This window comes from Zonotrichia leucophrys, chromosome 1A, assembly GCF_028769735.1.
Source record: "Zonotrichia leucophrys gambelii isolate GWCS_2022_RI chromosome 1A, RI_Zleu_2.0, whole genome shotgun sequence".
NCBI classification, from domain to species: Eukaryota; Metazoa; Chordata; class Aves; order Passeriformes; family Passerellidae; genus Zonotrichia; species Zonotrichia leucophrys.
The window spans coordinates 4,080,518-4,148,904 of NC_088170.1; the positions used below are offsets into that span (position 1 = coordinate 4,080,518).

The 68,387-nt window shown below is 44.1% G+C and overlaps 6 protein-coding genes across 10 annotated transcripts in view; 4 read left to right on the forward strand and 2 right to left on the reverse strand.

Moving 5' to 3' along the window:
- Positions 1–6,789: 6,789 nt before the first annotated feature.
- On the forward strand, positions 6,790–13,972 carry LOC135459406 (aldo-keto reductase family 1 member B7-like). The gene is made up of 10 exons (XM_064735419.1): positions 6,790–7,024; positions 7,368–7,535; positions 8,512–8,628; positions 9,674–9,751; positions 10,402–10,524; positions 10,984–11,090; positions 11,252–11,333; positions 12,307–12,390; positions 13,149–13,231; positions 13,681–13,972. Exons 1-10 carry the CDS (start codon positions 6,959–6,961, stop codon positions 13,721–13,723), a joined length of 951 nt encoding a protein of 316 aa, XP_064591489.1. The 5' UTR covers positions 6,790–6,958; the 3' UTR covers positions 13,724–13,972.
- Positions 13,973–15,604: 1,632 nt separating this feature from the next.
- LOC135459387 (aldo-keto reductase family 1 member B1-like) lies at positions 15,605–21,011 on the forward strand. The gene is made up of 10 exons (XM_064735369.1): positions 15,605–15,708; positions 15,793–15,960; positions 16,264–16,380; positions 17,596–17,673; positions 17,952–18,074; positions 18,335–18,435; positions 18,591–18,672; positions 19,119–19,202; positions 19,593–19,675; positions 20,389–21,011. Exons 1-10 carry the CDS (start codon positions 15,634–15,636, stop codon positions 20,429–20,431), a joined length of 954 nt encoding a protein of 317 aa, XP_064591439.1. The 5' UTR covers positions 15,605–15,633; the 3' UTR covers positions 20,432–21,011.
- A 973-nt stretch (positions 21,012–21,984) lies between these two features.
- On the forward strand, positions 21,985–30,003 carry LOC135459396 (aldo-keto reductase family 1 member B1-like). 2 transcript variants are annotated; one of them, XM_064735396.1, is made up of 10 exons: positions 21,985–22,106; positions 23,731–23,898; positions 24,214–24,330; positions 25,656–25,733; positions 26,356–26,478; positions 27,583–27,689; positions 27,814–27,895; positions 28,618–28,701; positions 29,440–29,522; positions 29,783–30,003. In XM_064735396.1, exons 1-10 carry the CDS (start codon positions 22,041–22,043, stop codon positions 29,823–29,825), a joined length of 951 nt encoding a protein of 316 aa, XP_064591466.1. In that variant the 5' UTR covers positions 21,985–22,040; the 3' UTR covers positions 29,826–30,003. The 2 variants fall into 2 exon arrangements, with proteins under 2 accessions (XP_064591466.1, XP_064591476.1); XM_064735406.1 differs by lacking the exons at positions 21,985–22,106; positions 23,731–23,898; positions 24,214–24,330 and adding an exon at positions 24,803–24,842.
- A 4,622-nt stretch (positions 30,004–34,625) lies between these two features.
- On the forward strand, positions 34,626–43,780 carry LOC135459391 (aldo-keto reductase family 1 member B1-like). Its single transcript, XM_064735383.1, has 10 exons — positions 34,626–34,786; positions 35,021–35,188; positions 35,648–35,764; positions 36,848–36,925; positions 37,312–37,434; positions 40,569–40,675; positions 40,818–40,899; positions 41,437–41,520; positions 42,318–42,400; positions 43,134–43,780. The coding sequence occupies exons 1-10, from the start codon at positions 34,721–34,723 to the stop codon at positions 43,174–43,176; spliced, it is 951 nt and encodes a 316-aa protein (XP_064591453.1). The 5' UTR covers positions 34,626–34,720; the 3' UTR covers positions 43,177–43,780.
- A 5,794-nt stretch (positions 43,781–49,574) lies between these two features.
- LOC135456392 (aldo-keto reductase family 1 member B1-like) lies at positions 49,575–59,948 on the reverse strand. 2 transcript variants are annotated; one of them, XM_064730199.1, is made up of 10 exons: positions 59,838–59,948; positions 56,633–56,800; positions 55,266–55,382; positions 54,540–54,617; positions 53,051–53,173; positions 52,758–52,864; positions 51,910–51,991; positions 51,351–51,434; positions 50,858–50,940; positions 49,575–50,046 (listed from the first exon to the last, which is right to left on the reverse strand). In XM_064730199.1, the coding sequence occupies exons 1-10, from the start codon at positions 59,901–59,903 to the stop codon at positions 50,007–50,009; spliced, it is 948 nt and encodes a 315-aa protein (XP_064586269.1). In that variant the 5' UTR covers positions 59,904–59,948; the 3' UTR covers positions 49,575–50,006. The 2 variants fall into 2 exon arrangements, with proteins under 2 accessions (XP_064586269.1, XP_064586276.1); XM_064730206.1 differs by lacking the exon at positions 54,540–54,617 and having other exon boundaries at positions 59,838–59,943.
- Positions 59,949–62,439: 2,491 nt separating this feature from the next.
- Positions 62,440–68,387, reverse strand: part of USP18 (ubiquitin specific peptidase 18) — a 13,302-nt gene continuing 7,354 nt past the window's right edge. For all 3 annotated transcript variants that reach the window (XM_064735557.1, XM_064735539.1, XM_064735548.1), the window contains exons 6-11: positions 67,702–67,848; positions 67,206–67,301; positions 66,532–66,702; positions 65,806–65,937; positions 64,408–64,457; positions 62,440–64,065 (exon numbers count right to left, since the gene is read on the reverse strand). In XM_064735557.1, coding sequence (XP_064591627.1) covers positions 63,987–64,065; positions 64,408–64,457; positions 65,806–65,937; positions 66,532–66,702; positions 67,206–67,301; positions 67,702–67,848 — 675 coding nt within the window. In that variant the 3' untranslated portion in view covers positions 62,440–63,986. The remainder of the gene's footprint in view (positions 64,066–64,407; positions 64,458–65,805; positions 65,938–66,531; positions 66,703–67,205; positions 67,302–67,701; positions 67,849–68,387) is intronic.

Genomic DNA, 68,387 nt, shown 5'->3' on the forward strand with positions numbered 1-68,387 from the left:
ACTCTACCTTTTTTTCCTTCTCTCTCTCTCTAACTGCATTACTTGGAGGGAAAATCTGTTAAAAAGAAAAGATGAGTGCGTAAGCACTCTGCATTTGTCACCAGAATCAGAGCTTTAGTCTTTAAGTAAGTGCAGAAGTTTTTCTGAGTCATTAATACCAAATAAATGACTGAGAAGGAGGAAGAAAATACGTAAAAGCCCTCATTATATGCAAAACAGATGGAGGGAAACTGTTTTGGGAGGCATCATATTCTAAACCTGAAGTGGGAACTGAATTTTTTATGTAATCCCAATGGCTAGGTAATGGCAATGTTATTCTGAAGTTTAAAAAGTGACTTCTGTCTGTTCTTCTGAAATATTAACTAAAAAAAATATTTTTACATATCCCAAGCTGAGAACATATGCATGGGGAAAAACTTTATATTCTCTATGCCCTTAAAACCATTACATTGTCATCTTCAAATAAACACCTCAGCACAGCAGGTGCTTAGAACATACAAAAAAGTGTGTGGAACACAATGTTCTGAAGAAATTGTCATGAATACAGCTCTAGTCTTCAAAAATGCCTCTAAAAAAATTTTACAAGGTATCAATGGCTGGGAAAACAAAATTCTTTCTCACAATCAAAAGTTTTCCCATTTCTAGAGCCAGAGGCACAAGAAGATTTACAAGGTTCACTTTTAAACTTTGTGGGTTGGGAGAGTTTACATTTCAGGTTTTGGTTTGGAGCATTTCACTGGTTTTTAGTCTCAGTATTGTACAAATTAACTTCTTGCAGCAGCATCAAAAGCAAAGAAAATCCTGTGATTAATCTGCTTTTTTCCCCCCCATGATAAACAAAGTGCTCCAGACACCAGACGTCAGTAAGGAACTGTCTGGGAAGAGATAATTTTAAAGGGCTTTGAAAAAAAGAAAGCAGCAGGGTGGTGTCTAGTCATGATAAGTTATTTTGAAAACAGACTGGATAGTGCTGATACCAGAGCATGATGACAGCACATAACAATCTGGGCAAATACAACCAAAAAGGGTAAAATGGGAACTTCGGTGTCATTGCAGAGAATGGTGAGAACAACAAACACGCACCACACATACTCAAGTTCGTGTTTATTAATGTCTTAATGTAAAAAATGGATGGTTCATCTCAAAAAATTGTACTGAAGTCTTTTATTTCCATGTGACAATGAACCATGGTTAACTATCACCTTGTTGATGTGTGTGTAGAGTTATCTCTGTCTGTATTTATGATGTTTGTTTTCTCACAAACACTCGACAAACCACAAAGACCTTTCTTATGTTTCTGTCTGTGGTATGTGGCTCTCTTGCATCACAACAGTTTACAAAACAAAACTGGCTGAAGCTCACTTTGGTTTTGAATGGAGCACAAAAATGAGTTTCCTGCATGAAAATCTGTCCTATGTGTCATGGTTAGATAATATCAAGAAAAGGATTGAGTCACATTATTCTTCTACTTTTACTGTAACTCCTGAGAATTCACTGGAGCTGCTCCTGACTGTAAAAAGCAACAAAATCAGGCCTCTCTTTTACAGGATTGTTTCCCAAGAAACTTTAGGAGTTAGGCTGCTAAATAAATAGCTGTGTATCACAAGTTAATTCATGCTTCCTCCCCCTCCACCCCACCTCATTTCTTTAACAAAAAAGGAGCATGAGTGGAAAGTCAGACAGGACTAATAAATCATGCATGATGGGGAGTCAGAATATTCAACTTCCCAGAGTTTTTCAATTCTAATTTTCATCTGTTTTACTTACATGGGAAACCATTCACTTAAATAATTTTGTGCCTGACTTCCACTCTTTTTCTATTCAGAATTAGTCTATTCCTCTATATTGTCACCAGATCTAGCTATCCGTGGAAGGGCCAGGAAAAAAAATATTTTGCCTGTAATTCAGTATCTCCTTTTTATCTTAGAAAGAAAGAGACTTTTCTGCTTCAGCACTGTCCAACATTCAACATTTTGGATAGGTTGAGTACTTGTTTAAACATTCAGTATTGCTGTCCTTATTCTTCCCTGTACAAGTCTGCATCTGTAATGTGTCAAACAAGGGACTGAGCCAAGGTCAATGCAAGGGATGTGTGAGGGACAAAATGGGCACTATGGTCCTGCCCTTCTTAAGAAGGAATTTACAGGAGATAACATCTGGCAACAACCTGTGTTCTTTTTGGGGAAGGGTATAATGTCTCTAAAAGACACCACAAAATGAGGTCTACGCTGTTGGACCTTCTTGCCCTTCCCAAGATACAGAAACTGTAGAGATGAATAAGCCACTTTATCTGCTCTTATGGTTGCATGTGGTTTGTGGGGGCAGCTGGGAGCACACACAGGCCAAACCAATTTTCCTGATTTTCCTGGCTTCTGCAGCAGCCCACACATGGCCACCATCCCTTCCCAGCCCCTGGGGCTCCACACAGGTCCTGCTTGCAGGACAAGCAGAGTCCCCAACCAAGACCATTGCTGGAAGTCTCATGCTAGAACAATGTTCAGCTCATGGCCTCCTCCCTGCCACATTCACATTTTCTGAAAAATCCCTTCGCCCAGGATTTTGCTCCTGGGAAGCTGAGAAGCCTCAGAGAAAAAGGAAAACAAATTCTTATCCCATTTGCTTCTCCTGTGTTGTGCTCACATGTGGAATGTGTTTGGAGATTGTTTACCCACAGGTGATTGTTTCATTGGTTTCATGTGAGTTGTTTTGACTCAATGACCAATCAGGGCCAAGCTGTGCCAGGACTCTGAAGAGAGGCACAGGTTTTCATTATTATCTTTTTAGCCTTCTGTAAGTATCCTTTCTGTATAGTTTAGTATAGCATTCTTTAATATAATATAGTATCATAAAATAATAAATTAGCCTTCTGAGAACACAGAGTCAGATTCATCATTCCTTCCTATGTCTGTGGGCAACTGAAATACAACGTCCCTGCACATCCTGAATTCCTTCTGGAAATGACAGCTGCTGAGAGTGCAGGAGCCCATCTGACCAACCCTAGAGCAGACCTGGAGCACAGAGTGCAGTAACTGCACAGCCATGGATTAGTGAAGGACAATGAGCCCAACTCCTGTGGCAATCACTGGACCTTCCCCGTCCCCACTAAATGTTCAGCTTGCCCACAGGTCCTGCCATGTGACGGGAGAAACACCACATGAGGTTCTGCTCTCGGATTTACAAAACCTGAGTAACCCAGTCAGCTAAAACCATCTGGCTCCCCTGTTGTGTACGAGTTCAGGTTATAAAGCAATTTCTATTCAGCTCTAACTGTACAGATCCCACACTGGTAGTTTTCATGTTGTTCCTAATCAAGATGAACTCACTGGTTTTACTGCGTGCTTCATTTTGTTTTGTTTTTCAAACATGAGGAAAATATTTCCAATAATTTTCAAAATTTTTGTGCTTTTTCAAAGGGAAAACATGTCTCTTCCTCTACTCTTAGGACATTCAAAGCATCCCTTTCCTTGTCAAAACCAGACATGACTTACTGCTGAAACTTGAAAGGAAGCATGAAAATATTTTTCCATGAGAACAAGAGCCTCTACTTGGCAAGAAAAATAGTCAACTGTTCTCTAAAGTGATGAGCTTTGGAAAACCTACAGTCTGCATATAGGAGAAAGGAAAATCCCGTTCCTGTGATAACCATGCCTACCAACAGAGCTGGACAGGAATGTAGGTCTGGGATGGGCAAATTTTCCATTTATAGATGAGATGGGTTTGGATGCTGGCCATGGTGTTCTTCCTATTTAATTGAGGTTGCCTCTCCCCTCATTACAAAGCCCACTCTCCCACAGAAACAACTGAGAAGGTTTGGTCTGTGCTATGCTTTGGTACCTGCTCTTTTTACAGGGCTTGACTTAGAGAAAATCAAGCAGAGTATTTGCCAGTCCCACATTAATCCACCTCTCCAGTCTGTGATCAGAAGGTTTCTTTTAACAAGTTAAAGAAAAGACACAAAAGACACTGACATGTTTCTGCTCCCACAGCAACCAGTCCTGGCCTGTGCAAGGAAGTTGTAGTTTAATTAAACCATTTCAAAAGCTGACATTGTTAAATTAATGTGAAGTCTTTAGGAGGATAAATGTTATTTTGCTGGAGTAGTTTCTACAGTTTTAACTGAAGTGGTGAGGAAGGGATTTAAGCTAAATCAATACACAGCATATTTCAACTGATATGTGTCCAAAAAAGGCATTTGCATCAGCATAATGAAAAAGTGCAAGATTTTCATGTAGACAAGAGTCAGAAGAAAATATAACTATATTATTCTTTGGGAATATCATGAACATGCCTTGTTTTGCCCTTGTCTGCTGTCAACACCTCCTCCACTGCCTCCAGGGGTCTGCTCCCCACTGCCTGACAGTTTTATTAACTATATCTTCCTGTCCTGTTTACCCTCAGGTACCCACTTGTTGGCAAGTTACACTTCTCTTTATCACCAAACCACCACCCCATTTGATGTAGTTCTCAAGAACTGCAGCTTCCTGCACTTCTGCTAAGTTAAAAGGTTCCTCTTCAGGGTAGTTTCAACTTGGTGTTCCCTAGATTTTCCCCTTTCCTCTATTTGTAATAGGAAAAGTTACTCCAGCTTCAGAACACAACAGGCTGGGTTTTTCTCAGAACCCAAAATATATTATTTCAAAATATATTGTTTCTGAAACAACTTCTGCTGTGCCCAGTGCTTGGAAAGGTCAGACTGTGACTACTCCTTCTGGAAAGCCCTTCTTGCTCCAGAAGGTAACACGCAGTGAGTGAGAAAAAATATTAAAAATGCCATTTTGAGCAGTTACTTTCTCAGCTTTGCATGATATCCCAGCACCTCTTGAGCTCACTGGTTTAGACTGCAGAGTGGGGAATGTTCTTGGGAAGAAGGAAAAGGTCAATCCTTCCTCTTTCTGTTCTTGGTTTGTCCCCCAGAGTCCAGCATGGCCAGGCCAGCACTGGGATGCAGAGTGAGGAATTTTCTGTGCCCATTTTGCTGACCCACCACTGCTGCTGCAGGGGGAACACAGGGGATCTCTGGGGATGAGGCACAGTGCTGAAATCACAACATGCAGCCACTCTGAGCACACCAACACGCAGAATAGGTTAGGCAGAGTTTGGTGCTGCACTGGCAGAACAAAGAGCTGGCACTGTTGGCAGACATTTTAACAAATGTCTCGTTTCCATGCTGCTGAATCCATGGCAAACTTCCCAATGGAAGCAGCCCCTGGCTGCAAATGTGCAGTTAACAGCCCAGGTCTGTGCAGCACACTCTGCTTCCCACCAGCTGCACATGGCCCACAGTCCCCACAGCTTTAGGAAATCCAACCATACTAAATTTTAGGTAGTCCTCCTGCTTCTCCTCAGACATAAATGTTGAAGGTAAGTGCCTTGTTAAGAGGAGGGAGAAAACAGACTTGATTTCCCCTCCACGTGCATAATAACACTTAAAAGTGCAAGTTTTGGAACATCTTTGAGACAAGTGGTGAGCTGAAGCAGGAGACTGTCTCATGCATTTCAGTGCAAAAGACAGCAGGGAAAAGGAAATTCTTTTTTTGTGTCTTTAATTTAAGGATCAGACAATTCAGAAAATTGGTATGTTAGTGATAACTGGCTAATTTCCTCTTAAAACCCATGTTTTTAACTTTTGAGTCCCTACCAGAAACTTTTCAAGTCTATTTATTACAAATATAAGCCACCTTGATTTTTTTTCTTCTTATCCTTTTTTAGGAAAAGAGGCAGAGGAAGAGACACCTTCCAACTTCTCCTTATTACAAAATCTAAGGAATACAATACCCAATTCAATCTGCTGAGTTAAGACTGAAGAAATCCAAAAGCTGTGGCCACACACACAAGTTTAACTCTGCCCCCGTGTGTGCAAACATTAAAACACATCCATCCACCCTGGATCCTGCTCTGGTTTTGTGCTAAAGGGTTTGTTAGTTTGTGGCAGTAATAATATATGACATTCACAATGACTATGAAGCTATGGGACACCTTTTTTCTTCTACACTCACATGTCATTGCATCATTAAACTCCTTTATGATTGCACTGGCTGCTTAAAAAACAAGCCATAGAGATATGCCTGCTGCCCACAATAATAAAACAAGGAGAAAAGAAGAAAAGAAGAAAAAGCAGTTCTGGAATTTTACCAGAGGCATGATCCTGTTAAGACTAGGGAAAAACAGGGACTTAATTTTACTTCTCACATTTGGCATGCCTGCCCTGTGTGAACTTCCCTGTTCTACACTGTGCCTCCCCTTTCAGCCTGAGGAGTGGATACCAGCACCTTTGGAGAGGGTGCAAAAGAAGGAACTCCGTCCTCTGCAGCCTCACAATGAGGTTTCCCCAGCATCAGCACACAAGGTGACAAAGCTCTGTCAATGTGAGACCAGCCCAGGCCACCAGCACTGTGGTGGGGACACACCAAGGGCTCAGCCCACACTCACACACCCAGCACTGAGGGAGCAGCTCTGGAAATGAGGGGCCTCTGCATCACACCCTGTCCTGGGACTGGGCAGGAATGAAACCTGGGCACTTTCACTGAACAAAACCTTCTCTCTCAGGAAATCTACAAGAGGAAGTGCAACAGGGCGTCAGAACACTCAGTGCGTGGCAAAAGAGAGACACAGAAACAGGACAGGGCACTGCAGGAGCTGATCCCAGCAGAAACACTAGCCTGATCAGGACACACCTGCCCTCAAGCCTTATCTTTTGATAAGGGAAAGGTCCGCAGGGCGCGCTGCTGCCACGCCCCGAGCAAATCACCTTGTCAATTTTTAATTGATTTCAGCTTTCACATTAACCTTTGTGAGCTGGGTGTACAGGGGAAAAGCCACAGCCTTGTTTGCTGCATATGGGAGGACCCAGAGCACCAGGGACAGCCCAGCATTGTCCCCTGCCCTGGCCAGTGGCCACTGTAAAACCAGAGAGGCAAGAGGCAGCTGTGGTGAGGCAGCCAGGAGGGAGTGCAGGACCATGGCAACCTATGTGCAGCTGAACACCTCTGCCAAGATGCCTCTCGTGGGGCTGGGCACCTGGAAGGTAAGAGAGAGCAAAGCACCTGTACTGCAGAGCTCCCAAAAAACTGCAGTGCCCCTGGTCCAGCTCTGGAGAGCTGTCCTGGTGCCTGGGGCTCTGTTCTGCCTGGCTTTTGGGCTGAGAGTGAGTTGAAGTGGAGCTACAGATAAATGGCTGCAGGTTGATTTCCAACCCTGGAGTCCATGTTTATCATTGCAAGAAATAGTGTTTATGTAAAGGGAAAAAAAACAACCCACCAACATGGATTGGGGGGGTATTTCTTTCCTTAACGTGGTTTTATTTTGCTAGAATACAGATGTTTAACAAGCACTGCTTTGAGATTCTTAATATTGATGCATTTTTGCAGTCTGCAGCTGGGCAGGTAAAGGCTGCAGTGACGGCTGCCATCGATGCCGGGTACCGCCACTTCGACTGTGCCTACGCCTACCTGAACGAGAGTGAGATTGGGGAAGGGATCCAGCAGAAAATCAAGGAAGGAGTTGTGAAAAGAGAAGATCTCTTCGTTGTCAGCAAGGTAAGGATCCAATGATCCTGGAGCACAGCTGAGGGAATGCTTTGTGTGGAGCATTTTCCTAGCAGGAAGGTAAGTAATGGAGACAAACATGATGCTGTAGGATAAAGCAAATCAGAGCAGCATTCAGGTCACTCCTGACACAAGCTTACAGCCTCACCCCATCCTGCAGGGAGAGCTAGGAAGGATACACTGTGTCTGCACCCTGCTGTGACCCAGCAGTCCTGGGGGATGGATTGATTCCTGCAAAAGAAGGGAAGCAGGAAAAGGCAGAGGGGACCAGGTGGCCCCAAGCAAGGAAGCGATGCAGAGGTCAGAGAGCACCCAGTGCCATTAGCAGCTTGCTGATGACACCCTGCTGATGCTAAAGCACAGCAGAGCACACAGGCTGTCACTGCCTGCTGCTTCTTCCAGCAGCTGGGCTCAGAGCACTGCCAAAGGAGTATCCCTGCCATGGGAGGAATTGTTCTGGGCACCTTGGGACACTAATCAGCTCAGCACATGTCCCAGGGAAGGGGGGATTGGTGGGTTTTCTTTCTTGTTACAAAAATCAGACATCAGCAAATACTTAGCTGGAATCTGGAGTTAATTCTTACCTAAGTAAAGTTGGTGGCAACCAGTCTTTGTGACTTGTCCTGTACCTTCTTGGCTTTGCCTGCTACATGCAGTGCAGAGTTCTGTGCATGCTCAGGAACAACGCTCAGGTACAGCACTGCCTCTGGAAGCCCCCTACAGCCAAGGCACATCCTGGGGAAAGGGGTAGCACAAAAGATGGGTGAGCTCATGGAACCAGAGACTGGCACTGACACTGCCCCCAGAGCCACAGGCCAGGCCCAGCCCAGAGCCTGCCACAATCTGACAAGCACTAGGATGGCCTCATGTCACATCACCTTCCAAAGAACAGGGAGCATTGCTGTGCTGTGCAGGAGAGCACCCAGAGCATTAACCAGGAGCTCACATCTGCCCTTTTTGTCTCCAGCTGTGGTGCACCTTCCATGAGAAGCATCTGGTGAAGGGAGCCTGCCAGAAGAGTCTTGCCAAGCTGAAGCTGGATTACCTGGACCTCTACCTCATGCACTGGCCCTTTGGCTACAAGGTACAGTAGCAGCAGGTCTTTTTGAAATCCTGGGAGATTGCAGGAAGAATTCCTGGGAGAGCTCCTCAGCAGAGCCAGGAGCACTGCTGCAGAAAGAGCCTGTGCCTGCTGTGCCCCTGATCTCTGCCCCAGTGCTGCACAGTGTCCTCTGCCCTCCTGATAACAGAGGCAGCCCCAGCAACAAGGTCAGGCCTCTGGCTGCAAGCAAAAGCTGTGCCTCTTTCCCTTTCCTTTACAGAGGGGTACAGTTTGATGCTTGACAGGAATTCCTTCCTTTGCAGGTTGCAGAATCACACAGTGGAAGTAAACATTTCCATTTCCCATTTCTCTCTTTGATCACCAAATTGTTAATACAGTACAGATTGAGCTGACCTTGCCTGTAGGAGCCTTAGTGTTGTTTCACAGACTTTGGATTTCAAGAAGATACCTATCAAAATCTGTATTCTACCTTATGCTTTTGAGCTTAACTCCATTCCTTCAATATTTAGTTAGCTTTACATGGACAAAGTTGTCAAGTGAAACTGCACAATATTGTGGCATTTAGATAATTCCAATAGTTCAAAATACTTTGGCCATACTGTCTAGTCACAGGCTGTTATAAACTTTCTAATACAGCAGTTTCAACAGTGAGCCTCCCCATGGCACATCTGTCAGCAGATGCACTCCAGTGTAAATGTCTGTGTTCACAGGGCCAAAGTCAATCCTCCACACAGCTTTTTTAAAACAACTAAACAAACTGTTACTTGAACAATACTTGGAGTGAACTCATGTAAGACTCCAGAATATTGTTCTATAAGTTAACCACTTCCATACATTGTGGATCATCACTTGAGAGGGTCCAGCAGAAACACCTGTCTTTATTGGGATAATAGATGAAAAATTGCATGAACTAAGAAGTGACTGAAGAACTAGTTAAGTTATGGTGAGAATTATTTGATTTTTTTAATGCAGTATTAGCTTTAGCTCCTTACATCCCTGTTGGGTGATTTCACACAGCTAATGTCTCAGCAGAGATTATTTCAAGCCTTTTCTCTCTCTCTAACAGGCTGGAGAGGAATTGTTTCCCAAAGATGACCAAGGCATGGCCATACCCAGCAACAGTGATCTTCTACAGACGTGGGAGGTAAGTTCAGCCAGAGCAGAAGAGGGATGCCCTCTGTCCTCATCAGTCTTTGCCATGCTCCCATTACCTTCAGCAGTCACAGATCTGTTGTCTTGTTCTCACAAAATTACCTGGAAGGAACATAAGGCAGCACAAAACAGCTTTTCATAATGGGCATGCTCAATCCTTCCCTGGTTATTCCTGTTCTCTGAGCTCTTACTTGACTGGAGCTGCACAAGCACTTCCAGTGGAGCTGCACACCAGACTGAAACTAGAAAAAGTTCACTGTGGAACAATAACAACTGTACAATTGTTTTCACCACTGTTCTTCTGACTTTCTTGAGTTGCTCAAACAAATTTCACAGAAATAAAGACATTTTAGGTTGAGATCTGGCCTGTAATGTGTGGGACAACCCTCCAAAGCTTGCACAACAGTAGAATACTGAGTATCATCATTCTTCTCCTCATGCAACTCAGTGTGAATTTCTACACACTCAGGGAATGAGCATTTGGGCTTGGGTGAGATGGCATTAATGTGCCAGCACCTGCTTTTCCCTCAGAGAACTTTGCAATTTCAAACTTTGTGCTGCTCATGGTGGGAAACAAGTCACATTAGGAAGAACATCATCAGGAGCTGTCTTGCACACTGGATGATGATTTTGCTGTTTTAGGCCATGGAGGAGCTGGTGGACGCTGGCCTGGTAAAAGCCATTGGAGTCTCCAACTTCAACCATGAGCAGATTGAAAGAATCTTGAACAAACCAGGACTGAAGCACAAACCTGCAAATGTCCAGGTGAGCTGCAAAGTGACTGCAGATGACTGGATTTGTGGGATTATAAAGATCCATTTACAGTGGAATGAGGAGATGGGAAAAGGATGAACAGAGAAGACACAGCATGTACATTAAATCCCTCTCTGTGGACATTTCAGAGTACAGCATTGGGACACCTCTATTTTTTTTTTTTATCACCTTGCTCAGCCACTGTTTAAGGATGCTGGAGAAGTTCCCTGAAAACAGCCTTTCTGGAATAATGAAGAACCCAGAGATGAGCTTTGTGGAACACCGTCAAAAACTGTATAAGCCCTTTGTATCAAAATAGGTGGTTTAATACTAAGGATGGGTATTATATGCAAGGATAATGTGAAATTAGGGGGGAAAAGCAGCCTCTAATTGGACCAGGAGATAATTTGTGGAGCACAATGATACTGCAGCAGTTCTGCCACTGTCAAACTCTTTGTTTTGTGTTGGCAGATTGAATCTCATCCATACCTCACCCAGGAGAAGCTGATCAAGTACTGCCAGTCCAAAGGGCTGGCTGTGACTGCATACTGTCCCCTTGGCTCTCCTGACAGACCATGGTAAATTTGCTTTGCAATCTGCCAGGGAGGTGCTGGGGGTTATGACTGAAGCCCTGAGACTACACATACACCACTCACTTCTTATTTAAACACAGACCTCTCTTGCTGTGCTGAATCTTTCTGTGGAGCTTTCTGGCCACTGATTTGTTTCCTCTGTGTAGGGCTAAGCCTGAGGATCCTTCCCTGCTGGATGACCCCAAGATCAAAGAGATTGCAGCCAAGCACAACAAAACCCCAGCACAGGTGGGTACTCCTTCCCAATGCAGGAAAACAGAGCTCCAGAAAGGGTAGAACCTCTGTCCCTTCCCCAGGAATTGTGGCACTCCTCTGATTTTTCCCTAACAATGCAGATTTTTTATTATATTACCTCCAGTACACACTATTAACTCTTAGGCCATCAAAAAGATTCCTGACCACCTTCAGATGTCACTTCACCTGTATAGTAGTCACAGGTGACCCCCGAGGCAGGAAATGATTGGTATCTGAATTTAAGGCTTTGGAATGTTGAACACTCCTTTCATTAAAATATTATAGTATATTATAGTATAGTATATTATAGTATAGTATATTATACCACACTATATATATTATATATTATATATTATATATTATATATTATATATTATATATTATATATGATATATAATATATTATATATCATATATCATATATATTCTATGTTCTATATTATATATTATATATAGGCTACAAAGAATATTTAAGAATACTAAAGAAAACTCATGACTGTCTCCTGACTGCTTGGACTTGATACACTAATTAACATAAAAAATTCTACTAGAATCTAATCAAGTAACCACTTTGGATAAACAATCTCTAGAACATATTTTACATGAGTGCAAACACAGGAGTAGTAAATGAGGTAAGAATTGTTTTCAATTCTTTTCTCTGTGTCTCTCACAGTTTCTCTCTGTTCAGAGGGCATGTGAATAACACATCCCTGTCAAGTCCTCTTGCAGAGAATGTAAACCTTGCACAGACTGCTAAAATCCCAAACAAAAGGAATGGAGTGACCCAAACCTGGATGGCAAGGGAGGTTTCCTGTGAGGCTTCACCCCTTCCCTCTTTGCTCTCCGGGCAGAGCAGCCTGGACTGCAGGGCCAGGGATGGTTTGAAATGCAGCTCTGCAGAAGTGAGGGTAGCACAGGGAAAACAGCTGTTGGAACAGGAGCAATGATTCAGTTTTCTCTTTTTGCAGGTTCTCCTTCGCTTCCAGATCCAGAGGAATGTGATTGTGATTCCCAAATCCGTCACCCCACAGCGCATTGTGGAGAACTTCCAGGTGAGGGATCAGGAGTGAGCAGGGGCTGCCCTCAGGGATGTTTGGATCCTTTATCACCCTTGTCATGGCATCCTGCAGCAAGAGGATGGACTTCTTCCTGCTTAATACACTTCACTGAGTGTTAAACCAGGCCTACTTCTTGAGAGTTTAATCAGAAATCCTTACATGATACCATTCCCTGTTCCATGGCTTGTGGATGGATGAGTGTTTGTGAGGGTCCCCAGGACAAGGGAAGAGATGAATCTGACTCCATGTCTCAGAAGGCTAATTTTTTATTATATTACATTATATATGCTATACTAAAACTATACTAAAGAAAGAGAGAGGATACATCAGAAGGTTTAACAAGAATGAATAATAAAAACCCATGACTGACTCAGAGTCTGACACAGCTGGACCCTGATTGCTCATGAATTAAAAACAATTCACATATTTGGATAAACAATTCTCCAAATTACATTCCAGAGTAGCAAAACAGGGAGAAGCTGAAGCTCCTCATCTTGCCAGGAGAAGAAATCCTGGCAAAGGCATTTTTCAGAAAATATCATGGTCACAGCTTGCTTGGAATCCCCACACAGAAACATGCCAGAATCTTATCTAGAATCAGCAATGCTCATAAAATAATCGCTTTTGTCCATAAAACAAGTTGTTCTTCATAATTCAGTGATCCATGTGTGAAAATGGAGCAGTGTGGAGCTGCTCTTGTGTTTCTCTTAAGTTTGTTTAAAGAAGTGATTTCCAATTGTATCTCTAATTAGGTGTTTGATTTTGAACTGACTAAAGAGGAGATGGCAACTATTCTGTCCTTCAACAGAAACTGGAGGATCTGTCAAATGAATGTGTAAGTGATGCTGCTTGTTTTCTTCCAAATCTTAAATTCTGAATATTCTTTACAAGGAATTTTGTGTCACACCTTCTAGGTAACATGAAATTCAAATTTTTTTTAATGATGCCAACTCAAACTCCAACTGGTTTCGTTTGTCCCAAAAAAAATCACATTTTCAGGAGAGGACTTAATATTTTCATTTTAAAAACAAAACAAAAATTAATGCAAATTTTATTCTAATTTTTAATTCTTGGTTTTTAGGAAACTCTCTTGAATTAAAAAAAATGGGATGTTTAACTCATCTCTGTGTGTACTAGAAAAAGGAGAACATGTATCTCCCCCTATTCTTGCTGTAACTCTGTGATGCAGATCTTCCCTTGGTGGCTCTTCCATGCACACAACATATCTCCACATCACATTTAGATCATGGGTGAAAATAACAGTCCCATTTTTATTTCTTTCAGGTCCAAAAACCTCAAGGAATACCCTTTCCATGCAGAATACTGAAGGTGCTTGTAACATGGCCTTCACCAGACCTCTGGTGCCATCTGCCAAGGAAGACATAGGATGTTTATCCCACAACATTTAGGGCTTTTGGAAGAAGGAAAGAGTATTTTCTACAGCACCACTATTCACTGGTTGCCTTCAGTCTTGCATCAGCAGAAACCAGACGTTGACAAACACATCCCACAGATCCACAACTTCATCAGAGGTGTCTGCATTTTAAATAAAATTAACTTTAAAATGCAAAAACCTAATTGGTGGAAAGTTTTTTGTCTATTGTAGGAAAACCCAAAACCCTCCCACTCGGAGATGCCCAGAGGGGTGGGCTGCAGTCACTGCACTGTGGGGACACAGATCCTGCCTGGGACACTCGGTATTTTCCCCTGCCATCCCTCAGCACCCACCTTATCCCTTCCTCACCAGCCACAGCCCTGTTTTTAACAGACAAATACAAGAATTATCACAGATCTTGCAAAAAAACCTCTTGAGAAGACACGGAGAGATTGGTGGGACCTCAGAGGATGCTCCTGGCTTGATCTGAACTCAATGCAAGGAAGAGGCCAATATCTTAAAATCAGATTAAAACTCCACCCCCCTGTTTTATTCTTGCCTTAACAACCATCTGGAAGTTGAACCTATGCACATCATTTAGCAAAGTAAATATTCTGTTCCAACATACACTCTATTTTCAAAGGCTCTGCCATCATCTGACAGCCCCAGCCACACCTTCAGGACAAAAACAAGTGTCACCTCCTGGGGACTGGCACGGTCTGGGCAAGGCAAACAAAGCAAAACACAAAACCTTCTGCCCAAAATCCTCTCTTAAAACCTTAAAACAACAACGTGAATCTCACAGCATGCCTTGGGAAAAGCAAGAACCAGCCTTCACAGGAGAACATCAGTTCACAGAATGAAATGAGTGGAAGGACAAATTGCATTTCTCAGCCCTGCTCTCCTGTGTGGTTAAACTGCAACACCACATCCTGCAGAGGACAGCTGACAGCACTGCCAGAAACCTGGGGGAAGATTTAATTAAAAATAATTATCTTGTCTGCCTTCAGTGAAATGAAGCAAAAAAATCTTGGGTGGGAGAGGCATCCAGAGAAAACAGTATATATTTTAGATTTATGTTTGTACCTGAGGGAATTCCCCAAGCACAAGCAAACAGAAAAGCCTCCCAAGCAGCCCTGACGGGATATTATGGAGCACTTGCAGGATCCTGTTGATAAATTAATTTCTTTTTCATTGCACTTTCAACACCCCATCGTGTAGCATATTTTGCCTCTCCAAAATTGCCAAGTCAGTTTCTAAAGTGAAATTAAAAGGCCGCCTACTGTTTATTTGTACACTTGTATGTTTCCTTCTGAAATACGGTCTGCGCTTCCGTAAAGACACAGGGACAAAGCGATCGCTGTGATATTCGCTGTAAACTCAGCGAATGTTCTTCAGGAGTTTTGAAAAGACATTAAAACACGCTTTCCCTTAAATGAAAAGCGTTTAAAAGGAAGTTATTTGTACTGATCGTTTCCGAAATGACTCGCAAACTCACCCCAGAGTGAAACTGTTTATGCCATGTTGGTGTCACTCAGGGAACCCAGCGGGCGTCAGAACACCCGGGGACATGGCACAAGGAGGATAAACACGGACACAGGGACAGAACGCTGCAGGAGCTGATCCCTGCAGGGACACCCCTGCACTCAGCCTTTACCCTTCCGTAAGGAATTTCACCCTTCTCCCGGGGGAACTCCCGGATTCCCTCCCACACGGGCTCCCTCCCACACGGGCTCCCCCCTCACTACATCCCCCATGACCGCCCAGCGGGCTCCATTGCCTGTCGGCTCCGCTGCTGATTGGCTGGCGCGGCGGGCTCGCGCGGAACGGGGGCGCTGATTGGCTGCGGGCGCGGGGTAAACATGGCGGCCATGGCGGGGTACGTGCGGCTCGGGGCCGCCGCCAGCGCGCCCCTCATGGGGCTGGGCACATGGAAGGTGAGGCGGGCACCGCGCTGTGGGACGGGGCAGCGCCTGAGAATCCCTCAGCGAGACCTGTCCTGCCCTTTTTTCCCTCTCTAGTCCCCCCCAGGGAAGGTGACAGCTGCGGTGATGGCTGCTATCGATGCCGGGTACCGCCACTTCGACTGTGCCTATGTGTACCAGAACGAGAAGGAGGTTGGGGAGGGGATCCAGCAGAAAATCAAGGAAGGCGTGGTGAAACGAGAGGATCTGTTCGTGGTCAGTAAGGTATGGATCAGATACTCATGGATTATGGACACACTGGTTTTACCTGTGCTAGGAGCATCTAACATTTAACACAGTTAAACGCCGTAGCACTGGAGAAGTTTGTAAAGTAAATGAGTTAATTTTTGATACCCTTCTCTTGTTTCCTGTGCTGCCACACAGCCCAGCCTCGCTGCGTGTGAAGAGCCCTGGGCAGGCCTCACTCCACAGCTCATTCCCAAGAACAGGGAGCATTGCTGTGCTGTGCAGGAGAGCCCTGCAGAGCTTTCCCCCAGGAGCTCACATCTGCCCTGTTTTTGTCTCCAGCTGTGGTGCACCTTCCATGAGAAGCCTCTGGTGAAGGGAGCCTGCCAGAAGACTCTTGCAGACCTGAAGCTGGCTTACCTGGATCTCTACCTTGTCCACTGGCCTTTTGGCTTCAAGGTACAATAGCAGCAATGCCTTTAACTTCATTTCTTTTGCCTGGCTTAACAGCCCAGCAATTGTTCTGGCTGATAATTACATGCCTATTATTTGTGCCAGCACTGCTCTGGTGCTCCTCTTGACCCTGTGTGACTCAGGCTTTTGGTCTTTGCTCCAGAAGCAGCTGTTTTCGTACCCTTTTGATCCTGGGAATGATGGCCTGAAAACCAGAGAAACTAGAAACAGCTCTCCCAGCTCCAAGCATAAGACAGGCTGCTTTCCTTTTCTCTTGCAAATTCAATGTGTGTTAATCTAAAAATCACCCCTTGTGGGAACAGGATTGCTTTTTGCTGCTTCTCTGCAGTTTTCCTTTGTGTGCTACAGAATCAGAGAGCAAAAGAAAGCATTGCTGTTTTCCATCTCTCTCTTTAATCACCAAGTCCTTAATGCAGTACAGATTGAGAAGCCTTAGTGTTGATCCACTGAGGCAGGAATTTAAAAGGTGAAATTTCTGTGAGAGTGTTTAGGAGTTGATGTCTGAGTCAATCAGTGAAGGATTTGATGTCTGAGTTTTAATATTTCTAGTCACAGCCTTTCTATCCTCTCAGTCTGATCCCTCCCCATTCTACCTGTTGCCTTTGAGATGCTCATCTTTTTTGCATGCTTTGTTTTAGCTTTATATGAACAGAGCCATGAAAATGAAACTGTCTCATGGTGACAGCAGCAAACAGCTGTTAAACACAGCTCAGTCTTGGCATTTTTTCATAATTTGTACACAAAGGCTCTTCCAGCTTTCCTAGTCTTGGTGGCTTTGCACTGAGTGTTGTCATGGAAAAGCTTCAGTGCACATAACAGCTCTTTTCAGTAGATCTGGTGTTGTGTAGACCAAAGTGTTGATGCCCCCATGGAAAAAGAATAAAAGCAATTCTTGCTAAGTGGGAACTAAAGAGCAGCCCCTGAAGGGAGCACATGTGAGCCTGGAGGCTGCAGCTCTGTCTGGTTTGTTCCCTGTGGGTGTTTGGATGAGCCATCACTTCCAGGGGTCCAGCAGAAAAACCTGTCCTGCTGGGAGTGGTCACTGGCAAAAATGCCTTAAATTCCTTCCACTTCTCCAAAGGAATGACTGAGTGTAGACAAGAACCAGCACTCTTGCTCTAGAAGTGTAAGATATTGCGGTTGTGAGCACTCAAGTGGATTTGTCAAGAGATTTTCAGGCACTTTCTGTGTCACTGACAGGCAGGAGAGGATCTGTTCCCTGCAGATGACAAAGGCATGGCTGTCCCCAGCAACACAGATATCCTGCAGACGTGGGAGGTGAGTTCATCTCAAGTGGAAAAGTCACATCTCCTGTGCTCAGCAGTGCTGTTGGCTTCAGCAGCTGCAGAATGTTCAGCCATGCATGCAGAATTAATTGGAAAGAACTCACGGAAATACACCGTTTTAAAAATGTGGTTTAAAAAAATGTTCATTTTAAAAAATTGTTTAAAAATTTAAACATTGCTTCCCATGAAGACAAACAGAGCTTGTCAGGAAAAATGTGTTCTGTCATGTCTTAACCTACTGCATGCTGACTGTGCTCCCCTTTCTGCCAGGCTATGGAGGAGCTGGTGGATGCTGGCCTGGTAAAAGCCATTGGAATTTCCAACTTCAACCGTGAGCAGATTGAAAGAATCTTGAACAAGCCAGGACTGAAGCACAAACCTGCAAATAATCAGGTGAGCTGCAGAGTGACTGCAGGGGAATGCTTCTCAGGGATTATAAAGGTCCAATTACAGTTGAATGAGGAGGTAGAAAAAGGGAGAACAAAGTAGACAGAGCTTGTACTACAATTACAATCTTGTATTGTCACATAGGCCACCTGCAGGGTGGGGTGAAGGCAACCTCTAATTAGGAAATTAGGATTCAGAAAAACCTCTGCAGCAAGGGAAAACTACAGTAGTTTTACAGCTCTAAGTCTATGCTTCTGTGTTGGCAGATTGAGTCTCATCCATACCTTTCCCAGGAGAAGCTGATTGACTACTGCCACTCCAAAGGGATCACTGTGACAGCATACTGTCCCCTTGGACGTCCTGATGGGTAATTTCCAAGTGGGTTCATGTGATTTATGACTAACTGAGTAATGGTGCAGGTGTATATATATAATTTTTTTATTTTTTAATTAATGGGGCTAGATAGAATCTCTCTGAAGTGATTCTGTGTTGTTTCATCCTTTTCTCCCCCACTTTGTCTAGTTCTAAGCCAGATGCACCTTCCCTTCTGGATGACCCCAAGATCAAGGAGATTGCAGCCAAGCACAACAAAACCCCAGCACAGGTGGGTAGGTGCCAGACAGTGGATACCCCTTCCTGTAACAGAGAAATTTGAAAACCTGTCTGAAGAGAGGGAACAACCTCTGTGGTGTTACCTGTGAATAATGCTGCTTTTTTGTCTTGTTAACAAGCAGTGCAGGCTGTCCATTCTGTGGCCTGCAAGATATGCTATTACTAACTCTGGCCATCAGTCAAGAAAATATTATTTGACTCATCTTCACTTAAGTCCTTTTGAAGAAATTAAAACCTTGCATATTGTGCAAAACTTCTGGGTGCCAAGAAAAGGAACTGACTGACCCAAAGGCAGAATGGAAAGCAGACCTTCCATGGGGCCTTTCCACCACTTCCAGGGCCAGGGATGGTTTGAAATGCAGCTCTGCAGAAGTGGGGAGAGCTCAGGGAAAGCAGCTGTTGGAACAGGAGCAATGATTCAGTTGTCTGTCCTTGCAGGTTCTGCTTCGCTTCCAGATCCAGAGGAATGTGATTGCCATTCCCAAATCTGTCACCCCACAGCGCATTGTGGAGAACTTCCAGGTGAGGGATCAGGAGGGGGCTGCCCTCAGGGATGGCTTGGATCTTTTATCACCCTTGTCATGGCATCCTGCAGCAAGAGGCCTGGGCTCCTTCTGCCTGTCTGGAAGTCAGGGCTACAGTAAAAACTACAGTGAAGAACAGACAGAGCTGTTAGTTTTATCAACACACTATTTCCATCAGGCACCTTACATGGTGTCTCCTGTTCTGTTTCTTCCCTCTGCCAGTAGAGTCTAGAAATTCCAAAAATATTTCTTTTCCTTTCTGTGTTCATGAATCCATCATTTGTACCCAGCATCCTTTCTGATATGAACTTGTTCTTTAATCTCATGAATATTGCTTCTGGTTTGATTTTTTCCAAGAAGTAAAATCCAGCTGGTTTTCTCTTTTTAGGTGTTTGACTTTGAACTGACTAAAGAGGAGATGGCCACCCTTCTTAGCTTAAACAAAAACTGGAGGATCTGTGCAATGGTCACGTAAGTGACAGTTTGTGCCCTTCAAACTCTTACATTTTCAATGGTCTTTATCCTGCTCTCACAGGAACTGGTATAGCTGTTAAATTGGCTGTATTTTGAAATCTGAAATAATTTTGGCCATGAAGCATTTATTGTTATACTTCCACTTTATTGACTGAAAGGCAAGTGTAAGTCATGCTGTGTGTTCATTGTGAATCCATTCTCCAGGAAACTTTGTATGCCTGGAATTCCAGAATGAGAGTTCTAGTTGGTAACTTTGGCTGTGTCCATATGGGACAAACGAGCACTAGGCAGTCTTAAACTTTGGATATTTTTTTCTGTGGGGTATTATAAATTGATGTCAGCTCTCACACAGGTGGTTGTGGTGGGGAATGAGCATCTGTTGTGCAGTACAGAGCACAGCTGCTTGCAGAATATGCACCAAGACAGGAAGTCTTGGCTGCAAGGCCACAGAAACTGCTGCTGTCTGTAAGCAGTGTGAATTTTAACTCTGTATCTACAAAGTAACTTGGTCCCACCACTGTTCAGTGCCTGAATTACAAAAGAAGGCTGGAACTTGTTGGTCCTGTAAGCTGTTTCTATACTATCAAGTCTCTTAAGTTCACTCTGCAGTTACTCAGAGCCTCCTTTGAAGGCTCCTCTGTACACCCACTGTTGTTCTATATAGCAATTATTTTAGCCTTGAGTAATCTTTCCTCTTTGATTTCCTCCAGGTGCAAAAATCTTAAGGAGTACCCTTTCAATGCAGAATACTGAAGATGGTTTTTTTCCTGGCCTCTCTCAGGCCCCCTGGGTCTAATGAGCTTCTACCATTGCCTCAAACTGTGCACTTTGTAGCTGACACACTGTATCCCTCCTCCCAGCAAAGGCACAGGATATGTGTTCAGTGACTTTGGGTTTTCTTCTTTGGTGAAAGGAAATTGTACAATTGTTCTGAAGAGCAGAATGTGGGCTGTGATAATTCTCATTACCTGAGTGTCTCTGCATGGCTGAAATAGCAAAGGAGAAAACAGAAGAGGGAACTAACAACTGATTTTTATCTACTGTCTTGCATCAGCACTGCTTAAGGCTGCAGGGTTAAGGATATGTAAGTGCAGGAGAAAAATCCATCCTGAATAATCACATACTCACTGCCTGAAGGTAAAAGACAAAATTAACTTCTAGAGTACAGCCCCAAGCTTTCTGGGAAATAAGAATAAATGGGAGAAGTGTCCAGACCTATAGATGAATAACAAGTCATATTGGGCCTTATTTCAGTCCCTTTTTTACAGGCTGAAACTGCATAGAGATTGATGTTCAATTTCATTCTTGACCAAAATAAAAATATTTGAATTACTGCTTGTTTGGAAGTTCTATTTTTATGTTAAAAATAACAAACCAAGAAGCTTGCATTAACAATGTAGCTGGAAATAATCATCCCTATTCAATTTTCAGTTATGACACAAGAGCATTGAGACCTTGTCTTGATCAGAAGTTGAATAATTTGGTATAACAAGCATTGACACAGCAATGCTGAAAAGAACAGTTAAGTAGGACAAGCCTCTCACTGACATATTTTATGAAAATCCTTTTGCTAGGATTTTTCTCCTGAGAAGCTGAGAAGCCTCAGAAAAGAAATGCAAACAATGATTATCTGATGGCTGTACAATGTGGTCTGGAGATGGTTTACCAACAGGTGCATCTTTGATTGGTCTCATGTGGATTGTTTTTAATTATTGACCAATCACAGCCAGCTCTGTTGAGACTGTGAGCTGTCACAGGTTTTTTATTATCATTCCTTTCTAGCCTTCTGATGTCTCCTTTCTTTAGTATAGTGTTAGTATGGCATTTTTAATATAATTTATATCATAAAATAATAAATCAGCCTTGTGAAACATGGAGTCAAGATTCTCCCTCTTCCCTCATCCTGGAGCCCCTCGCACACAAGCCTTAGCATGGACTGTGGGTTAACAAGCAACAGGAGACCAACACCTGAAACTGCTGGAAATCTCTGCACTGATTTGGTCGGTAGGCTGTGCTGGTGTCTGGCTGTTAAAAGCCCACAGTAACAGACTGGGGGAGATCAGCAGTGTTGAGCAGGTGTCTGCTGCAGCACAGAAGCAGAGGGTGCCTGGTGGAACTGGTACCTGTTAATGCTGAGCAGCTGCCCAGAGCATCATCCCACCTTCGGAGGGAGCCCCGAGCGCGCCCTGCAGCTGCGGGGACTCGGGGAGCAGCAGCGCTGGCCCGGCCCGGCCCAGCCCGGTGTCCCCGGGCCGTGGCTGTCCCCGGCGGGCGGGCGGGGCCCGGGACGGGGCGGGCACGGCTCTGCCGTCCTTAAAGGCTCGGCGGGCGGTACTACCGGGCAGCATTCCCGGCTGGAGCCATGGCCACCTCCCTGCAGCTCTGCACCGGGGCCAGGATGCCCCTCGTGGGGCTGGGCACATGGAAGGTAACGGGGACAGCGGCCGCTATCAGAGGGGCGGGCTCCGCGCTCGGTGCCATCTCCCCGGGAGGGTCCGGAGCGCTCGGGGGTGGGCAGGGAGCGGGGACAGCTCGGTGACAAGTCCCCGGTGCCATCCCCAACATCCTGCCCGGGATGCTGCCGGGGATGCTCTGTCCCTCCGGGGGTCTCCGCAGGCACAGCCCCGGCTCTGCTTTCGAAGCCGCTTTCCCTGCCGTGCCCTCCGTCCCTGCTGTGCCACTCCTGCGCGGGGGAGAGGTGGCGCTTGGGTGTCCCCAGGCTGGGGGAGGCGGCGGCTCCGTCCCTCCCGTAGCCGCCAGGGATGCGCGAATCCCATCCATCCATCCATCCATCCATCCATCCATCCATCCATCCATCCATCCATCCATCCCCTGCTATCACGGCCAGGCTCCCCGGCCCCCTGTCCCTGCCCCTTCCCGTGCCACTGCACTGGAGCCCTTCCCTGCTGCTCCCGTGCTGTGTAATCTGGGCGAGGTCCCCGATGGCTTTAGAAGACCATTCATGCGTTTTGAGCAAGTTCTGACAAAGAGATTTGCACTGTTGTTACGATGGCTACAAAACCACTGATCTATACAATGCCTAGAAACAAACATTGCTGGATTTGTGTGAACAAGATATGCCAACATTTCTTTGTGCTCAGCTCTTACACACCCTTGCAGGGTACAGAAACACACAGAATTGCACACCTCCTCTGTCCCTGAAGGAAGAAGCTGACATAAGGTTCCAATTACAGGTGGGATGTGCCCCAGGACAAGCTGGGCTAGAGCACAGTGTAACACTCCAAATGATGTGGATGACTAAGGTGTAGACCACTGCCCTCTCCACAGAACTAAAATCCTCCCAGCTGGGCCATTTGACTGTTTCTCTTCCTAGACACAGCACTGGGAAGTGAGGAGCATTGAGCAAGGGGCACTGCAGAGCTCCCTGGCACAAAACTTGGTTTTCCCTGGTCCATTCTGGCAGTGCTGGGGGCTCTGCTCTGCCTGGCTGTTGGCTGAGCCTGCTTGGGACTGGAGTTATGGATAAATGGCTGGAGGCTGGCTTTAAACTCTGCATTTGTGAGATGATGAATGCTTTAAGAACATGGCATGGAAAAACTCTACTTAATAGAAACATAAAATCAGCAAGATAGCTTCTGTTGCAGTGTTGGAAACAAAAAAGATTAAAAAAAGGCAAAATAACAAACAGAGAAAAACTGAGCCAAGTGCAAGAGGTTCTTGCTCCTGGTAAAACACCTCACAAAAGCCATTAGTTTCTTTCTTCTCTTCTTTTTCCAGTAAATTGTCCAAGCAGGACTTTTTAGCTTCTGTCCAATTAGCTATCCTTAAGTTTGAGGTGAAGTCCCCTAGGGCTATGAAGTGGCTTTTTTGCTTAATTGAAGAAAAAAACTTCTGAACTTCTTTCCTTTTTGAAGGGACAAAAGATAGTTCTGTCACTCGGTCAACAAAGAGCACATTCCTATAGCAGCCTGCATCTTCAAGAACATGGCATGGAAAAACTCTACTTAAATTGTATGTTTCTTTACTTGCTAGATAACTAAGAAATGGCCTGGATGCTTTGATTTGGGATCTTCTTGACCTTCTTTTTCCAGTCTGCAGCTGGGCAGGTGAAAGCTGCAGTGACGGCTGCCATCGATGCCGGGTACCGCCACTTCGACTGTGCCTACGTGTACCAGAATGAGAGTGAGATTGGGGAAGGGATCCAGCAGAAAATCAAGGAAGGGGCTGTGAAAAGAGAAGATCTCTTTGTTGTCAGCAAGGTAAGGTGACCTAGGATGCAGGGGAAAGCTTTGCATATGCATAGAGGGAAATTCAGAGCAGTGGGGAAAGGCTGTGTGTTATAGTGTGGAGTAATTAGGAGAATAGTTCAGGCCCATACTTGGCAGAATCTTCTTTTTGTCACTGTATTTTGTAGAGCGTTATTTAAGATGTGTTCCACATTCTCCATTTTCATGGGACTGTTCAAAATACATATTAACCAGAAATAGTCCCAGAAAGTGTGCTAGCTTTCTTTCCTTCTTCAGGAAAGAGTTTTAACCCAGGAGGTCACAGTCTGGCTTGATTTTTTTCTCTAGCTGTGGTCCACTTTTCATGAGAAGCATCTGGTGAAGGGAGCCTGCCAGAAGACTCTTGCTGACCTGAAATTGGATTACCTGGATCTCTACCTCATGCACTGGCCTCTGGGGTTCAAGGTACAATCACAGCAGGGCCCTTGGTTTTCTCTCCTGGGAGAGCTCCTCAGCAGAGCCAGGAGCACTTGCAGCACCACTGCTGCTCCAGAAAGAGCCTGTGCCTGCTGTGCCAACCCTGCCCCAGTGCTGCCCAGCCTGCCCTGCTGTGCCAGAGCTGCCCACCCTGCCCTGCTGTGCCCTGATCTCTGCCCCAGAGCTGCCTGCACAGCGTCCTCTGCCCTCCTGATAACACAGAGGCAGCCCCAGCCACAAGGTCAGGCCTCTGGCTGCAAGACTGACTCATGCTGCTTAACTTGGGGCTAAATCATCCTTTCCTGCTTTGAGGGAAGGAAGGATGTACTTTGCTGCCTGACAGAAATTCTTTCCTCTGCGTGTTGCAGGATCACATAACAAGAGAATGTTTCTGTCTTCCATTTTTCTCTTTAATCACTGAGTCCTTAATACTGTACAGATTGATCTGACCTTTGCTGTAGGAGCCTTAAAGTTGTTCCACAGACCTTGGATTTCAAAAGGTGAGACTTTCTGACATCCATGTCAGAAGTACATGAAATACATCTCATCCTCCATGTACTTCAAAGGATCTGATGTCTCAGTCTGTGTCTAGTCTTGGCTTTTTCTTTCTGCTGCAGACAGGTTAAGACCTCCATCCTATCTGTTACTTTTGAGCTTGTCAGCTGTTTGTCACACATGCAAAGCTGTCATGGTTAGTTTTATGTGAACAAAGAGCTTGAGTAAAAGTGTCATAATACTCTGACATGGCACAATACTCTGAATCTGCACATTGGATGTGGAGCAATGTGCAGATGTGGGGTTCTATTTCTGAGTTTGTATATCTGGGGTGTTCTGATTTGCCACCAGCTTAAGCTGAGGCTCCCCTCACAGGCCGCCTGTGTGTTTACATAAAACCTTCTTCAGGAGATGTGGCTCGGCTTAAACCTGACTTAAATGTTCCTGGGACCTTAACAGATCCTTCAAAAAAAAACTACCCCAGTCCTCTCTTAAATAGTAGAGGACTACAGGAAGCTTATTTGTTCCACTGTAAATAAGTCAATTGTTTATCTGTATGTGTTTTAGTGAGTCACTATTTTGCTTGGTCTAGGAGATACACTTGACATTCCTAGTAGGATTGTCAAGTTTGATTATGATTCTGCATAATTCCTACTAGGAATAATTGCTGGCAAAATTTCCAGGAACAATGTAGACACATATTAATATTTTCTGTACTAGTGGCTAAAGCCATCATGGTCTTCAGTTGTCTTGGTATTAACTTGATATTTAACTAATAAAAAGAGTGTTTAAATATTTTTTATTTTTTTTACTGACAGGCAGGAGAGGAGCTGTTTCCTGCAGATGACAAAGGCATGGCTATACCCAGCAACACAGATTTTCTAGATACATGGGAGGTGAGTTCAGCCAGGGTGGGAAATCGTGTTTTCTGTTGCTGGCAGCCTTTTCCATGTTTTTATTGCCTTCAGCAGCCACAAAGTTCTTCTGTATTTATTGCACCATATACAATGTAGCTTTTTAAAACATACATGTTCAATCAAGTTGATAATCTTTAGTGAATCTGCAAGCCAGACTGCTTGACCATAACAGAACTGTCCTCTCCACTGTTCTTAAATTGCTCAAATACACCCTGCTGAAATAAATTAGGTTGTGATCATACCCACAGCCTGCACTACAGCCCTCTGGTGCTGGCTCAAGAACACATCATTGATCATCCTTATTTCCCATGTGAAAATAGCTGAGAGAGAATTTCTGCCATCTCAAGAAAGGAGCCCTTGGGTTTGGGTGAGACGGAAGATGTGGCACAAATACACCAGAGGTCACTCTCCCCAAAGAGACAATCTTGGCAGCTCCAAACAGTTGTCTTTTCTTGCCCATGAAGGGAAATGAAGCCACACAAGGAATAATTCCTTCAGAGCCTTGTATATAATCACATACAAGGCTATAATAATATCCCTAATAATTCCTTCAGGGCCTGTCTTGTACACTGCATGCTGACTGTGCTCCCCTTTCTGCCAGGCCATGGAGGAGCTGGTGGATGCTGGCCTGGTAAAAGCCATTGGAGTCTCCAACTTCAACCATGAGCAGATTGAAAGAATCTTGAACAAGCCAGGACTGAAGCACAAGCCTGCAAATGTCCAGGTGAGCTGCAGAGTGACTGCAGGTTTTGTGGGATTATAAAGATCCAATTACAGCTTGTAATTTGCATGAGGAGATGCAAAAAGGAAGAACAAAGCAGACACAGCACAATTGTGCCCTGAGATTATTTCTGAGTACTCATAAAGATGTTGTAGATCTGTGTTCTGATAGGGAATGAACTTGTGGTACACAAATTACAAGAACTTCTTTAAGTACTTGTTCTGTTATTAGTAATGGCATCAATCTGTTATTAATAGAAGATAATTGTTCACACAACATGTGGCTTTTGTCATGTAAGAATCCACAATTCCGTCACCCAGTCGGAAAGGGAGGTCAGTTTTAACTTCTATACAGAAGCAGCATTTACTGACACACTAGTGGCTTCCTGGTATCTACTCTGATTTATGTAAAATAAAAAAATAAAGTGTTTTTAAACACACACACACACAGACACACACACATATATATATAAATCACCTAGTCTTTGTCTGTATACAGCAGCCACTGCCTCTTTGTATGTAGGAGCTGCAGAAGTTTATCCCTTCAAAGGGGCTTGGACAGACTCAGACAACTCTTACAGAACTTTTTGCATATTCACTAAGAGTACTGAATTCCCTCAGTCTCCAGGGTCTGCCAGTCCTTCCTCTGCATGTAGTTACAAAAAAAAGCATACCAAAAGGAAAAAAACCATATTTTTCCTACCTATGGCACATGACAAAGGGGCACCAATTCCTGAGAAAGGGAGCTTTGATGTCTAGAACAGATGGGTGGGAGAACAGAGCAGATGCAGCATGTCCTTCTCATCCCACTCCACATTATTGCTGAATATACAGGGCATTGGGGTCTTCAATATTTGCTAAGCTACTGCTTAGAAATCTGAGAAGGACCTCAGAACATGCCAAAGAACCCAGAGGTGAGCCTTATGAAATGCAGAACAAAGACCAAGACATACAAAAAATGTCCCTGTAGAACACTAGAGCTGATAACACTTTGCAAAGAGTGGCCCATGAGGACAAAGAGCAGCCTTTAAGGGGATTGTTATCATTAGGGGATAGGAGGATTAGAGGTACAGCTGGATTCCATCAATGTCTATTCTTCTGCTGGCAGATCGAGTGCAATCCATACCTTACCCAGGAGAAGCTGGTGAACTACTGCCAGTCCAAAGGGATTGCTGTGACAGCCTACAGCCCCCTGGGCTCTCCTGACAGACCATGGTAAGGCTGCTTGGCAATTTGTGAGGGAGCTGGCATGGATAATGCTTGCAGCACTGAGACAGTGAGTGTACTATTAGCCACTGTTCTCAAAACAGACTTTGGGTGTTATCTCTCCACTGTGTAGGGCTAAGCCAGAGGATCCTTCCCTTCTGGATGACCCCAAGATCAAAGAGATTGCAGCCAAGCACAACAAATCCACAGCCCAGGTACATGCATGCCAGATATTCATATCCTGCCCTCCTTCAGAGCTTGGTCTGATATTCTTCCCATCAATTTATCTGACTTTCTTATGGCATTTCTCCTCCTGCAGCCAGTGAAGTCACAGCAAATGTATTCAGTAATCATCTTCTGTTTATTCTTTCTGAAAGAAACAGTCAAGTTTCTCCAAAAGAATAAAATGGGGCTGTAATAATTTTCTGTCAAAATGTGGATTGAGTAATCCACATTTAGCAAGGGAGAGACTTTGAACGACACAGACTGTGGGTACCCCTTCCTGGAACACAGAACAGATAATGACAATGTAGAGGACAGGCTGGCTCTTTGTTCCCTGCCACCTGTGTGAGAGGCAGCAGTGCAGGCTCTGCTTTCTGTGTGCCCTGCAATGCACACTCTCAGGTGTGCTCTGTCATCATGAAACATTTTCTTGACCTGTCTTCAAGTGCTGGAATGTTTCAGTCTTCATCTCAAGTCCTCTTGCAGAGGATGAAATGTTGATAGAAGTCTGGGAGGGCAGGAAGGTTTGACTGGCCCAAACCTGGATGGGAAAGGAGCCCTTTCATGTGAGGCTCCACCACTTCCCTCTCTGCTCCTCAGGCAGAGCAACCAGGGCTGCAGGGACAGGAATGATTGGAAACAGGGATTACAGCTGTTGGAACAGGCTCTGTTTCCTCCAGAGCAAGAGGAACGATTCTGTTGTCTCTTTTTGCAGGTTCTCCTTCGCTTCCAGATCCAGAGAAATATGATTGTGATTCCCAAATCCATCACCCCACAGCGCATTGCGGAGAACTTCCAGGTGAGGGATCAGGAGTGAGCAGGGGCTGCCCCTCAGGGATGGCTTGGCTTCTCCCTGCACAGCAAGGGAAAAGATCCTTTATCATTCTTCCCTGCTCAGGCAAGAACACCAGGCTTTTTGTCTGTTTACACACTCTCCTAAGGACTAAACTAAAGTTACAGTTGGAGAGCAGGAATAAACCAAGTTTTTAGTATGCTGATAATTCTAGCAGTCACTTTATGTGGTGTCTTGTATTCTGCAGACTGGATATGAATTGCCACATGGCTTCTCACCGGCACTTGAGTGCAGCAGCACACCACAAAAGGCTCATGTAGAGCAAGCAGTGTTAAGAAAACAGCTGTCGTGTTCACAACCCATGCTGCTCTATTGTTAATTCAATGGTCTTTGGCTGCAGCTGGTCACTGGGATTTCAAAAAGCCTAGACAGTTTAAGTGAAATATGGCAATCTTGTAGATGTGCCTTTGGAACAGGACAGAAAGATGCATCTCTCACAAGTGGCAGATGCAAGAGCCTACCAAGTGCCCTGCAACAGCTGGCATGTGTAATTGCAACTTTAGATGAATTTCTATATTCCCTCTGCCAGTGCATTCTTGGTGACACAGAGATGCCTTTTTCATGAAGCAGTCATGTCTTCTAACCAGCTACCCTGTCTTGCAGAGTTGTTCTTTAATTTTGTGGATTTTGCTTACAGCCTCTGGTTTGCTCAAAGAGGTGATTCCCAGCTGTTTTTCTTTTCAGGTGTTTGACTTCAAACTGACCAAAGAGGAGATGGCAACTATTTTCAGCTTTAACAGAAACTGGAGAGTCTATACAATGAGCATGTAAGTGGTAGCATTCAGTATTCTTCTCCAAACCCATAAGTTAAGAATACTATATCCACAGAGGTTTTACATGCCGAGAGCCTGAATGATGAAGTAATTGGGATGTTCCAAGTGCACAAAAAAGACATACTATAGAGGAAAACAAATCTGGAATGAACCCAGCCTTCAGTTTCAGAGTTCAGATCCCACCTTAGTGGCCTTCTTTAAGCAAAACTAGAAAGGAAAATTATGACTAAAATGAAGTCTTCTATTCCCTGCAGGGGCAAAACTCACAAGGACTACCCATTCAATGCAGAATACTGAAGATGCTCAAATCCTGCCCTCCTTCAGAGTTTGGTCTGATGTCCTTCCTATCAATTTATCTGACTTTCTAATTGCATTTCTCCTCCTGCAGCCAGTGAAGTCACAGCATAAGTATTCAGTGATCATCTTTTGTTTATTCTTTCTGAAAGAAACAGTAAATTGCTCTAAAAGAATAAAATGGGGGCTGTAATAATTTTCTGTCAAAATGTGGATCGGGTAATCCACATTTAGTAAGGGAGAGACTTTGAACTACACATTCACATTTTTAATTTCTCTTGCTTCAACACAGCAGGCTGAGGAGGATACTTGGCAGTTACGGGAGAAAAATCTGAGCAATGTGAACTAAAGGCCAGGAGCTTTATTACTCCAGAAGTAACTGAGAAAGGAGATTTTCCTACTTAGGAAAAATATTCCCTTAGGAAAAAAAAAACAAAAAAAAAAAACCCCACAACTTCATAAGCAGAAAACAGACAGGTGTGTGGTTGGCAGTTTTCTCAGCCAGGTTTCCTCCCGAATGTGAGGATTTTCCCTGGGACAGGGACATTGCCCTTGCCCTGCTGGCAGCAGAGGGCGGCCATCCCTCAGCCACCCGCGCTGTCCCCTCCCCGCAGTGCAGGGACTGATGTCCCAATGTCACACAGCACGGGGAGCTCGGCCCCCAGAGTGCCAGCATCCCCTTCTAGCCCTGTCAGCCTCGGGGCCAAACTCTCCCGGCTGCACCAAAGCCCCTCTAGCTCCATCCACCTCCCCTTCAGCCCTGCCACTGCCCGTGGTGACAGCCCCAGGTGACATCAGGCGCTATTTGCTTTTGGGGCTGTGGCACCTTTCCATCCCAGCGCCTGGGCAGGTGGCCAAACACAATCGTGAAGTTGCACACTGGGTTTCAAGGCAAAAGATCAAAAACTTTGCTGAGGAAAATGAGCACCTTGTAGACTTCTTTCCAAAATTTCCACTTTCAATTCATCAGAATGTAATCCAAGAATGTTTGCTTTGCAGCTTCCTAAAGGAAGCAACCCATAAAACCTTCTGTAATCCCCAGGCTGAGGTGAGACTTAGCTCTGCTGAGATCAAATACATATGTTTATTGAACAATAAAGGTACAATGTTACAATGATGCACATGACTTTTAAGAGAATGCCTTCTCCAGCACGGGTTACCCAGTGCCCATAGAGCCCTCACTGGTGTCCTTGTTCAAGCATAACTCATCCACCAGCTGCAGACCCCTTGGAATTAAGTCCTTTCAGCATGGATCTCCTTCAAAAAGTGCACCTGTGTCTCCAGAAGTACTCCTGAGTCACAGAACTGGGAGCTTAAATTCTGGCATGGGACAGGGTGTTTGTTTCAATGGTCCTCACACAGGTCACCACTGCCATCCCTTGATGCCATCTGCAATTTATGTTCTTTACACCCCACCCTGCACTTTATTGAAAGATGTGTCAAGAATTGTTTCACCTTTATTCAAACCCCATCTTTAACATAATCATCATCTGACTGCATATTCACTCCACCCCTTGCTCCTGCAGGCCAGTGTAGTTAACACCTCACCAACGCAAACATAAGACAAAAAAACATATCCCAAACCCAGCCCTTCTCCCACAGACAAAATTATCAGGATCAACACTGCAACAGTCAACATCTCTTCCAATCCCTTCTAAAATGCTTTCCAAGCTGAACTCCCAGCACTATCCTTGCTTGTGGCACTGATCTGCCCATCTCCTGGCATGCACCATCCAGAACAAGGCGTGCGAGTTACTCCTCGGTGTCCCAACAGCTTATCAAGGGACACCAGCAGTAACTGTGCTCAGACCTTGCAGCTTTCAGGCAACAGCATCAGTGATCACCACTTTTTCAGGGTCTCTTTCCCCTTGCCTGTAAACTCAACCCAGCAGTCCAAGAAATTGCAGGGGAGTCTCCCCTGTGGGATCAGCAGAATCAGATGATTTCTCCCCACAGCCCTTCATTGGTGGGTCAAAAACCTCTATCCCATTTCCTTCCGTTTCTGAGCATGGACACAGCCACTGCAGGGACAGTTCAATAACTGTTCAATATTTCTGCAATTTCATTCTGAGCAAAGGACTGTCGGAGAGCACTCAGATTCTGGGAGCAGCACTCCCACCTCCTCAGGCCTACCTAACCTAACAACTCGGGCTGCGTGAAGAGGCTTTGTTTTCATTTGCCACCAGCTTTCAGAAAGCATCTGTTTCTCTCTTCCAAGTCACTTTCCCACCCAGCACTGGTCTGCCCAGGTGCCTCCTCTCTTCAGGCAATTGCACACTGTGTGTACTCCCCCCTGGACATGCACTGGCTGCTCCACTTCCAGGACTGTGCATTCCCAGGATCATTGCTCCTTCCAGAGTTCTTCTCACTGCTCCACTTCTGGGCTGTGGCTCAGGGAAACTGAGGAGAGAAGAAAGAACACAGAAGAGCAAATGAGTAAAAGCCTTTGTCCCCAGGGTGATGCTGGGTGCCTGATGCTTCCTTTCACCACTCAGTTCTGTTTATTGTGTCCTAGAGCTCCTGGGTGGGCATTCTGCTGTCCCCAGGGCTGCCCAGCAGGGGTGGCCCAGCCCACAGGTGCTGCCCTCCTTCTCAGTGGCCAGGGGGACTTTGGGGACACACAGGTGCTTCCCATGTGCCAGAACTCAGTCATCCCAGGTGCAGCACCAGTTTCAGAGCCAGCCAGAATCAGTCCTGACCAGTCTAGGGCAGTTCATGGTTCCCCCTGTCCAGGCTTCCCCTGCTGCACTATACCTGCCCTTCCCACACAATAATCACCACAGAGGGGTGGCAAGATCACTTCCTCATCTTTGGCTGTGCCCAGAGCTTGTTATTGCAGCAGGTGCAATTAAAGCACAAAAGCATGAGGACAAAAAGCTTGATCAGCTCTGAGAATATGGGAGAGCCACCAAGTATGCTCCTGGGCTGATGTGAGCTCAGAGTGAAAAAGAGCCTGAGATCTTCTACAGCTAGGGCTGGCCAAGCCCCTGAGATCTGCCTCCTGGCATCCAGAGGTGGAACTGGAACCCCCACTGAGCAAGATAAATCTCCCCTCCAAGCAAAGCAGAAATTCCTGCTGTGCTTCCCAGTGATTCAAGCGTGAAACCTGCATGCCCTCACCTCCAAATCCTGGTTTGAGCTATGCCTGTGTCTGTACAGACCCCTGCAGCTCTTCCCCTTAGCTGTAGGTATGATCACACCTTGCAACACTGTCACCTCCCTACTTTGCCTTCATGTGTTCTCAGTGGGTCTCTCTGGTGAACACTGTCCATAAGGACATACCCACTTCCCTTATTTTGGGCCCTGTTCTCAGATTCCAAACACTGCTGCTCACCAAAGTCACAACTTGTGGTGAAATTACAGTTGCTAAATGCAAAGTCAGCAACACAAACTGAAAACTCATGAGATTACTCCTCCTGTTCCAGTGCACGTGGATCAAGGGAAAAAAAAAAAGAAAGCAAGACCCTCCTCCCCTTTGCAGTTCCTCAATGTCAGTGCTCTCTGTAAAGACATGGCCATGTGATCAAGGACACAGGGCACAAGATTTAGCAGGCTGGCTGTCACAGGGTGACACATGCAGTACTTCTTCTCCCAAGGTCCCCACCAGACCTTGGGGAGAGGCAAACAGTGGAAAGCTGATTGGCCTTACAGCTCTGAGGGGAAAGGCTCCAGCTCGCAAGAGCTAAACAAGGTACACAACAGCAAAAACAAAATACAGAACTTCTGCCTGCAGCCTCTTGTGACAGGATGGAGGCATCTCTCTGACTTGAAACCACAAGGGAAAATTCAACCCAAGCACCAAGTTGTGTAAAGGTTTTGTGCTCCAAGTGAAAGCACATCGTATCCTGACAGGGGTGCCTGATGGTGCTGAGATGAAGCAGGAGGAACATTAAAAGGAAAACCAATTATCTTGCTGTCCTTTATTAAATGGAGCAAAAAATATGAAGCTGCAGATAGCAGGGAGAGGCACCCAGAGCAAACGCTCGTACCTGAAGAAACTCTTCACATGTGAATAAGCAGCAAAGCCTCCCAGGCAAGTCTGGGTTTTTCCATTGCACTGTGACGTCTTCAGCAGAACAGCAAATGCTTGTCTGCAAAAGCATCAAAGCCAGTTTGTGATGGGACACTGTTGGCCACTACTGCCTGTGATTACAATCGTGCATTTTATTCTGCAATGTCCTCAGCACCTCCCTAAAGGCAGAGGGACAGCACGATCATTATGTCACTCATTAAAAAGTCACTGTTCCTCTTCTGAGACTTTCAAAAAAACCTCTTCCAAAATTCAAAATAAAGCAGGGGGTTTTCTTAGATTCACTCTACCCTAAATTACTCCTAACCCACAGCTCGCAGTGGAAGCTGCATTTGTCCCACTTGGCTGGCAGGAACAACTTCTCCTGGCTCTCTGAAACCAGCAAGGTTTCCCCTGGCTCTCTGAAACCACCGAGGTTTCTCCTGGATCTCTGAAATCAGCAAGGTTTCCCCTGGCTCTCAGAAACCAGCGAGGGTTCTCCTGGCTCTCAGAAACCAGCGAGGGTTCTGCTGTTGTGTCGCTGCAGCAGCACACAGAGCCACAAGACTCCGGCAAGGGGGTCCAGCCCGGGCCACCACGGGGCTCAGCGCCCTCAGCTCTTGGGGCTCAGCGGGCACAGCCGTGTCCCACGTCCCCTGTGCCACCCCCGCCCCGGGGCTGAAGCGCTGTAGGAGGGTCCGTGTGCGGTGAACGCGATGTCCCAGCCCGGAGCCGCACTCGCGGCCTGCTCCGCTCCCCGGCCGCGGCCCCGGGCTCGGCGCCGCCCCGAGAGCCCCGCGCCGCGCCGGGCGGGGCGGGCCCGGCCCCGCTCGCTATTAAAGGCGGGGGGTTCGGCTGCAGCTGTGGTTGTGTTGCTGTTGTTGCGGCCATGGCAAACTACGTGCAGCTCAACACCGGGGCCAAGATGCCCATCCTGGGGCTGGGCACGTGGAAGGTACCGGGGGCGCTGCCGTGGGCGATGGGGAGTGGGGGAGGAAGGAGCGAGCACGGCTCGGGCCCTGCGAGCGCTGCCGGCGCCGCCGACACCCGGCCAGGCCGCCGCCGGGATTTGGCTTTATTGTAGCTGGGGATTGCTGTGGATGTGGTGGCTTTCTCAGCTTTATCGTGCCGTGAGAGAGGTTCTTTAATACTGTGTTGATGAGAGATTTTTTTGCCATCGCTTTTGCAGTCGCAGCCAGGGAAGGTGACAGCCGCGGTGACGGCTGCCATCGATGCCGGGTACCGCCACCTGGACTGTGCCTATGTGTACCAGAACGAGAACGAAGTTGGGGAGGGGATCCAGCAGAAAATCAAGGAAGGCGTTGTGAAACGAGAGGACCTCTTTGTCGTCAGTAAGGTAGGGGTCTGGTGCTATAGGATATACCCGGGGAAACCTTTTTATTTTAGAGTAACTCCCCACTTCTTTACTTACCTACTCGGTTGTGCAGCATGGAACAATTCAGAGCATCACTTAAGCCATTCCTGAGATTCCTGCTTTACCTCATCCTGTATTGAGGATTATGCAGGGTCCATACCACAGATTTGAGTGATGCTTTCAGCTTCAGTCTCAATAAGTGAAACGAGACCACTTCTGCTGTCTGCCAGGACACCGTGCAGTCCTGTGTGCTGCCACTGCACACACTGCCCAGTATCACAGGCCAGGGCTGCTCACAGAACAGCCCCACTGGAAAAGCTGTAGGATGACCTGGTTTCACATCACTTTCGCGAGGGAACAGGCACCCTGCTGAACAGTACAGAAGAGTCCCAAGAGCTTTAACCCAAGAGGTCACAATGTGCCTTGGCTTTTTGTCCCCAGCTGTGGTGCACGTTTCATGAGAAGCATCTGGTGAAGGGAGCCTGCCAGAAGACTCTTACTGCCCTCAAACTGGATTACCTGGATCTGTACCTCATCCACTGGCCCCTTGGTTTGAAGGTACAGTAGCAGCAGTGTCCTTGGCTTTTTCTGTGAGTGGCAATTATGAGGAGCTCTATGGCTTTATAGCCCAGTGATTGCTTCAGTTGCACAGATCATTCTATGTGTATTGTGTAACAGCACTGATCTGATGCTCAGTTTTACTGTGCCCATGTGAGCCAGGCTGTTCATTTTTGCCTCTGAGATCCCTGCTGCGTGTTTCATTTCTGTCTTTAATCACTGAGTCCTTAAATACAATCCAGCTTGAACTGACCTTTGCTATAGGAGCTTTAACATTCTACAGGCTCTAAAAAGAGTTAAACTTTTTAACTTTAAAATGAGTTAAACTTTTTAGCTCCTAACTCTTCCACAGTCTGCATGCTAAGAAATTGATGTCTCAGACTGAATATGTCCAAGCTTAGGCTTTCAGTGAGAACTTGATCAAAATTTTCTCTCTACCTCTTGCTACCGAGATGAACTGTTCTTTGTAACACCTGTATTTTTAAAATTAGTTTCACATGGGCAGAACTATCCAAGTGAAAATGTGTGGTGGTGTAAATAATGAATGAGTAGAAAATAACTGGTTTTGAATGAAGTTGATACCTGGCAGATAGTCCTAACAGGGACACAGGGTGTTCTAACCTTCCCTGTGCCAGCAACTTAAACAATGAGACCCCCATGAAAATCTGGTCCAGTATAAGGTGAACATATTCCAAGCCCTAAGTGGGTCCTTATTATGCATTTCACTAAAGCACTTCATTATGAGCAGGTAACAGCTCTGTATTTTTGTAAGCTGGCTATGATTCTACTTTCTGTGTTACAAGTGGAGACTTAAGTTTGACCCTATGGATTTTGATGAGCCAGGGGACACAGTGTCCATCAGAAGTATCTGTCCTTACTGGCTTGACTGTAGGCAAAAAAAACCCACCACAGTACCATGAGAACACAAAAGAAAAGACTGAAGACTATAGATAGTGAGTATTAAAGTCTAACACATATTTAGATAATTAGTATAATAAGTGTTTATAGGATCATTGTCATCAGCTGGTGTTAACCCAACCTCCCAATATTGTGTGTTTCAAGCAATTTCTCTCTCACTGACAGGCAGGAGAGGACCTGTTCCCCGTAGATGACAAAGGCATTGGTATCTCCAGCAACACAGATATTCTAGACACATGGGAGGTGAGTTCAGCCACAGCAGGAGAAAGGTTGGACTGATGAAGGTAATGAGAGCATCAGAGACTGCTGAGAGCAGAAGGAAATCTCATGTGCTTGGAATTACTTGGGAAGACTCCCTCATGAAATTACAAATTGTCATGTATCAATTCATCATTTTCCATTTCTGACTTGTGGATTTCCATAACCTCAAAGAATGAGTCCTTTGAGTATGGGAGGCATGGAACATCTACACCAGTGTTCTGGGGTTTTTTCCCTCAAACTTGAGCTCTGAAAATCTAAACACTTCATTTAGGTGTCTTATGAAGGAAACAAGGCATGCCAGGAAGCATTTGCTGTTCAGGCCCTGCCTTTGTGTATTAAATGCTGATTTTGTGCTACTTTTTTGCCAGGCCATGGAGGAGCTGGTGGATGCTGGCCTGGTAAAAGCCATTGGAATCTCCAACTTCAACCATGAGCAGATTGAAAGGATCTTGAACAAGCCAGGACTGAAGTACAAACCTGCAAATAATCAGGTGAGCTGCAAAGTGGCAGAGGCAAGTGCTTGGTGGTGTTCTTTTATGTGTGGTCATTTGTTGTGGGTATTTTTAAGAAAATTACAAAGATCTTGCTTTGAAATAAGCTTATAAAAAGAGACTGGAATAGACATATTCTACTTCATAGACTACATATTCTTCAATCTCACCCTCCAGGTGATGCTGGTTTTATGAACTCTGTGCCACTGCTTGGAAATCTGGCAATGAGCAGCTCCAGAATACCTCCTTGTAGGAGGAAAGGAGGGGGAGCTCAGATGAGCTTGAAATACTTCCTTGCAGTAGAGCAAGACTTGGTGTATGTATATAGAGAGAATTGGATGGCTTTTTCATGACACTTCTATGGAGAAGCCAGTTCCTCTTGCAGATGATTGAGGGAATTGATCAGGAACAAGCTTTATGGATTCAAGAGTTAGTGAGGGTTAGGAGGAGATGGATTTACAGGGTGGGCAATAGAGTAGAAATTGTATAGACAGCGCTTGAATGAAAATTCAGGTGGCAGGAGACCTTGGGAGATGATCTGCTCAGAGGAACATCAACCCTGAGATCAGACCAGGTTGTCCAGGGCTTTATCCATCTTGAAAAGCTGTGAGGATGGAGGCTGCACAGCCTCCCCAGGCAGTGTGCTCTGCTCCCTGCCCCCCTCGAGTGTACGACAGGGAAGGGGAGTTCTACATCCAGTCTCAACCTCTCCTGTTTTCAGCTTCATCTGGTGCCTTCCTCCAAGCACCACTAAAGAGCTTGGCTTGTCTTTGAATGACCCCTTTTAGGTGCTGAAAAGCTGCTCCTAGGAGGCCTGAAGCCTTCCCTTGCCCAGGTACAACAAGCCCAGCTTTCTCAGCCTTTCCCAGTCTGGCAGGTTCCCCATGCTGGACTTTCTCTGATGAATTGATGGCAGTCTGTCAGTATTTCTGCTACTGAGGAGAGCTGGGAAGGGGAGAACTGGACACAGTATTAGAAGGTGGTCTGGCAAGGATGAGTAGAGGCAAATGATCACTTCTCACAGTTTGCTGGCTGTGTCCCTGCTGCCAGGGCTCACTGCTGGCTCCTGTCCTGCCCCCAGTCCTTTCTAGCATGGCTGCTTTACAGGCAGTCAGGTTCCAGCCTGTGCTATAGCCAGGGGCTTTTCCTTCTCAGGTGCATGGCTCTGTGTGCAGCCTTGTTGAATTCCTTCAGGGTTTTGTTTGCCTGTTGTTTCTGCCTGAATGGGTTCTGCTGCAGTGGCAGTCCTGCTCTTGAGTGGTTGTTCCCCAGTTTGACATCATCTACAAGATTGACATGATTATAGACTGGCACAGGTTGCTGAAGAGGACAAGTCCCAGGACAGGCCCCAGTGGAGCCTGCCTAGAGTGGACCTTGACTCTTATGGCATTTGAAGGACTCTAATCAATTACTGATTATTAAAACTGGATCATTTATTGTGGTGACTTGAGCATTATCTGCCCCAAAGCACTTTCAGAAAACTTATTGTAAGTTTTATGGTAACCTTTCAACATCTGCCACACCTCATTGCCATGATTACTATATGACAATTACGTTATTATAATTTATATCATATCATTAATATCATTATTGCTATATCAATTACCTTCTCTGGCATAGCAGTCACTGATCTTGGACCTCTCACACTTGGAAACGCCCTCAGGCTCTAAATGATTATTGATTATCATCAAGTTTATCACAAAGCATTGGGTCTTTGGTTCCTGTCCTTTATAAACTATGGCTTCTGAAGAAATGCTTGCAAGCCTGAAAGCTTGCTGTTGCTAACACTTACCAGTTAGGCTAATAGTGAGAGTGCTTCCTGAAAACACTTTCTCTGTGCAGATAATTCCCATGTAATCCACTGTCTTTCTTGTCATTCCCATTCTTTATTTGATTGCAGCCAGGTTGTGTTGGTTTCAATGGTAGTGGGAAATTAATTTGGCAAGGTAGTAATTACATAACATTTTTCAACTTGAGTGCCATTGGAGAGGTGAGGATGAATGTGCCTTGCTTTTGTTGCATAAATTGTACTTATTGGATAGTTGAGAAAACTAGATGCTCTATTACTCTTAAATAGTTGTCTTTCTGCAACTGCTGAAGCAAAATAAATATGTATAATATGTCCTAAAACTGGAGCTCTCTGTTCTGTTTAATATTCCAGCATGTCTCAGAGGGGAAAGAGGCATGCAGGCCTCTGATAACAGCAGGCAGCTAGAACCACAAATAAAGAGCTCCAGGCTGTAAACTGATTCCATGTTTTGCACTGCCTTGCTCCACCTGCCAGCAGCACAAGTTTCCAGGGACTGCCCTCAGAGTGCAGCTGCAGGAGGCTCAAATGGCAGCATAGTCCAAAGGGTTCTTGCTGCTGCCTGCTGGAGGAAAAGTAGTGCTCCCTGGTGTGCAGCTGGCCTGCAAGTCCCTCTGTGCAAAGTATCAGATATTCACGCTCATTCCCTGCCTCCTGACACGTGAGCAGTTCCTGTTCCACACTCCCTATCTGTGCATGTGCCTGCCAGAGCACACACCCACTGGGAAGGAGTCTGTATTCCATTATGCAGCTATTCTTGTGGAAGTTCATGCTAAGTGCACGTGTGTTTGTAAAAGGTCTGTGATGGGCACTGGGCTGAAGGTCTAAAACTGTAGCAGCCAACCATTGTCAACATTTTCAGATTAGAGGTGTTTAGTGTGAGTATTGACATAAAGCAAATAAAGACTAATGGAACAATGCTGGCCTTGAAGTTAATATGGTAGCTGTAAAAAAATTATAATGGCATGTTTAATTAGGGGTGAAAAAAGAACTTTGGTCTGCAGTCCTATTGCTGTGGTTTTACAGCTCTCCTGGGTGTGCATTTTACTGTCCCATTAAAGCAATTGTGTAGCTGGTCACCCATATGCTGGAGATTATCCAAATCAGCAAAGCTTTAAGGAGTTTTGTCACAGTCCTTGGACCCTTCACTGCAAGGAGAGCTCCTATAAATACTAGTAAGGGGGTGGGGCATAGAGAAAATAAAGACTGTATAATATTGCTTAGAGACTATTGAATTAGCACAAAAATCAGCCTTTGATTAAACTAATCCCTGGAACATGTTAAAGCAGTTAAGTCACTGTCAGTCTCTGTATTTTTATGTTGGCAGGTGGAGTGTCATCCATACCTTACCCAGGAGAAGCTGATCAAGTACTGCCAGTCCAAAGGGATTGCTGTGACAGCCTACAGCCCCCTGGGCTCTCCTGACAGACCATGGTAAGGCTGCTTTGCCAGGGATATTCTGGAAGAACTGAGACTACATGCTAATGTACAGCATGAATTTTTCATCCAGATACAGATCTTTACTGGGTTGGACCTATAGGGGTTTTTTGCCACTGATCTTTTTTCCTCTGTGCAGGGCTAAGCCCGAGGATCCTTCCCTGCTGGATGACCCCAAGATCAAAGAGATTGCAGCCAAGCACAACAAGACCCCAGCACAGGTGGGTGGGTGCCACAGTACCCCTTCCTGTAGCACAAGCTAGTGACAGTGTAGAGGACAGGCTGGCTCTTTGTCCCCTGTCACCTGTGGTGTTAGGTAGCAGTGCAGGTTTGTGGCCTTCCATGCATGCTTGCAAGGGTGCTCTGATCATCACAAGAAACATTTTCTTGACCCATCTTGGGATGCTGCTGTCTCTGTTTGTCTTGACATCTCAAGTGTTGTGGCAAAGAAGGGAACATTGAATAGCCTAGTCAAAATCTGGGAGAGAAGGAAAGGAGTTGAGTGTCGCTAAGTGGCAGGGGAGAGGAGAAAGGAAGCCTTGTGGGGTTACACCACTCCTCTACTTGTGCTGCAGGAAGTGCTGTTTAGAATTCAGATAAAATTTGAAAAGCAACTCCACAGAGTGAGCTAGTTTTGCTGAATTGTATCATTTAGAGTAAGTAACTGTAAATGACTTGCTGTTTAGCAGAGCTAAACAGGCTGTGTTGCATGGAGCAGGAGCCATCCCCTCTCTGATGCAGTGCTGTGCCTCTTGCAGGTTCTCATCCGCTTCCACATCCAGAGGAATGTGATTGTGATTCCCAAATCCGTCACCCCACAGCGCATTGTGGAGAACTTCCAGGTGAGGGATCAGGAGTGAGCTGCTGCATGGCATGTCCAGGGATGGCTGGGCTTCTCCTGCACAGCCAGCAGGGAGCCTTTCTCACCCTTCCCAGGTGCTCTTCTGGGCTTTTCCTCCATGTCTTTACCTGTCTCCTGAGGGCTGAATTTAAGATTACAGTGGGAGAGCAAGAGTGACCAAAGCTTTTGAAAATGCTATCCTGATAGTCTGAGCAGTCACATTGTGATTCTTCCTGTTTTGTGTCATGTGAATGAGTCATTTGACAGCTTTTTTGGGGCCTGAGTCTAGTAGCACAGCCCAAAAGACTTCTGTAAAGCAAGCACTTTTAAGGAAATAGTCCTGGTGTCCATAAACTCTGGATGCAGTGGTCCTGGACTGGACCCAGTATTAGGATTTTGCTTCCAAACACTCAGTGGCTTTAGGTGGAATATGGAGGTCTTGCAGCTACTACTTTGGCTTAACACAGAAAGATGCATTTTTCAAAAATGGAAGATGGATGCATTCTGCTACACAGTGCTTCCCAAACTTCTTCAAGCAGCTGGAATTTGTAACTGCAACTTGAGATACTCTTATTCCTGCCTTTTACTGCTCATCTCCCTCTCCCACTCCAGCTAGAGGAGACTCACAAATCCAGGCAGTCTTGTATTTTTCGTTTTCCTTGTGAAGCAGTCACTTCCAACCAGCACCTACACTGTGGACTTGTTCTTTAATTTTGGGATTATTTTTTTTCCTAATTTTTTTTCCTGCTTACAAGCACTGATTTCAAAGAGGTTATTTCTGACTTTTTCTCCTGATAGGTGTTTGACTTTGAATTGACTAAAGACGAGATGGCAACTATTCTCAGCTTTAATAGAAACTGGAGAGCCTGTGAAATGTTTGTGTAAGTGGCACTTCCTTTTCTTTAAACTATTAAGTTATCACATAATTCAGTAAATGAAGCTACAGATGGTAGCTGAAATTGACTGAAATTCAGGATATGCAAACTCCATTTTCAAAGGGGTCATCTTCTAAATAATTTTCCAGAGTAAGATTTTTTTTTTCAATGTTCATTTTGTGAACCAAAACATGATGAGTATTGAGCAAACTTCATTTTCAGTTCAGTTGCCAAGAAACTGTTTGTAGCTGGATTTGCAACAGGAGGCCTCTTATTTGTAATTTTCTTGTTCATATTGGCGGAGTAAGCGTGATGCAGACTTTAAATCTTGATTAGCTTTGCTTGTGTTGTTTTGTCTGAAGTACATTACAAAATCTGTGTTCTTCGGGAGTTGTTGGGAAGGTAGATGAACATTCCAAATGTGACATGAGGATTTGCTACTTGAAAGTGTAGATCCAGATATAAAATCTTTTTGGAAGGCTGCAAAAAAGGTCTTCCTGTCAGTAAATAGCAAAACTTTGACTTAGTTGTTACAAAGCACCTCTAGGTCCCATCACCCAAACAACAGAAGGCACTCAGAATCTTTTCATTTGGAAATGCAGCATGTCACCAAGGAAAAGAGAAGCAGGCTTTGCTTTTATTCAGTTAATCTCTTCCCTTGGTGATTCTTTGAAGTGGTTACAGATGCATACAATGCCTTTGGGATGTGAGATAATCTTTGCTTTTTGATTTCCTCCAGGTGCAAAACTCACAAGGGTTACCCTTTCAATGCAGAATACTGAAGATGGTTCCCTGCCTTTCTCCAAGCTTCCCAGATATGCTTCTGCTGTTGCCTTTGAGTTGTCTGTGTAGCTTTTTCACTGCATCAGACACCCCTCCACACCCCCATTTTTTCCTTTCTTTTCCCCCCACAAAGATGCAGTATATGTACTCTGTGACTTTGTGCTGTTTTCTTTTTTGGAAGAAGGAAATGCTGAAATGGTTCTGAAGAGCACAATGTGTGGACTGGTAGATTTTCTTTGCCAAACAGCAAGTCTGGAATTGGTAAGATGAAAGCATTGAGCAAGTTTGAGTAAGCAGTCACTTTTATTTTGGAATACTGTGATTTGGAGCTAGTGACTGCTGTTGTCTGGAAGGACCAGGATATTGGCAGATATTGCATAATGAGGTTTGCTTTTTTTTTTTTTTTTTTTTTCTTGTTACTTTTGGTGTTGGTTTTGTTTCTTTTTAACACTCCATACCTTTTTATTTTCCCTTTAATTGGAAGTATAAGTTGATTTCTAAGTGATTTCTACCTGGGTAGCTCTTTGAAAAGTGCATAGATCCTGGTTTCTTGGTGATATAAAAGCTGTTTTGCTTATAATAAAATACAATTTCATTACTGTGTGTAATGAGATGGTTATTTCAGTCATGCTCTAATGGTAGTAATGCTGGAGCAGCTGTATAATATCAGCTGTCTCTAGAGATTACACAAAAGCAAGAAAATTACCATCCCCCACAAAATCATCTGTTGATGTTGACTTCTTGCATGTGCCCTGGGAGCTGCCTGCTGTTCTCATGGTTGAACTTGTGGCCAGTGAGTCTGTTTGTGCCTCTCTTTAAATAGAGCTGGTTTGGTTCTGACAAGCAATGCAGTCATGTTTAATTCAGCTTTTATCTTACTGAGGTGATAGTGTACTTTTGCTAGTACAAAACTCATTCCACTGAAGACTTGAAGCCTACAGAGCATTGCTTTAATAAGCAGTAGAAAACTTGCCCTCTCCAGCAGGGAGCACATGATGCAGGAAGGAATTCTGTGATTGTACAAGATACAAATATAGTAAAATATAGTAAAAATGGGCTTCCAAGAAAATCCTGTGTAAAGCTTTGTTCAGGGAGCACAGAAAACAGGCTGATACTGAACTTGTGTTTTGTGAGCTGTGTTTGTCCCTTTGTGGTTTTCACAATGCTTGCACATTGTGATTTTAAAGCTGTTGCCACCTGAGAGCTGCTCAAGACTGTTCACAAAATGCATTTGGGCACTGGTAAAAGCAGTGGCTACTGTTGGGGGGCTTTCTTGCTTTTTCCTGTGAGTTTTTCAGATGTCTGAGTAGATCTGGGGTGTGAGTGCTCCCTCTGAGGTTCTCTCTGAACAGATGGAAGGAGGGAGAGACCAGGGCTGTTAATGCATAATCAATCTTAATGGTAAATGTAGGATTGGAATTCCATAATTGTATAGCAAATCTTAAAATGAACTGGCATTGTTAAAAATTGTAATAGTATTTATTAGAAAGAAAAATTTTAAAAGTATTTTTAAAAATCTTTCCAGTAATGCTAAGACCATAATTAGCATGCAACATGTTTTTGGTCACAATAATTTACAGTAGGTTGAACAGACAAGATTGAGTTAACTTAAAATATGAGGAGGAAAGAATCAGTGTCTGACTTGAAGCAATATGCTTCTCTAATGCTGATTCTTCTAATATAAATTGATTATAAATCACTTTAAATTCTGGACTTAAAAGCACATACAGAAAGCTCTAGCTCTGCAAGTGTTTTTGGGAATCTCTAATGTGATAAACACAAGTCCTGAGGCATCTAAAAAGCCAGAAGATGTGATGTTCTTTGCTTAGTCTGAGCTGTGACAGAAAACTGTTTGGGGCAATGTTGACTTGCTTGCAAATAACATTTTTGTGATGAGTGTGTTCTGGCAAGAAGTTACATTGAGGGTCAGGGTTTCCAAAATAGTACATCAGGTTCTGTGAGCTTCCTCTGTTTTCATTTCACTGCAGCTTTATGGAAGTTTGAAATGAAATTTTCCGTTCTGGAAGTAGGAATTTTACTGGAGGCAGACTGCTCCTCAGCAGAAGGGAGAGCACTGGGGTGGAGTGGCATTGTAACAGGCTCTCTCTGTGTTTCACTGGGTGACTTAGAGGGAAGGAATTTGGCAAGGGTCGTTCTGGGACATGGTGCAGCACTTAGCCGGCAGAGGGCTTGGATCTGGAAGTGTCAGAGTGGGAATAGAGGGAAAGCAGAGGAGCACCTGAGTGCAGGGGTGATGATGCACAAGCTTGAACGGAAAGCAGGCTGTTAGAAAGCTTGGGAAGGGAGTGGCAGGAAACCCTGTCACCCTCAATGGTTTTGAATATGGATTAATGGTTTTGGATTGCTTCTCCAAGCATATAATTAAGGCTGGGATGGAGGAAGAGGCAGTCTGCCTTTAGTCTAGGTTGATCTAGGAATTGTTACAGCAAAATAGTCTGTTGTACCCCCATGCTTGTGCCACACTGCCTACAAGAGCAGAGATTTCCTTTCATCTCCTAAAAGGTAAAGTGGAAAGATCAAAGAGCTCAGTATCCGGAGCTCAGCACTGCTGCCAGCTGAGCTCTTCCTGCTGAAGCTGTTCACAGCATTTGTTTTTGTGTTGTGATTTGACAGATCTCTGGGTTTCTGATCAAAGCCTTTGTAAGGACAAATACAGTCTTGTAGCTCTTCCAATGAAAAGTTGGTTGTGTTTTGTTTTGTGTTCTTAATTTAAGAACTTGTAGTTCAGCTCCACCTTGTCGGCCTCTTCCTAGACATTCTGGGGACTCTGCTGCAGCACTGAGCTGGTGTGATCCTGGGAGCACACCCTAGGAAGAGGATTTCCAGCCTACAGGAACGATTAAGAGCAGCTAACAGTAAAAACCTTGTCTTTGGAACTGGTAAAAGCACTACTTGCACAAAATCTGTTTCACTTCCAGCTGCACTCACTGCTCCCAATGATACCAGATTAACAGGCCTTTATTTCATGTGTAGGAGAAAATGGCTCTCACAGGACAAATCCATTTACTTGGTAGCAAGGAATGATAGTGAACTGATTTATCAGGGAAAACAGGTAGAGAAAATCAGCAATTATCTCATTAGAGAAGGCAAGATACTGTTTTTGCAAATTTTTTTGTGTAGTAGAGGAGAATACATGAATTCTTTGGAACTGGCATCTTGCTGGTTGAAGGTAGGAGAGCACAGACAGTCTGACAGGCACAGCATGTTTGTTTCAGGTTGCAGTTGAGATTCATTTGAGAGAAAATAGCTGTACTTCTGGTGTTGGAACCCAAATACACAGGCCTGCCTGGCTGGAATCACTTTTCAAATTTATGCTCTAACTTGGTGCTTGCTTCCCTCAGGGAAAAAGGAGACAGGACCTCTCCTTGCTCAGCTCACAGGTCTGCACAAATGCTATGGAATGCACTTGTTTCAGTTTTCATTTGTGAAAACTGGGGCACAGGAAACTCCAGTATTCAAAATGGGAAAAGAGTCCCATCTTTGGATTTTAATCTGTGTTCACTGTGTTGAAGACACAACCAGAAATCTAGAGTCTCTTAACTGGGGCACAGAACAGTTACCTTGGGACAAATTATTTTCATTTCAGTCACTTAATACTCCCCTAGTATGTCACCTACAAACTGTCCATAACTGTCCATTTGTTATCCCTCCCTCTGCCTTGTCCTTGGTTTCTTTAAAAGTACAGAGCCCTGTCTTACTCTGGCAGGACCTTGTTTATTTTAGCTGTGAGGCAGCTCTTAAAACCCTTAAATAGGCCACATTGCTCTTGCATTTCAACTTGTTCAAGTGCATGGTACAGAACCACGAGTGCAAACAGCTGCAAAACTCCATTTCCCCCCAAATTCTTAAGGAAAAAAAAAGCTGATTGCAAAGTCAAACTTTTCTAAACTGAAACAGGCCTGATTACAAGCCAGCTGGTAGTTGCTCATGAGAACAGCTGAACTGAATCAGACTAAGTATCTACATATTGCAGCATCTTCTCTCCAGCTGTGGTCAAAATAAGTTGCTGAAGATGAGTAAATTGAGCATTGCAGCAGAGTGTTATTTAAATATTCTGACAGCAGCTTGTTCTTTTATGTGTAACAGCCACCAGTTAACTCTCTGCTGTTCAGTTACCTCCTGAATCTGTTAGTGTGAAGCATCATTCCCTTGGAACCTAACAGTTTAAAGAATTGCCATCTCTTATTTGTTTTGGGCTGATTTGCTGCTAGATTCATTTGATTCTGCTGGTTTTTACAGTGGAGGAAATAATAACTGGTCTATTTCCAGTTACACTTTGCAGGTTTGATAAACATCTGGCACAGCTCCTTGTACTGGTGTCAGGTCAAGGAAGATCTTAATTGCCATCTGTATAAATTACTCCTAGGACATTGATTATCATGTAAGTCTTTTTTTAAGATTCAGAGGAAGGCAAGGAGCAGTATTTCTTGGGTAGGATTGCATGCAAAAAGTTCATGAAATAGGTTTGTATCTGACAGTCTTTGGCTTCGCAGTCAGTTTTCTTTTGAGCAATATGAGAGACCTTGGAATTCCAATAGATGGAGAACTTGAGCAGCAATGATCAGCAAAGAGTTTTGGATTTTTACCTGCTCATTTCCTGTGTTGTCCAGTTTTCCCTCCAAAACACAGACATAATGTTTAACTTGTTTCACCCAGCCCCTTTGGAACTCTTCCTGAGGCTTGACTCTACCAGAATGGATGAACTCCACAATACAAAGCTGAAGTCATGGGACAGTGTTTTGGGATACAAAGACAAAATGCTAAGCTAAGGTGTTTTCATTTTACTGGGCTCAGATAATGTCACTGCTGACTAGGAGTGATGTATGTGTGGGTTTGGTGCAAGAGCACTGCTGCACAGCTGATAGAAACTGAAAATTATCTTGGGATACTGTAAACCTTTCCCCACAGCTCCTGGCAGCAGGCTCGGGGCTGTGCTTGCTGTGAGGCAGCAACTCTCTTCTAGAAAGGCACATTGTAAATAGGGCTGTGGCTCTGCTGCAAAACGGGGGGGGGGGGCTTTATTTCCCAGCAACTGACACCACCCAAATTCTTCTCCTTTTACCTTTACTAAAGTCTCTGCAGCTGAAAAAGATCTATTGTCTCTGAAACAAATGCACAATCTCTGGCTTCTAACTTGTTTTGAATTTTTTACTATTATATGGCTACTGTGATCATCTAGTCTGACTTCCTGCCTACCACGGTCTATAAACATCCTGTAAATAGCTTCAAGTCTGATAGCTGTGATTAAATTGGAATGTGGTTAGAAAATTCCTATGAAGTGGAGAATATTTCAAGACAGTCTCTATGCTTCAGCCTTAAGTGGGGATTTCCGCTGCTGCTGTGGATTGACAAGTGACCACAGGCAGCAGGTTCCATAGAGTTCACTTTCTAATTGCATCTGGGGTGATATTCTGCAACTGGCTTTGTAAATGTAGCATGTTCAGGAGGAGAAAAAAAAGAAAATATTCATTACAGGCACCTTCCTGTCCATATCACTGCAGTATAACTGCTCAGTGTCAATTCCTGGTAGATTTTTCAGACCTCTTGCGTTAGAAGAATCCCTGTAGGAAATCCAGTTTGATGGAAGTTTGCTCTGTTGTTTCTAGGGTACCTGTTATTCAAACATCTTGGAAAAGCCTGAAGTAGCTCAACGATATGTCATAATTTCCTTTATTAATTACAAAGAAAATCAGTTGGAAAAGGATATCCATAAAGTGTGTATCCTAGTCCTGAACTTTAATTCCACATTGTCCTTCTCTCTGCATGCAGTGCTGAGCCACATTGTTCTTATCCTGATCTGCAAGAGCCTAAATCAAGTTTTGGGTCAATTGTTAAAGAGCAAGTATTAATTAACAGACACCTCATTAAAACACCAGCATGGGCTGCAGCAGCACTGACTCTTAATTTTTTTTTTAGCCAGGCAACAGCTTCCAGAGACATCCTTTGAGTCAAAGCACAAGCAAGCAGTACCTAGGGAACAGTGCAGGAGAGTGAAAATCTGCTGTTGGCTTCTGTGAAGCTGCCCAGCTTTTCTCCTTGCTAAATATGACATGTGCCAAACAAAATAATTCCTGTGTGTCTCCTTTATCAGACTTTGGATTTTCTAGGAGATTTGCAGTCTCAACTGCAGCCATTCTACTAATAAAAGCAGTATTTATATACTCTTGCAGATACTACAAACCAAACATACAAATCTCCTAGTAGTTTATTAGTTTTTAGCAGTTCATAAATAGGAAACCTCATTAAGAGCTCCTGAATCATAATTCAGCAGTGTCCACTACAGAGCTTTGTCTGTTACACTGAAATTACTGAACTCAGCATCTCAAGCAGCATGTCATGTCATTGAGATCCTCTGATGTTAAATGGATTGTCTTGTACTGATAGTTAAAAGATAGTAAATTTATTGAGCTTTTGTCCAAAAGTAGAAATAATCAGACAATTTAAATTTTCTCTAAACTTAGTCAGATTTATAGTTATGACAAAAAATGCTTTTCCCTAATCCCAATTTGTGCCTTTATTAAGCTTCATTATAATTACTACATTAAGAGAGAATATATATTTTGCTGCAACTGAAAATGGTGTTATTTATAAAATTGTGTAAGAGCAGATAAAGGACTGATACAACTGGTTGATACAAAGGAAGCAAATGTATCCATGTTCAAAGATGACTCTTCAGAATATCTGTAAGTTACCTTCTCCCATTTTTTTAATACATATTCCCCTTCTATCTATGAATTAATGCACAAAGTTGCTTGAAATAACAATAAATGGTCTGGATCCCCCAGAGGATCTGAAGCTGATGTCTCTGTCAGTCCTCTAAAAAAGGATAGTCCTTGTGATTTTTGCATCTAGAAAAAGAGAGTATGATTAGAACATTTTAAGGGTATGGTTTAGAGAAAAAGCTTTTTTTTTCCCCTGGTAGAAGAACTGAAACTGAACTACATTAAAAACACATTGTCTGCTTAGTGTATCCAGGGCAGGGAAAGTGAATTCTCTGTAACATTTGCATGTATCAGTGACCTTCTCAAAGGATAATGTATCTTATGCTCAGCTGAAATTGCCAAGATTCCCTGAGATATGAAACCTCTCTCTTGGAAACTCCCAAGCCCCCAGGGTGCTGTTAGACAAGGGGGTAACCTGGGAAAACTGAATAAAATGCAGCTCTTGGTGAGTCTGTAACCATTCTGTTATCTAGACAACATTGGCAGGAGTACATAGGCACAGCTCTTCCCTTCAAAAAAACCTGCAACTCTCATTCTTAAAATGGAATTTATTTACTCTGACTGTCCCTTATGTAAAGGAGCCAAAGAAAACGGAGGGGGGAAATGGCTGCTTATTTATTTTTGGAATTTCCAGCTGATTTTGATTTTCAGGCAGCAGTTTGGTATGCATCCAGTACAGGACATCTTAGGAACATTGTGCCTGCAGAAATCCCAGCGTTCCCAACCTGGACAGGATGGGCAATACTCTGATAAACCCAAGGGTGAGATTCCAGCAGATGTGACCAGCTGTTGGCTGAGCCTCCCTCTCTCTTTATTTTTAAGGGGCTATCAGATAGTATCTGTTAAGGGGATATCTAAGAGACAATCCAAGCTATCCAGTGGAAATCCAGCCCTGCTGCAGCCTGCAGGAAGAGGATGAGGATGAGGAGGTACTCACTGGGTTAACGCACAGATGCGATAGCGCTTCGTGAAACCAAGGAGCGTCTCCATCTCCTCTGCACTCAGCTCAAAGTCAAACACCTGCATCAAGGTCCCAGACAGCTGCATTAATTCAGTTTGCAGTGAGACAAGGAAGTTTATGTGCAGAAAAAAGAGCAAAATCAGGCTGAAGCACTGGGAGGTGTGCAGGGGGCACACATGCAGGGACAGCAAAAAATAAATGTGTAAGGTTACAGTGCTGGTGGGCTCTGCCTGCAGCAAAATTGCACCACAAGGTGGAAGAGTTTCTTACCTGATGTGTTCTCATGAGGATATGGCTCTTTACTTTCAAAGTGGCTTTTTACATTCATAAAAAAGTAAAAACCTATGTGGGATCTGACAAAGGTTTTGGCAGCTCTGAGTTTGAGGGGTGTGGTTTGTACCAGTGGCAGAGTTGGGGTTTTTCCTGTGTAGTTTAACACCATTAATGACTCTGTAAGGTGCCCTCTTACCTTAAAATTTTCCTCAATACGCTGCGGAGTGACAGATTTGGGAATGACACTCACATTTCTTTGGATTTGGAGCCGGATAAGCACCTGCAGGAACACAAAAGGAATTTACAGATGAGAAGTGCTGCTTGTCTTCTGAAAGCTGAAAAGCAAAGGTGTCTGCATGGTCACACAGAGCAGCTCTGCTGGTAACCAGAGAGGGCTCACAGAGGAGAAGCACTACCTAAACCCTTCCTAATTACTGCATGAGCTCATTAAATCCTCACCCATCTCTGAGGCTGAGATGACAACAAGGGAGTGCATTGAGCAAGAGTTCAGGGTTGGCAGGATGCTGTGTGGAGAGGCAGCCAGTGTGCCAGTTAAAGCCCAAAACCACTGCCAATCTTCTGTCCATCACTAAAACTGAGGTAGAGAGACTGTTTTTCTAAAGCATTAAACTGTGTACAGGACACAGCTGGAACTCTATATTATTATTATTCCATAATTCCTCTCTAAGTAGTTACTTTAGCACAAGTGGGAAGAATACATGTCAGCAGGGAAAACAGCTCTTAGCAGTATTAACCTGAGCTGGGGTTTTGTTGTGCTTGAGTGCAATTTCCTTAATTTGAGGATCATCAAGAAGGGAAATATGGTCAGGCTTGGACCTGTGAAAATAAAAAAACAGGCTTCAGTAGTTGAATAACCCACTGTCTTCTCCCTCAAGCACTGTATCATAAGAATATTGTTTAAATTATTAAAAAGCATAATCTTTCATTCTTTAATTTAACATCTTGTTACTTCAGTTCATGCCTTCATTCTTCTTTTTTATATCAAGTGAGCACATGAGAAGAGGCCTGTAGTTTCTAGTAAAAACAGGTCATATAATACATTTATGTCCAGCCTGAGATCAGGCTGGGAATTTCTTTGATCCAGATCCCAGGAATTTCATCTTGTCCTTTACAAGCACAGCTGCTCTGGCAAAAGCCCTGTCCCAGGTCAGAGAAAGCCATGAGGATGGGAGTAAAAGCAAAATTTCTGCAACTTCCCCATTTACAAACTTAATCCCTTTGTCTCAGCAGGACTGCAAAGTTGCTATTTTCATAAGCATCTGCTGCTTTGGTTTTTTGTTTGGTTTGTTGTGGGTGGTTTTTTTTTTAGTTCAGAAATTCTCCTACATGTTTAATAAGCTCACTAAAACTCAGTTAAGAATTCTCTTCTCTGCTTTCATCAACCAATTGATCATTTTTCTTCAAAATACAAAACTAGTGGACTGAATATCGCAATAAGTGTCAGGTTTCTGTGGGTGTGATTTTTAATTAATTAGTGAGTCTTTTTCTAATTACAGTAGTTTTTCTCAGAGGTTTCATCCTAAGACTGGTTTACTGCATTGACTTCAGTCTACATCTAAGAAATCTCCCAAAACATTCTTACCCTGGCCAGTTGGGTGCTCCAAGGGGACAGTATGCAGTGACAGAGATCCCTTTGGCTTGACAAAACTTAATCAGCTCTTCCTGAGGAAGATAGGGGTGGCTCTCAATCTCAAAAAAAAAGAAAAAAAATTATCTTTCACCTCTCAAAAGCAGAAGGTACTTCAAGGTTTAGCATCACTGTGCCACATCAGCTTTGAAAGGGTTCTTTTTGCAGGTGTGGGGTTTTTCAGGGACTTTTAAGAGATGCTCCATCCAGTGCAACAGCCCAGACAGGTGTGATGCAGGACAATTTACCTGGTTGTTTGCAGGTTTGTGCCTCAAGCCTGGTTTGCCCAGGAGCTGATTGATCTGTTTTTGGTTGAAGTTGGAGACTCCAATAGCCTTCACCATTCCCACATCCACGAGCTCTTCCATAGCCTAGAAACACCACGGAACCACACTTCCTATCAAGTTCTTTCATTTTTATATGGAAAAAAATGCCCACACAAAAACTTGAGCGGTAAAAATCTTCCTGTGCTGTGAGAACAGTACCTGAGCAGTGGGGCTGTGGTCAGACTCAGATCTCACATTCTGTGTCACCATACAGATAAATAACAGCACTATTCACACAGCCCCTAAACTATTATTATTATTGTTGTTGTTGTTGTTATTTCAGTAAAATATTACTATTTTGAAATACTATCCCCAAGCAGACCTTCTGACAGATGGAAGAGATTCTTTTAGAGTAATTCCTCAGCTAAGCAAATAACCATCCCACAATAAAAAGCACCTTCTTTGGGACAGAGCAGCTCAACAAGGAGCTGTCACAAGACATCTGGAACAGGATGGATACTGGTGATCAATGCTGATTAATTTCCCAAGAGAGATGTACCATTTAGCAGTTGGATTATAGGATAAGCAGCACTGTGTTCCCCCTCCATCACCTATTTTCTTTCACACTAATGAGCAATAAAAGAGCCAGACAGCCCTAATTAGATTGTCACATCCAGTAGAAAAGAATTGGGAAAATAATCTGCTAGCAGCCTTTAGAGCAGAAGATACCCTTGTTCCAAAGCAGAAATAATTTTACTTTAAAGTTGCTGTCATAAGCAGCAGCCTGCAATGTCCACTTTTTTCCCTCAAATGACCAACAAAAATGTGCCTTATTCTTCACCTGACAGAAGGCAAAAAGCACCAGTGAATTCTTGTGACTCTGGTGAGTTTCCTACCTGCTTTTGGCCTGGCTGTGCTGAGCACACGGGAGTGGAAGGGAAAGGAAGCCTAAAGTCTCAGCCAAGCAGGAATTGGAATTCATGCCCAAGCCTGGCCTCCCAGGCAGCACACAGAGCTTAGCAAAGGCTTTGGCCAAGTCCCACTCCTTCCAGAGACAGAAATTTGGGAGCTGTGGTGCATTGGCACAGGCATGTTGGCTTTGCTGGGGTCTGGACAGCTCAGGTACCACAAGAGGTAGGCATGGCTACAACTAAAGCCACCAGAAATTGCCCTGAGTGGAGTGGGGATGTGAGAGACAGCCTTTGTTAGCTCAAGCCACTGCAGGGTACACACACAGTCAAAGATTTCCTCTTGTCATGCCAACCCAGCCAGTTCAGTAAGCAGTAGATATAAAAATACCTAAATTTTGGCACAGTGACACAAAAAGGAACCCAAGGACGCAGAGAAATCAGCAATCTCAAATACTTGATGTTAGAAATTCTCTCAGAACAATTCCCACAGTGGAAAGCTTAGTGTTTTCAGGCTGTTATTTCAAACTAGCAAGATATTTTTGGCCTGTAAATGAATGTACCTCCCACGTATCCAGAAAATCTGTGTCGCTGGGAATGATCATTCCATTTCCATCTGCAGGAAATAGCTCCTCTCCTGCCTAGCAGCACAAAAGGAAAAGCAACATAAAGGTCAGCTGAATTATAAATACTTCAAGAAATCATTTAGAAATTTGGGGAAGCAAGTGGAGCTGGAGACACTGAGCTGGATATCCTGAGTTATGCTTGTGGTGGGGTGAGACATGGCTGAAAGGACCAGCCTGTATCAACAGAGAAATCTTCAGGAAAATCTGTCCCTTGAAACCCTGTCCTGCAGGCACTTCTGTGTGCCTCAAGTTGAGAGAAGGCCAGAGAGGTGGCACAGTGGGGAAAACAGGATTTATTTAACCTGGGGGTAGAGAGAGAAGAGAAAAATCTCTTTGGAACAAAGTAGTTCACATGTTTGATTCTTGATAAGGAAATGTTAGCCAAACACTGTAAGAGGAATGTGATCTGGATGGTAATTTGATCCATGAGTTGAAAATGCTGTGTGAGGGAAAATAAGGTGGTTTTTGTACTACAAAACTGACCTAGTTTAAGCAGCCCTGACCTTTCCTTTCCTCCTGGGCTCTCCTTGCAGAAATTTATCATTATGTCCTAATGAGATTTACCAACACTCCTCATTGGAGAAGACTAAAGAGATGTCTGGTCCCAAAGGCAAAAGGGGCAGAGCCCTGACAGATGGATCCTAGGATTTAAAGTTGCAATACCTTGAATCCCATGGGGCAGTGCATCAGGTAGAGATCCAGATAATCCAGCTGGAGGGCAGCAAGTGTTTTCTGGCACGCCTCCTTCACCAGGGACCTCTCGTGGAAGGTGGACCACAGCTGTGGGGAAACACAGACCTGGCAGCTGCTCTGCTGCCCTCACAGTGCCAGAGCATCCCTGGCAGGCAAGCACAGGGCACAGAGGCAGCTCAGGGTGTGTGTGGCACAGCCTCTCACCTTGAGGAGGTGCCACTTGAGGCGCCTCGATTTATTTACTGTTAAGTAACTAAAATGAGAATGGGATACTCTGAAATTCCATCAATTATTGCAACGATTAAAACAAAGAAAATAAGTGAACCTGGTGAAAATCGACCCTCCAGCTTCCAGCAGATAGAAGTTACTTTATTTTTCCTACCATTGTTGCTGGGGGAAAAAACAAAACAAAGCATAACATACAGGAGCTGACAGGCTGAGGCCGGCAGCGCAGCAGGAGTCACCACAAAAACAATAGCCCTGCTTCCTATCCCAGAGGCCACCAGGAGCACGGCCTCAGTTCCTGTCTCCATGGCTGACAATGGACATGGACTACAAAAAAACCCCTCTCAAACCCAGCCTTTTGTTTCTCAGGGGGTGACCTATTCCCTCCCCTCACCATCCCCTGATTGCTCTGCCCTGACAGAGGAGGTAATTCCCAGCTTCATCCCTGGTGTTGGGATGACCCTGAGGTGTTGGAAAGTCTCTTTTTCCCAGCCCCAAGACTGAAGAAGAAGACAGGACTCCTGGGCTCTTATTCTCAAGGTTATTTCTTTTCTCTTATCTACAATATTCTTTCTCCAACCCACTGAGGTCTGTCCAGCAGGTCGGGGTGAGGCACACTGACTGCCCTTGGTGTTATCTTTTTATACTAAAAACTACCTGTACTATTTACAATAATTTTCTAATACCTATCACCTATGTTAGACAGTTTACTCTAAACCAATCTAAAAGTGCTGCCATCACAGCAGAAGATGGAGGACAAGAAGGAGGAGAAGAAGGACAGGACACACCCAGATTCCTCCATCTTGCCTCCTGAACCCCCATTCTAAAAACCCCAAAATTCTACTTTTTCACCCTGTGACAAATTCACTATCATTCTACTCAAACCCTTGTGGCTTGTGACTCCTCACACAAAGTTGGGAATTGTTTCCATGGGCTAAAATCAAAGGCACAGGTGTCTGTGACTCCGTGCCAAGGTCTCTGAGCCCCCTGCCAGGGTCTGGAGTCCTTCAGGGCAGCCAGAGGAATGTCCTGGGTTCTGACACATCCCATGGCACTTTCTGTGGTGGGACTTTGAGCTTGGCCCCATGTGAGAGCCATCTCCAAGGACACACCTTGCTGACCACAAAGAGCTCCTCTCTCCGCACCACGCCCTGCTCCATTTTGTGCCGCAGCGCGTCCCCGATCTCGCTCTCGTTCTGGTACATGTGGGCACAGTCCAGGTGCCGGTACCCCACGTCGATGGCAAACTCCACTGCATCCCTGGCTGCCCCCTGCAGAGACTGAAACCACAAGAGAAAACAGTGATTTGCTAAATAGCAGATTAAGGGTTTTGCTGATCTGAAAAGCTGGCAGTTTTAAGCCCCTAGAATAACGAGATATTCCAGCTGTGGGTTATTTGTTTGTTTGTTTGTTGTTTTTTGAGGGTTTTTTTGTTGGGGTTAGGATTGAAGGTATTTGAGATGATAGTTTCCGTCTAGATTTAGGCATTTATTATTATTATTTATCTGTTTAGCTTTAGGTGTTTAATATTTTTATTTATGTTATAGTCTCACCGTAGTGAGTTCTGTAGTCTTTTATTAGCAAGGCACAAAATGGCTTGTTAATGTCTTGCTAAAGGCTTTCTATCTCTTGTTACAAGGTCTTTTAAGACTAAACTATCTAATTAAGAAATGATACCTCAATTATTTTCTTTTTGTACCTAATGACTGTTTCCTCGAAGTCAGCACTGCGGACTTTTCTGTTCAATTACAAAATATCACCCAACCTTATGAAAAAGAAGGAAGAAGAAGAAAAAGAACAACCTGCTTCTGCCCTAAAACTTCCATCTTGCTTCATATTTATTACTGTGTTCTAAGACCCCAAACTCTAAGTTCTCTACCCTGTGATATTACACACTTCTCACCAACTACACACCCATAATCCCAGTGCTATCAGTTTTGGAAGCTTTCTCCACAGCCTCAGGTCAAATGCAGTGTTCTCTTGTGGGTCTGTGTCTTTAAGCACAGAAAGTTTAAAATTCTCAGCATTTAGGGTTCCAACACCAGCCTGGATCTGGCTTTCATTAGTTTTGTGAGATAAATGGCAAAAGGAATCACTGATGAGGTGCCTGAGCTGATCCACCCTTTTCTAAGTATTGGAAGTTCACCTTGGGACACGAGGCTACCTTGAAATAAATTCTAATTTCCCCAGAAATTAAAAGCAACTTTAGTGTGACATACTGGTGACATGAGGAAACCAATCACCTCTGGAATGTGCCCTGGCCCTGCGCAAAAACAACCCAGCTCTTGGTGACACAGGACAGGGAGGCGAGGGGACTCAAAACACTACACACAGTGCCACCTCCCGGGTAAAACACACACTTGGTGCTGGACAGCAAAACAAACCACTTCAGATTCTTGGCTTGGAGACGCCACTGAGGTGTTTGATGGCTGAATCCAGAAAATGGCACCCCAAACAGAAACAGGATTCAAAACCAGCACCACCTCCTGTGGTTATTAATTGTTGTGGTGTTGTGGGTGTCTCTAGGACGAGGTGATAGATTAATCTGAGTTCATATTTTTTAAAAGGCTGATTTATTACATTGTGATATTATATTAAAAGAAAATTATATACTGAAACTACACTAAAGAAAGAGAAAGGAGACATAAGAAGGTTAGACAAGAATGATAATAAAAACTCAAGACAGAGAGTCCAACACAGCTGGCTGTGATTGGCCATCAATTAAAAATAATTCACATGCTGGGTAAACAATTTTTCAATTTTTAAAATTACATTTCAGAAGAGTAAAACTTGGAGAAGCTGAAGCTTCTCAGCTTCCCAGAAGAAAAAATCTTAGCAAAGGGATTTTTCAAAAAAAATGACAGTAACAACCTCCTACTTTTTTCTTTTTTAATTATATCACTACTCCAAGTTTTTCCAGTCAAAGGGCATTTAGTTGGTTCACCTTAATTAATAACAACATAGAAAAAACACCACTTTTTTTCAGCACACAACTAAAGAGACTGTTGTAAGTTTTACAGGATTTCTTTTTTTGCAGTGCCTTTTCCCATCCATCCCTCCCTGGATGTGAGCAAAGACAACAACCTGCCCTTGAGATTACATAAAACTCTGCCATGTGAGATGTTTTCCAGAGAAAATAATCCTTTGTTTAATTTCCCCAGGTGCTCACTGAGCTCGGATTCGAGTCAGAGCTGCCAGGTAAAGGGGAGGCTGCTGTGGGAACCTTGAAACCAAAGAGCTTTAATAAAATTATCACCTTGGACTTTCTTTTCATTGCATAACAGGGATCATGTGCCCAAATTTTTCCTTCTACTCAGTCTTGACCAGTTTCTATTAGCAACTTAACAAATTCCTTCAGAGATCTCCCCCATCACAGCACTGGGCCCTAAGAAGCTCCCCCAAGGCACACTTTGGTTTTTAAAGCCTACTTGAACTACTTTAGGCTTCTTAGTGTCCCTTTGTCACCAGAAAAATAAAGACTGAAAGGGCTAAACAAACTCACACCTGTTTGTGCACATAAAGTTAAATGCTGATTAGATCAAATGGCCCAAAAATATGGCAAGAATTTAAGATATTTTTATGGCGACTGGAAAAGTGTTTCATGGAGCTGGGAAGTTATGATTTGAAGATTTGGTTTCCAGTTTCAGATCCAGGGGAAAGTTTACTTTTTAAAATCTTTTTATCTTTCTTAAGATCAGTTTCTTAAAATTTTCAGCACATTTCCAGACTCATTTACATTTATAATTCAATATATTCTTTAACCTACTCTCTCTTACCAAAAGTCCATTAGGTAACATTTGCAGGTAAAGAACCACCCAAACTGGTGCAAAGTGCTGCACACTCATCTGCTGCCAATAAAAACAAGTTATCCTCAAGTCTCTAAGGGATTATTGTGAGTTCCCATTTCCAAAACTACTTATTGCCCCTTAAATTCCTATATCCACACACACTCATCACAGATGACACGTACATGACATGCTGGGATATTAACACAGTGCCAAAGGAAAAAAAACAAAACAAATGAAACCAAAACAAAATAAAAATACAAAGAAAAGTTAGCTAGGCAGAAGCTTTTACTTTTGCAGCATGTAATTTTTTTTTTCCATAGCTAAGAAAAAATCTTGTACCTGCTCCACTACCTCCACTCACCCCTAAGATTTCCTGAAGGCTGGGAATAAATCCCTGCATTCCCTGAGCTATTTCAAAAGGAAATATTTCACAGAGGATTTGCTGCATTCTCCTGACCCAAAGGAGATTTTTTCAGCAATCCACTGTGATGATTCCCAGCGCCCAGAGGTGCCCAGCTGCAGCAGGTACCTGCCAGGTGCCCAGTCCCAGGATGGGCATCCTCCCACCAGCGGGCAGCTCCAGGTGAGTGGCCATGGGCAGTCAGGCAAGGAGGGGCTGTGGGCGCCTGCAAAACCTTTTAAATCAGCTTTGCCCCTCCCTCCTGCCTGCTGACTGGCTGCAGACAAGGAAAACATGGGCAGAAGTGCTGTCATAAGAGGAGGCAGGGATTTTGGTTTAGCTCACCTTTTGAAGAACTTAAAAAACTGGTTGCAGGCTCCTCATGAATTTATTGACTGAGCTCATCATGGCAATTTTGGCAATTTTCCATTGGTAGGGGTTGCAGGTTTTTGTAAACCTCACAGTCTCTGCTTTTCTGCAAGAAATGTGGTATTTGGGGAGGTGGCACATGCCCCAAAACCATTTCTCATCTCACCTGTTCTGAACACATCACCAGAAAATGCTGGAGAGCTGCTTGTCTCAGGAAGAAGCAGCAACCTGTCCACAGGAGGAATAATTTTTTAAAATTCCCAATATATCTTTATCCTCACTGCATCAAGCATGTATGTTTTTTATACCTTTCTATATTTCTTTTATATATATATTTGATCTCAAGGCTCCCCACAGCTTTTGCTCTCAGCCACTTTATGATGAGAGGTCACTCCATTCAGAACCCTTTTAATTTTATTTCTGAGCTCAAAATGATCAGGTCTGTTGGCCTGAATTCTGCAATAAAAGCAGGGTCTAACCAGCAATTGTAGTGCCCAGAGCTGCTAGGTAAAGATTTTATTCCCCTACATGGATTTTCTCCTGATTTGTGAGAAAAGGGGATGATGTAGAGGAGAGATCTGTGGTGACCATGACTCTCCGAGTCATTGTTTCCCTGTACTTCAGTGATTTTGTAAATTACATATTGACATTTTAGAAATTAATACCTTTGTGAGACATTTATTAGAGGTATTTACTCTTTTTTTCCCCTTGTTTTTTTGTGCATTTCTTGAAGGTGAGGAATATCTGAATCTGAGGAGGAGCCTGTCAGGGATGGAGCAGAGGATGTGTAATTTGCTACTGCATGGTAATCCTAAACCAAACAAAAAAGGGAAATGAGGAGTTACCAGGATATGCAGTAATCTCTCCAAACACATCCTCTTGCCTTTATCTGGCTTTGCAAAACCCTTGCCATTGGTGCTGGGCTTCATTTGCACAGTGACTCAAACACAGGACAAATAACCCCAGTTCCTTTGCAGCAGTTTTTTGGTAGAAAAGCGTTTTTGGCAGAAATGCCAGGAGCTGTTTCATGTCAGCAGCTCTGGGGAGAGGTTCCCACCTCTCTCCTGTTCAGCAGCACACCAGCCCTGAACCACAGGCACTGGGCTGAAATGAAAATAACTCCTTGGGCAGCTCATCCAGCACAGGGCTGGGCTTTGCTGCCAAGGTGGCTTTTTGCAAAAGCAGCTCAGCTTGGGAGCTTTTAAACTGGAGTTTTTGCACTGCAGTTCACTCACCCTCCCACTCTCCCATCTCCATGTGGAAGCAGTTGAAGCTTTCATGTGACAACAAACCTGAAAACAAACTCACAGGGCCTCCAGCGCAAGGGTGAAGTGCCCAGATTTAGCTGGCTTTCCCTGTGTCCTGAGGTGTAAGATATGGTTTGGGGATATTCTGTTGTTTTGGTTTTTGTTTAGTTTTTTTTAAGGTTAAAAAAGAAGGTATTTTATTTTTAACTCCAACATTTATAGACTTCCAAAAGTGACAGTGGATTGGAGGGTGACAGTGCCACCTCTCCAATGACACTGGACAAACCAACAGTCTATCAAATTTCTCTTCCTCCATAAAGGAATGCAAAACAGTAAGTTGTTTACATAAAGGGAGTGAGAAAGTTTGTTACAAGAATGTAGACCTCAGAAGGCTTAGAAAAACTTGAAAAAAACAGGATGACAGTATTTTATTTGCCACCTGTCAGAGGTGGGGCAGTTATCTTCTGCTCTTATCTCTTCCACAACCAATCCTCCCTCCAGGAGATCTCTGCTGTTCATGGGCCATTAATTATTAATTATCTCCTGTCCATGGCCAGTGAGTGTCCCTGCATGGCTGAGCCAATCCCAGCATCCTGTGGAGAGATGCTCCACCCACGGGAGGAGCCAAGCATTCCTACCTGGATCCAATCTGAGCTTTGGGACACCCCAGCAGCCTCTGCCCCCTGCATTGCCAGAGGAGCAGCTTTCTGCTGCCCTGCATTGCCAGAGGGAGCCCAGGCCCATCTCCAGCACTATTGCATTTGTATTTTTAATTTTCCTGCTAAAGAACTGTTATTCCTATCCCCATATCTTTTCCTGAGAGCCTCTTAGTTTCAAAAATTACAATAATTCAGAGGGAGTGGGTTTACATTTTCCATTTCAAGGAGGGCTCCTGCCTTCCTTAACAAAAACCTGTCTTTTCAAACCAAGACCCCATGGTTATCTTAGAGATCAACATTAACAGCAGCTTTACCCTGAATACTTGACCTGCACTCAGTGTTTAGGAAGAATAGATCAAGAATAAACCACAAGATTGATTTTAAGGGATGTATCCCATAATATTTTATTTAAAAAAAACACTGATTACTTTTCATTGGAATTAAATGGGGATTTTTTTCACAGATTGAAAAGATTCTTAAATAAATCTATGTAATTGTTTCCTTGATGGGTGACATCCCTGGAAGGTTATGATGTATTTAAGGCCTTTTTCATAAGCATAAGTTTTTAAATTTCAAGTTATGGCTAATTAGAAATGTCAGTCTCTTATCCAGTTAACTTCTCAGTTCAGCTAAGAAAAACAGAGCTTTTTTTCAGCTCCTTCACAGAGGCAAAGTGCTGGAAAAGCAAACAGAAACTTTGTTTTCTTACTCACCCATTGCAAGATGCTTTACAAAGGTTGCAATGCATTCCTGAAGGTGAACAGGCTGAAAATTCCTCATCCTGATGGCAAATAATACACTGGGATTTTTTTTCCCACAGAATAAATAATACAAATACAGAGCTGAACAGATTAATGGACCTTGCTAAGACAGTGAAATAAATACCTGCTAAACCATGAAAGAGTAATTTCACAGCTCTACTCTAAGATTTTTCAGTTTACCTTCAGAAAATGGACATGATTTGTGAACTTCACAAAAATTAGGTTATACATAGATGGCAGTATATCTATATTAGTTTTAGAGTCTAATATAATTTATATAATTTTAATATCATTTCATAATTGCTCAATCTCACAAAAACAGCACCTTTGTAAAGATACAGTCATAGGGTGCATCCAGATCCCAAACTGCTGGGATCTTCAATCCAAGAGGATCAGCAAGTGTGTTTTAAAAGTCAAACAACCAAAAATCCAAAAATTCAAGCACATCAAGATATCTCACTTCCCTCATCACTGCATATGGCCTTTATTGTGCAAAATCACTAAGCAGCTCCAGAATCTCTGCTGCTCTGAATATTTTCCTCTACAGGAAAGAAAATGCATCTAAAAGCCTGATAAGCCTGTTGCAATAATAACCATCTGCACAAATTTAAACAACCTCATCTTGGGAATCAGAACTGCTCCAATAGCTCCTGATTTAAAACAGCTCTTGACACATCTCAGCCCCTGCAGTGATTCATTTTCAGCGAGGTTTTAAGGAGTGTGTACCACAAGGGTTCTGATCCTTCCTCCAAGTTGCTTCTGGGGTGATTTTTGGGGTTTCCTGCCCAGCTTGGCAGCCTCTAACATGGTGCTAAAAGGACAAAGTCAATCTCAAGCTCTTGCTGGCTCTGTACGGCTCCCAGAGCTCTCCAGTCATAGCACACACCTCCCTGGAGCATCATACAGGATTTCAGGGCAAACACTTCCCCTGGAATGGGATCCAGGCATCAGCACTAGGGAAAATAGTAAGGCAGCAGAGACAAGGACCAACTTTTAAAGAGGAAATGAACATGTAGAGTCACATAAATATAGAAAAAAAAGAAAAAACACAAAAGAAAAGTTCTCTAGTTGCAACAGTTCCTAGATCCTTTCTCATCCTTTCCCTAGCTGAGTGTCTGCTGCACTTTTTTCTCAAAATGTGAAGCCTGAAGGTTGCTGAGTGCAGAATGTCTTTCCTGTGGAACACTTGTGCATGTCCTCACTGGCACAGAGGGGCTGAGCTCCAGGGACAGTGCACAGCTGTCAGAGACACCCTGATAGTCCTGGCCAGGGCTGCTGAGGGTGCTTCTTCATGTAAAACAAGAGATAGGCTGTTTCTCTCCTGCGGAGGCAAAGAGAAAGCACATCACCAGGCATGTTTGAAGCTCTAGGTAACATCCCAGAGTTGCTCCTGCTCAGCTTCCTGAGCTTTAGGTCAACTAAGCTGGTCCTCTCCATGTTCCCAAGATTTGCTGGTTTATAGGAGAGATTATCTCCCTCCTGTAAGCTCATTTTCTTACAATGCATCAAAACAAAAAGCGTGGAGAAATCCTGGCTGCACATCTCCTGCATCCCCACTGCACCCCAGGCAATGTTCCCAGACCAGTTTGTCTCCCCTCTCTTTGCTACCCTCATCCCAAAGTCCAGAGCAGCATTAGGAAAAATCAGGGACACATTTGCATACCAGTAGAGGTTGGAACGTCCATAGGTGCATTTAACATCATCCCATGACACCTAGAGAAGAAAAACACACAGGAGGAGGCTATTAAAAACTCTTAGGAGATGGAAAAATTCTGATACCATCCCAGGAATTCTCATAGGAGTGGTGTAAGTGGCACTTCCAGGAACTAAACAACTTTCAATAAATCGGTTTATTGCTTTTACTCTTGGAGGAAAACCAGTTCTGAATGTACACTGTCACCACATTTCTCTTCACAGAGAAAAGCAAGGCACAATTCTCCCCAAGAATATGAAACCCAGAAATATTCTCTGAACCTCAGAGAAAGGAAAAACAATTCATATTATTTGCTGTGCCTGTGTTGTGCCAAAGCAGAATGCAATATGGAGATTGTTTACCCAGAGTGAGGGTGTTTGTTCCCTTGGCCTATCCAGGGCCAAGTGTGTGTGTGTGAGTGGGGACTGTCAGTGGACAGTCACGACCTTCAGGCAGTTGAGTGCTTGGCAGATTCAGTTTAGATGTAATGCAACAGAGTGTAATATAATACAGAATAATATAGTATAATAAAGTAATTAATTAGCGTTCTGATAAGATAGAGTCCTCCTCGTCATTGTCTCCCCCCCATAAGGGGCAAAAATATCATCAATAGTATACATTAAAAAGATGTAGGGTGCATCAAGTAGGATATTCAGCAAAAAATCCTGAATATTCTGCAATATTCAGAATGCTTCTGTGTCCTGCAATGCACAAAACTATCAGTGCAATTCTCGCCCGATTGGCGGGAGGAATGATGAGGAGGACTCCATGATATCAGAAGGCCAATATTATATTATATTATATTATATTATATTATATTATATTATATTATATTATATTATATTATATTACATTATACTATATTATATTATACTACATTATACTATACTATATTATACTACATTATACTATATTACTCTACATCTAAACTGAAACTGCACAAGCACCCAACTCAACTTCACTGTCCAGAATCTTGTCACTGTCTCCTGACCAACATTCCGGACATGTGCTTGGGCCTGACAGGCCAAGGAAACAAAACCCCATTGCTGTGGGTAAACAATCTCCTCATTGCACTCTACTTTGGCACAACACACGAGCAGCAAATGAGATGAGAACTGCTTTGATCATTCTTTTCTCTGCTTCTCTCAGGTTCAGAGAATGTGAGTCCCACACAAAACAGAACCTGAGGCCTTGTTTGGTGCAGAAGTGAGAGTCACTCTGACCTCAGCCCAGAGCATCCTGTAGCAGAGGAGCACAGAGCTCTGCGGCCTCAGTTTCCTTTCCTGGTTCTCTCTAATCAGCCAGACTGGATGAGAGCTGGAGGGGTGTCCAGGAAGGCACAAAGGGAAGGTGGCTGGGTCTGCTCACCTGGCAAACCTCGGAATCGTTGAAGCAATACCATTTACAGTCTGTGAGGCTCCGGATGTAGGCACAGTAATGGCCACAGCTGGCTGATCCTGAGTGAGCCACCACAGCAAAGAGCTCATAGTGCCAGGTGGCCTGCAAGAGACACAAAGAGACACTTGCAGTGCAGCAATTCCCATCTGCCATGGGCTGTAGGGAAGCAGCAGCCAGGGCAGCAAGGACGTGCATTTTGTCAAAGAGGTTCACCACAGCCAACCCTGCAGCGGTGACTTCTGCTGTTGCCACACTCCCCCTTGTTATTTCCCAGGAAGAGAAACAGACCCACAAGTAGGGCAGATCCATCTCAGCTGCCTAGCAAAGCTGTTGTGGCCAACAGTGCCAAACCCTGTGGCCAAAAATATCAGCAATACTGCATGGGAAATACGTAGAGCAGAGTTCTTCTGTCTTGGACAGGTGTGATCTGCAAAGCCTGGCTTTGGTCCTTAAAGCAGGAAACTCCAATTATGGGGCCTTTGGTGATTTAATCTGAGCACAGAATGTTGAATGTTGGCTGAACCAGTTAAAACTATGGGATGTGAGAAAACACCAGGCACAGGCAAAGTTTGAGACACAAATTTTTAAGACAGGTACTTTGAACTGAGACAAGTATTGGTGTGACCTCCTAAGTTTTTATGAGAATGAAGCAGGGAGGAGAAGAAAATCTTTCCTTTTTGAACAGGATTATCTCACCTTTTCGTTGTCATCTGCTTGGCACTGACTTTCTGCCAAGACTTGCCTGAGATCAAGCTCTTGTGGGAATGGCAGGGAGTGGCTCAGCTTGTGCGTGCGAGAGGATCTCTCAAAGCAGAAGCGCTTCAGGTGCAAGGTCAGGGTCTGAGGCAGATGGACGAGCTTCACGCTCTGGAAAGAACCAATAATGCAGCTGAAAACTGGGCCAAACCCTGGGGAGGTGGGGTGCAAACAGCCACTGCCACCCAGTGTGTGCAGAATGGGGAACAGGCCGTGCTCCAGTAAATATTTGCTAATTCCCAGGGACAGCAGATGCCAAACCTTGGTAGCCCATCTGCACACAAAACAGAGCTGTGATAGCCAAGTTTCTCAGCTTCAGTGTCATCAGCACCGAGCCTTGGGTGTCTCAAGGGCTGCTTCACCTCCCATGTGCTTTCCTAGCCCCATTTGGTAGCACTAGAGGCAGATCAACTTCCTGAGACACCAGAGCACAGGACCTCAATCCTAACAGGAGGAAAGGTGTCTGTGGTTTATATCTCACTGACACTGCCGTGCTGGCAAACCTGAGCTGTTGATCTCCTCTTAAACTTCCTATGGTTGAGTCCTTTCCCCACCCTCCCCAGTCCTCAAGGGAGTTCTGGGTATGAGACATGGGGAAATAATTCTCCAATTACCTGTAGAAAAGGTGTTTTCCTCCCACACTGTTGACAGAAACACATGTTCTGTCCAGTCAGCTCCTCTGGATGGAAGAAGTATTGCAGACAGTCCTCCTGAGAAGACAGAGACTTCTTTCAACTGAATTCCTTCAGCCGGATTTTTATTTCTACATTATTTCAGAGGGTCCAAGCAAACAGCAAAGTTACAGAAGGCATGTTTTATTCAAAGGACAAAACACTGCAGCCTGAAACAAAAGGCACCTCATTTCTCCCAGCTGCTGCTGTGATTATAAAAGTTGGGAAAAAAAGGGGTACACAAATTCCACAAAGAAGGTATTGATGTATAAATGTCTTTTATACTTCAGAGCCTTAAAGGTTTTCAAAGCAGCTCCTTTATGCTGAAACAGTATAAAGTAGTCAGAGGATCTATGAGGTCCAGTGGTCCACTGGCATTTGAAAAATCCACTATGAGCAGAATCATCTCCTAAGGAAAAAGTGCTGCTGCTAAACTTACCAGAGTCTTCAGCCTGTGAGAATTGGCATCCAGCACTGGGAGTGGAAGGGTTAACATGGTGCTTTTGCTCTTTACTTCAAAAGAGCATTTCTGACAGGCCACATGCTCCTGTATGCAGATTGTGTACAAATCTCGCAGCTCTTTAACCTGAAGGGGTGAAAAAAAAATCCAGAACAAGGTTTATGAAGAAAATGACACCTGAGCTGTTTCCCTGTGGCTGGGAAAGCCCCTGTGGTCACACATTTCAAGCAGGGTTATTATTCCCTTGAGGTTGGAACCAAGATGTGACAGTAACTTATGTGGACAGGGTACTTCCCACAGTTTAAAGGAGAACAACTCCTTCCCCTCATTCCCTAACAGAGGGGAAAAACACAGCCTGTAAGATCAGAGAGTTAAATATCTGCTTTGATGCAGAATTGATCTGTTTTGCTTGAAACTGCAACAGGAGCCTGTCTTCTGTACTAATGAAACTGTGACAGTCAGGGAAGAGTCACTTTTCCTAGTCCCATGGGAGGAGCTGTTATATACATCACATCCTATCAGTGACTAATCAGAGTGAAATGCATGTGGCTGACTTCAAAGAATGGAAAATCTGTGTCAAGGTATACCAATAAATGTTTACAGAAATTTGGGGGGAAAAAGAAATTAGATAGAACTAAATACAATACTGCAAAACAATCAGCTCT

Coding starts and splice junctions, on each gene's coding strand:
- LOC135459406 (XM_064735419.1), top strand. CDS start 6,959: ATGGCAACCTATGTGCAGCTGAACACCTCTGCCAAGATGCCTCTCGTG. Junction 11,334..12,306: donor ACAACAAAACCCCAGCACAG/GTGGGTACTCCT, acceptor CTCTTTTTGCAG/GTTCTCCTTCGCTTCCAGAT. Junction 12,391..13,148: donor GCATTGTGGAGAACTTCCAG/GTGAGGGATCAG, acceptor ATCTCTAATTAG/GTGTTTGATTTTGAACTGAC.
- LOC135459387 (XM_064735369.1), top strand. CDS start 15,634: ATGGCGGCCATGGCGGGGTACGTGCGGCTCGGGGCCGCCGCCAGCGCG. Junction 17,674..17,951: donor ATATCCTGCAGACGTGGGAG/GTGAGTTCATCT, acceptor CCTTTCTGCCAG/GCTATGGAGGAGCTGGTGGA. Junction 19,676..20,388: donor AGGATCTGTGCAATGGTCAC/GTAAGTGACAGT, acceptor GATTTCCTCCAG/GTGCAAAAATCTTAAGGAGT.
- LOC135459396 (XM_064735396.1), top strand. CDS start 22,041: ATGGCCACCTCCCTGCAGCTCTGCACCGGGGCCAGGATGCCCCTCGTG. Junction 23,899..24,213: donor ATCTCTTTGTTGTCAGCAAG/GTAAGGTGACCT, acceptor TTTTTTCTCTAG/CTGTGGTCCACTTTTCATGA. Junction 25,734..26,355: donor ATTTTCTAGATACATGGGAG/GTGAGTTCAGCC, acceptor CCTTTCTGCCAG/GCCATGGAGGAGCTGGTGGA.
- LOC135459391 (XM_064735383.1), top strand. CDS start 34,721: ATGGCAAACTACGTGCAGCTCAACACCGGGGCCAAGATGCCCATCCTG. Junction 37,435..40,568: donor ACAAACCTGCAAATAATCAG/GTGAGCTGCAAA, acceptor TTATGTTGGCAG/GTGGAGTGTCATCCATACCT. Junction 42,401..43,133: donor AGAGCCTGTGAAATGTTTGT/GTAAGTGGCACT, acceptor GATTTCCTCCAG/GTGCAAAACTCACAAGGGTT.
- LOC135456392 (XM_064730199.1), bottom strand. CDS start 59,903: ATGGCCACTCACCTGGAGCTGCCCGCTGGTGGGAGGATGCCCATCCTG. Junction 53,174..54,539: donor ATTTTCTGGATACGTGGGAG/GTACATTCATTT, acceptor TGGTGTTTCTAG/GCTATGGAAGAGCTCGTGGA. Junction 51,435..51,909: donor ACAACAAAACCCCAGCTCAG/GTTAATACTGCT, acceptor GTGTTCCTGCAG/GTGCTTATCCGGCTCCAAAT.